Source organism: Phyllobates terribilis, unplaced genomic scaffold, assembly GCF_046119375.1.
Source record: "Phyllobates terribilis strain yellow unplaced genomic scaffold, ASM4611937v1 Scaffold_3__8_contigs__length_932513732, whole genome shotgun sequence".
Lineage (NCBI taxonomy): Eukaryota > Metazoa > Chordata > Amphibia > Anura > Dendrobatidae > Phyllobates > Phyllobates terribilis.
Window position 1 is genome coordinate 667,698,748 of NW_027362763.1, and position 72,089 is coordinate 667,770,836.

Here is a 72,089-nt window from a genome sequence, read left to right on the forward strand (position 1 = left end):
CGACACACCAATCTAAAACGGGTGTGATGCAGAAACATTGGGTGGCACCAGGATTCTCCACCTGTATTGAAAACCTGGTACAAGGGTGCATGATATGTGCTACACATAATCAGGGTAGAGTAGTTAAAACACCACCCAAACACACCCCCCGGCCCCTCTATCCATTCCAGAGACTGCAAATTGATTATATTCAGCTGCCAAAGTCAGGATCATGGGAATATGTGTTGGTCTGTATTGATTTGTTCTCAGGATGGCCAGAGGCTTTCCCGATTGCCAAAGCCACGGCTGCGGCAACCGCAAAGAAACTGCTTGCGGAGGTGGTCTGCAGGTATGGGGTACCAGAGGTAATTGAGAGTGACAGAGGTACACACTTCACAGGTGAAATAATGAATGAAGTCATGTCAGCTCTAGGAATTCAACAAGCATTCCATACCCCATATCACCCACAAAGTAGTGGTAAAGTGGAAAGACTGAATGGGACATTGAAATTTAAAAATTCAGAAAGCCATGGCTGAGACAGGAAAACCATGGCCGGACTGTTTACCACTTGCTCTGTTTTCAGTAAGATACACGCCTAATAGAAAGACTGGACTCTCTCCATATGAGATATTGTTTGGCAACGTACCCAGCCTAGGGTGTTTCTATCTGCAAGCATTAGAAATGAACAACCATGTGCTAAGTTCCTATGTGAGGGCTTTACACAAAAAGATTAAGCAAGTACATGATGTCTTCAGTTCTCTTCCAGATCCAGATCAAGACTCTAGCAGCCATACGCTGCAACCTGGAGACTGTGTGGTTATAAAAAGACATTGTGAGGAAAAGCCTAGATCCACGGTTTGACGGACCCTTTCAAGTTCTGCTGACCACAAGTACAGCCGTTAAGCTAGAGGGAAAAGAGACCTGGATCCACGCATCCCATTGCAAAAAGATACTAGGAGAACCAGCGGACAAAGAATGATGACATTGTTTATACTTACCTGCATACTTGCGACCACAGGTGCATGGACTAGGTTAGGCACCATGGATGGAGACGACAATAGATTCATTAGACACCATCTTGCTCTAATCGATGGACTAAAGGAGCAAAACCAGACCATTGCTAATTGTTGGATATGTACACATGCCCCTGTGACGTCCACTAGCATACCCTTTCTCGCTGTCCCGGTCTCATGGGAAGAGATAAACTTTTGAGTGAACTGTTCAGATACTTGGGCCAATAATTCCACACAGAGATTTTCCTTTCTAAATCCCGCAAATTGGTTTAAAGGTATTGGTGGGTGGTTGGCTGTTATAGTACAAGCTATTTTACAGGTTTTGCTAATGTGTCTTGCGGTTTATTTGGTTTTTAAGCTTTTTCTAATGTGTATTCAGCGTTGTACTAAAAGAAAACATAGAAATTCGTATTGATAAATGAAGGAACAAAAGGATGGAATGTTATAGCAGAAGATGGAGTCGCTCAAGTTTAAAGGCCCCATCTATGCTATATAAGTCTGACAGTTATTTTAGGTGAAAACAACAGCTATGAATGTTCCTTCTTGTATCAATAGCGTGTCCTTGCTAAAAAGATAACGTGATTCTCCCTGGCCAGATGTTTCTTCTTGTAGCAATAATGTGTTCTTGCAGAAAGATGAAATGACCTTGCTAACTAGATAAGTCTAATTAAATATTTTAAAGCATACAGAAACTAGCTTTTTTCGCTTGTTCAGCTAAACTGTATAATCGAACCATATATGGCAAATCCGTTTCCTGCCTTTAGGGTGTATATTAGCCCTGTGTTTTGTAATAAAGTTTTTAGAGTATGTTTAGACACAAACATCCTGTCCTGTGTCTTCATTCTCTCCAAGCTCGTAATCCAAAGGATAGAAGACCCAAAATTCAGTGACGACACTATCTGGAAGATGAGGTCTGTCACCTCCATCAAAGGACGGGACCGGGTTCCTCCCTGGTGATTCAAATATGCCACTACAACTCTGTTGTCTGAGAATACTCTTACATGATGACCCTGAAGAGAGTCCAAGAATTATATCGGGACAATTTTTACTGCTAACAGCTCCTTCATGTTTGATGATACTAACTTTAGGTCCTCTGTCCAGACCCCTTGAGCTATTCTGTCCTTCAAATGTGCCCCCCAACTCTTGGGGCTTGCGTCCGTAGTCAGTATCTGAGTGACTGTGCTCACCCACGGAATACCTTTGGTTAACTTGTCTATTCTCATCCATCATCCCAGAGAAAGGACAGGTTTTTGCGAGAACGTTAGCTGACCTTCTAAATGCCCTCCTAAAGAAATTTTGGCACCTAAAATTTCCCACTTTAGATCTCTGGTGTGAAACTGGGCCCATTGAAGCGCTGGGATACAGGCAGTCATGGAGCCTAGGAGGGACATAGACTTCCGCAGAGTCATATAGGGATGGTCCACCGTCCGAGATGCCTGAGCCATAATCCTCAGTATTTTTTCCTCGGGAAGGCAGCACTTTTGTTTTTTTTGAATCTAGTACAATACCTAGAAACTCCTGCACCTGATTTGGTTCGGTTTTTGATTTTTTTTTAGGTTTAAAAGCCAAACTACGTCTGTCAAGGAACTCATAACCTTCCCCAGCTGATTCTTGCAATGTTGAGAGGAATTGCCTATTATTAGGAAATATTCTAGGTATGGGACAATCAGGATATCTTGCTTCCTTAGGTGTGCCATTGCCTCTGCAATTATCTTGGTGAATACCCGTGGAGCGACGGCTAGACCGAACGGGAGAGTGGAGAATTGATAGTGTTTGATTACTCCTCCTATTGAGACCGCTACTCTGAGGAATTTCTGGTAGTCCTTGTGAATGGGCACATGATAATATGCGTCATTTAAGTCCAGTACAGTCATAAAACAGTCCGGAATCAACATTTTTACTGATGTTTTTATTCTTTCCATCTTGAAGGTCTGGATCTTCAGTGATTTGTTCAGTTTCTTTAGATTTATAATTGTCCTTTCATCTAGTTTCTTCCTCAGAAACAGTGGGTGTAGGACCATTCGCCTTTTTCCTTGGGAGGGACCTAGTGTAGGACTGCCTTTGCTACTAAGCCAAGAATCTCCTGTTCTAAGACTAACTGCTCTTCGTTTGAGGATCGCCGGGGAGTCACTATGAAATTTGAGTTGGGGATTGAATGAAACTGTAGTTTCACACCCAATTTTATTAGGTCTAGTATCCAAGCACTGGGAGATTTTTTTTCCCAGGCAAGGAGAAAGAGGGATAACCTTTCCCCCACCTGGGAAAAAACCCTCATTGGAAAGGCTTTCTGTTATCGTTGGAGGGCCCACTGAACATGAACCCTTTGTTCTTCTTTCTCCTGTCTTCCCACTTATCGTCATCCCTGTGGGGTTTCCTACGAATAAATCTTCTACTCCGAAAAGACTTCTTATAAGAGGTAGTGGGGAAGACAGGGAAATGTTTTTTGTTATCACTGGCTTTGTCAAATATCTCATCTAGCGTTGGGCCAAATAAGTTATGCTCCATTCCCTCACAGGGAATGGAGCATAACCTGGATTTTGTCTGGAGATCCCCTGGCCAACACTTGAGCCAGAGAGTTTGCCGGGCTACGTTGGAAAAAACTGCCGATCTGGCAACCAACCTGAGTCGGCAGATGTGCCAGCCAAAAAGGCAGCCGCCCCTTTCATTAAGGGAATGGTATCCAACATCTTTTCTCTACACATTTTTTCTTTATGCTGAGTATCCAATTGGTCTAACCAAACCATTAGTGACCTGGCGGTACAGGTGGCCGCTACTGCAGGCTTTGGTCCTTCTCCAGTGGCTTCCCAGGACTCTTTCAAGAAAGTATCAGCCTTCTTATCCATGGGGTCCTTCAACACCCCCATGTCCTCAAACGAAAGAGAAGATTTTTTGGAAGCCTTGGCGATAGCTACGTCTAGTTTTGGCACTTTCTCCCAAAAGGAACATACCGAGTCGTCAAAGGGATACTTTCTCTTTGGAGATAGTAGACCCTTTTTCTCTCTGGTCTTTTCCATTCCCTCTTAATCAGAGATTGATTTTTTTCAGAGAGGCAGTGCTCCACACCGCTCCAGCTAAGGCAGGGACCCCCTGCTGAATGGAATGGCTCTGTGGCGCTGCTGCACCTCTCCTCTCACCCTATGGGCCCACTGACCCCAGCGGTGGTGCTTCAGGGCACCGCATAAGCCGAGGCAGGAAACCCCTGCTGCCTGGATTGGACTGACTGGGCCTGGAATTCCTGTCGTATCTTCTTCCTTCAGGTACGACACGGCAGGTTCACCGTCAAGGACAGGAAACCAACTGATTCGGGAGAGAGTTACTGCTCTTTTTATTTGTAGGTTTCCTATTCTTGAAGGGCGGATCCCCTTTCTCCATGATGCGGTCATGGGGGAAGGAGAAAAATGCAAGCAACCTACTTATTTAATGGGTGCAGAAAATCTGCAACATCAAAAACTCATCAAAAGCTCATCGTCAGAACGTAGCCTAAGGCCACATTCACACGTTCAGTATTTAGTCAGTATTTTACATCAGTATTTGTAAGCCAAAACCAGGAGTGGAACAATCAGAGGAAAATATAATAGAAACATGTCACCACTTCTGTAAATTTTCACCCACTCCTGGTTTTGGCTTGCAAATACTGATGTAAAAAATACTGACCAAACACTGAATATGTAAATGTGGCCCAAGGTTTGATACCATGAGCACAGGGCAGGCAACAAAATCCTGGCAATACAGTTGGTAACTGAGGAGCTGAAGTAGTGCGGAATTATTAGCGCAGGGCGTCCACCAGAGGAGCCTATGGTGAGCCAGTCTGAGACTGACCAGCACAATCACAGAATTGTAATAGATCAGAACAATTCTTCTAAGTAGTTACCGTATGTCTTCACTGTAGTCCTCAATGGGCTAAATTATGCAGCAGAAGGCATTATTAGGCAACAGGTCTTACAATTAAAGGGGTATTCTCAAGTTTAGAACTTATTCCCTATACATATAGCTTAGCGCTCTGCTATCTCTGTTGGTCCCATTAAGAATGAATCGAGAGGCATCGAACATAATCGACCACCACTCACTCCATTCACATAGGACTCTTCAGAGCCCCAGTTCTCTGGGACAGTGGGGGTTCCAGTGGTCAGACCCCCAACAATTTGGGAAGTTAACTTCCTACCTTGAAAAAAAACCCTTTTAAGTTCCACACCTGATAAATTTCCTACGATCTAAACATCAATATGGCTTCTACCCTGTGTGACATTTTAGATGTTCCAGAAGATTCGTTGTTTTTCTCGTTACAACACTTTTCACATTATGGTTAACAAGAATTTATTCCTGACATAAGTATTTCCCAGATTCATGTTATGAAAATGGCTTTTACCTTGTGTGAGTTTCCAGATGATGTATAAAACCTGATTTATGGGTAAAGCATTTCCCACATTCTGAACATGAGTATGGCTTCTCCCCTGTGTGAATTCTCAAATGTTCCACAAGATATGATCTCTGGCTAAAACACTTTCCACACTCTGTGCATGAAAATGGCTTCTCCCCTGTATGAATTCTTTGATGCTTCACAAGATATGATTTCTGCCTAAAACATTTTCCACAATCAGGACAAGAAAATGGCTTTTCTTCGGTATGAATCTTTAGATGTTCCATAAGAACTGATTTCTGAGTAAAACATTTCCCACATTCTGAACATGAAAACGGTGTCTCCCCTGTGTGAGTTCTTCGATGCTTCACAAGATTTGATCGCTGTGTAAAAGATTTCCCACATTCTGAGCATGAAAATGGTGTCTCCCCTGTGTGACTTCTTTGATGCTTCACAAGATTTGATCTATGGGTAAAACATTTCCCACACTCTGAACAGAAAAATGGCTTTTCTCCTGTGTGACGTCTTAGATGATCCAGAAGGTTTGATTTCTTCCGAAAACATTTCCCACATTCTGAACATGAAAATGGTGTCTCCCCTGTGTGACTTCTGAAATGTTCCATAAGACTTGCTTTCTGGCTAAAACATTTCCCACAGTCAGGACATAAAAATGGCCTCTCCCCTGTGTGAGTTCTCTGGTGATTAACTAGATACCATTTCTTGCCAAAACATTTCCCACATTCCGAACATGAAAATGGCTTCTCCCCTGTGTGAGTCCTTAGATGTTTCACGAGACTTGATTTCTGAGTAAACCATTTCCCACAATGAGGACATGAAAACGGTGTCTCTCTTGTGTGAGTTTTCTGATGTCGAACAAGATACATTTCTTTGGTAAAAGATTTCCCACATTCCGAACATGAAAATGGCCTTTCAATTCTATGACTTTCTTCGATCCGTAAAAGATTAGATTCAGTATTTACTTTTTCCACATATTGCAATTGGTTCTCGAGTCTAAGCCCAGTTCCTTGTGTGCTGATCAGTGATTGATTAGACAATAGCGTTATATGACTTGTATCAGTGGACAGATCTCCGCTGTGAAGGACTATGGGTATATTTAGAGATAATGAATTATCTTCTGTGGTATTATCATCCACATTATGATAGGGAGCTGAAAGGAGATGTCTATAGGAGCTTCCCATCCAATCTTCACCTAGAACAAAAAAAATAAAAATCTCAATCAAAAAGATGGGGAATATTTTGTAATTTGCATATTTTTTTAAAAATAAATCACAATCAGACAAGTTTTGGACAGGAGTTATATGAGCTATAAAATTTATAATAAACTTATGTTTAAAGAGTACCTATCACCAATTTGTGGCTTCCTTGTCCCATATTGGTAATTTTTCTAAATACCACCTATCAACAAAAATGCTCATAACAAACCCTAATAAACAGAGTTCTATCAAAATTTGGCCAGAATGTCCAGGTTGTTGGATAATAGCCTGCAGTGAGGGGGATCCCACAACTCTCCATAGTCGCTCTCGCTCTTTCCACTGCCCAGTACTGCCGCATACATTACTAAGCTGTTGTTACTGAATAGTGACCACCAGGAATTTCAGGGCTCCATATTGACAACATTTTCGGGCCCAGTTGAGAATAAGCCCAGGTTCCACCCCAGTTCCACCTCCACCCCTCAAACCTTCCACAGTCCCACCGCCCACTCTTATGAAAACTCCTCTTATGCACCATGTCCTCACCAATCACACAAAAAGGCCACGGCCCCGCTATCAGTATTTGGTCAGTATTCAGTTAGTATTTTTTCTCAGGAGTGGTAGCCAAAAGCAAGTGAGGAACAATCAGAGAAAAGGTATAATAGAAACAAGTCACCAATTCTGCATTTATCACCCACTCCTGGTTTTGACTCACACCCTAAGAAAAAATACTGACCGAATACTGTACAAATCCTGATAGTGGGGCCATGGCCTAACAGTTCCCATTGAATACTAGATCACATACATAGCCATTAGCTTTTGTTTAGGCCAAAACATTTTCCAAGCCGCCACCACGACAAGGAGACTCTTTTGGCCGGACCCTACTCTACTGTAACCTATTAAACATTTGTTAAAATATCCAATACTATTTTAAGGTATATTTTTATTTAGTTTTCATTTTTTAAAATGACCAATAATACCACATACAAGGGACAAATACTTTCACACCATGGCCAGACCACATATTCCCACCACATTGTGACTGAATAATACAATAAACAAGGGACAAATACCATCACACCATGACCAGACCACATGTTACCACCACAGTGACCAATAATACCACATACAAGGAACAAATACTGTCACACCATGGCCGGACCACATATTTCCACCACATAGTGACCAGCAATACCACATACAAGGAATACCGTCACACTATGACCAAACCACATATTACCACCACATAGTGACCGAATAATACCATGTACAACTAACAAATACCGCTACACCATGACAGACCACATATTACCACCACATAGTGACATAATAATACCACATACAAAGAAAATATACCATCACACCATGGCCGGACCACATATTACCACCTCATAGTGACCGCATAATAACACATACAGGGGATAAATACCGCCACACCATGACCAGACCACATATTACCACGACATAGTGACTGAATACTAAAATACTAATCATTAATAAAAAAAACACAATACTAATATTACCATAAGTGCCATTATACACAGGAGCTCTGTACATAGTATATAGTGTATAGCATCAGTGTACAGGTATATAGTGATCACCAGTGACATTATACTCAGGAACTCTGTATATAGTGTCAGTGTACAGGTAATACAGGGATCACCGGTGACATTATACACTGGAGCTCTGTATAAAAAAAAGTAAAAGAAAAAAAGAGTTTCTCCTTACCTTGTCATGGTCCAGCGTCGTCGTCTCCCTCATCCATCTGAGGAGTGGAGTCCTGCACCTGGGGCCTGATGAGCAGAGGGGGGCCCGATTTGGGGCCCCCCTCTGGTCATCAAACCCCATACATCAGTAAGGGCAGGAAAAACTGATGTAAAACACAGTGGCTTAGTGGTTAGCACTGCAGCCTTGCAGCGCTGGGGTCCTGGGTTCAAATCCCACCAAGGACAACATCTGCAAGGAGTTTGTATGTTCTCCCCGTGTTTGTATGGGTTTCCTCCGAGTTCTCCGGTTTCCTCCCACACTTCAAAGACATACTAATAGGGAATTTAGATTGTGAGCCCCAATGGGGACAGTGCTGATAATGTCGGTAAAGTGCTGTGGAATTAATGGCGCCATATAAGTGAGGTAAATAAACAAATGTAAAATACTGACCAAATACTGAACGTGTGAGAATAGTCTAATAAAGTTACCAATAGGAAGCACTGGGTTAGTGGAAAGAGCAAGATCTCGCGCTTTCACTGCAAGAGCGGCCACAGAAGATTGTGGGATTTCCCACTGCATGCCAGAATCCCGCAACCCGTAAGTTCTGGCCAAACTTTTGCTAGAAAATCGACCCTATTGGAAGGGCAATAAGGTTACTTCTCAGCACTTTTGTTAATGGATTTATCCACTCTTAATGAATTAAAAGGGCATCCCCAGTACTTTGTCAACCAGTAGAGAAAATAATAGTAATATTTGACCAAAATAAATATGACAAGGACATGAAGAGTTTACCTAATTGCACTATATGTAGATTTTGTAGATGTATAACTATTTTTTTTTAGAATTTTTGCATGACTGTCGATGATCTAGATGCTGTACTAATGATTTATTACATACAATTGACCTCTTTTATTTCATGTTTTCTCTCAAATCCCACCTTCAGGAAGGAGTCTGAAGCAGGTGAATGTTACACATCTTCCAGGTTCCAGCGTCATGCCCCGGTGGGTGGCCGAGGCTCTTGCTAATGGTGGCCAGATACTGCCTACCCTTCTGAAAAGATTCCCGTCCTCCCCTGTGAGCTCAGTCTCAGATAGGAGGACATAATATTAGAGACCGTGGACAGACAGTCGCTAAATACATTTTTCCGAACTTCCCATCACTGGTCCCAATAATAAAGACATTTCAAGATTCACGAGCGGCTCTTACCGGTCACTGACGCTGATGTCTGATGTTGAAGTCCACTCGTCGTTCCACCAGAAGTTTCCTACATGAATCCAACAATAAACACATAAGAAAGAGAAGAAAGGAACCCTATTTAGTTAATATTAAATCTAGATATGAACCAATCAACCCTAAAATAAGAAATATCTCCTCGTATGGCGATCATGACGTTCAACCAAGTACACGTCTACAGAAATATTACCATTATTCTTTGCATGTAATGATCTTCGTCTATTGTAAGGTGGACACTGTGTTCAATAAAAAGAGTTTTTTTCCATTATTCAGCACCATCATTACTTTTACAGTAAAGAAGTCTTTCATCACGGCTTGACATTGAGCTGTTATCTGTCATTTACAGCTACACAGCAGAACTTTCCATCTATCCACACTGAATCTCAATTTCCAGACAGCAGGAAGCTTCACACAATCTTATATAAACCCAGAAATCATTTATACCGACCGACAATACCAGGATCTGATGGATCCTCCAGTGCACAGCACGGCGGCTGGAGGAGGTCAGAGGAAGCCTCATTACATCAATCTACAGAGGATTTACAGAAATCTCATCTCATTTACCTGATGATCCCGGGGGACATTTTCCTCCTTTTCAGGCCGATCCTGGGAATATAGAGGACTGGGACATCTCTCCGGGGGATTTCTCGGACTGGATCCATCTATAGGAAATAACCGCAGTGTCTGAATACATTGTCTATATGTGATGACCAGATGATGGGGAATCTAGACGACTCTCAGACCTGTTCTCTCCTCTACAACCCAGGAAGGTCTCCTCTTACCCGGAGATATGATGGACGGGTGATTTTCCACCATGACGTCCTTGTACAGATCCTTGTGTCCTTCTAGATACTCCCACTCCTCCATGGAGAAATAGACGGTGACGTCCTGACACCTTATAGGAACCTGACACACACAATGACCCGTCATTAGCAGACCCCTCCCCCGGCGTTATTGTATAATGTCCCAGCATTCCCGGCAGCGCTCACCTCTCCGCTCAGCAGCTCAGTGATCCTGGTGGTCAGTTCTAGGATCTTCTGCTCATGTATCAGTGAATGAGGTGGAGGCTCGGTGATGTCACTGGGGGTCCTGCTCCGCCCTCCTGACACACGGGGGGTCACACACTCCCCAGACGACGTCTTCACTACTGTGTGATCCTGTGTATGGGGAGACGCCGATCACTACACAGAGGCCGAGAATCCTTCACCTTTCCCGTCATTTCCGGCTTTATTACTAGAGATCAGAGTGATGTGATGTGAAGCTCTCACCTCTCCAGTGATCCAGTAGATTATCTCCAGGGTGAGGTCTAATATCCGAGCCGCCATGTGGTCTCTGTCCTGCTCCATCCTCGGGGGGTCACTGATGGAAAGGACCATCGTCTATTAAGGGAAAATAAACCTGAGAAAGCAAGGATGGAAAATCTAACTGAAGGGAAATCTAATAGGAAATTATACAGGACTGTACATAGTATATGATGGAGAGGTCTCATATATACCGGATTGCTATAAATCTTATAACTTCTTACCCTGAAATAATAATAATCCTCTCCAGACATTTGGAGGAGTTGCGTGCAGACAGTATACAGTATGGAGCTGTGTGTATATATTATACAGTGCTGAACTGTACGTATATAGTACATGGCATAGAGCTGAGTATATAGTATACGGTGCATACAGTAGCTGTGTATGCAGTGTAGAGCTATGTGTATATAGTATATGGCGTAGAACTGTGTATCGTATACAGTGTTGAACTGTGTGTATATAATATGTACTATGTAGTGCTCTGTATATACAGCATACTTTGTAGAGCTATTTGTATATAGTGTAGAATTTTGTATATTTAGTGTAGAGCTGAGTATATTATTATTATTTATTATTATACCGCCGTTAATTCCATGGCGCATTACATGTGAAAAAGGGGTATACATAACAAACAACAAGTACAATAGTTTGAACAAAAACAAGTCACCGACTGGTACAGGAGGAGAGAGGACCCTGCCCGCGAGGGCTCACAATCTAGAAGGGGGGGTGGGGATACAGTAGATGAGGGTACAGCAGTGCATCGAGGGTTACTGCAGGTTGTAGGCTTGTCGGAAGAGGTGGGTCTTCAGGTTCCTTTTGAAGGTTTCCACGGTCGACGAGAGTCTGACATGTTGGGGTAGAGATCCAGAGTAGAGGAGATGCACGGGAGAAATCTTGTATGCGATTGTGGGAGGAGGAGATGAGAGGGGAGTAGAGAAGGAGATCTTGTGAGGATCGGAGGCTGCGTGCAGGTATGTACCGGGAGACTAGATCACAGATGTATGGAGGAGACAGGTTGTGAATGGCTTTGTATGCCATGGTTAGGGTTTTGAACTGGAGTCTCTGGGCAATGGGGAGCCAGTGAAGGGATTGACAGAGGGGAGAGGCCGAGGAATAGCGGGGGGAAACGTGGATTAGTCGGGCAGCAGAGTTTAGGATAGATTGCAGGGGTGCGAGAGTGGTAGAAGGGAGGCCACAGAGCAGGAGATTGCAGTAGTCGAGGCGAGAAATGATGAGGGCGTGCACTAGTGTTTTTGCAGATTCATGGTTGAGGAATGCACGGATGCGGGAGATATTTTTGAGTTGGAGTCGGCATAAAGTGGAAAGGGCTTGGATATGAGGTTTGAAGGAGAGATCAGAGTCAAGGGTTACCCCGAGGCAGCGAGCTTCAGGGACTGGGGAGAGTGGACAGCCTTTGACATTGATAGATAGGTCAGGTGGGGGGGGGGGGTGAGTGAGATGGGGGAAAGATGATGAATTCTGTTTTATCCATATTAAGTTTTAGGAATCTAGCAGAGAAGAAAGATGAGATAACAGACAGACATTGTGGGATTTTGGTTAGTGAGGAGGTGATATCAGGTCCAGAAAGATAGATCTGTGTCATCAGCATAGAGGTGATACTGAAAACCATGAGACTCTATGAGCTGTCTCAGGCCGAAGGTGTAGATGGAGAAGAGCAGGGGTCCTAGAATTAAACCTTGGGGGACACCGACAGATAGTGTCACGCTGTCTCTGTATACTGGAGGTAGGGGGCCTAAGCTGACCCTAAGCTGGGGCCCTGACTAATCCCTCAACCTGGAGGTACTGTTAAAGGTACAGAGGTCCAGGCCGCCAGCGTAACCCCTACCTCCTGAAGATCCCTGCACCTCAGTAATCTAGTCCTGAGAAGGACCCCGATCACAACCAAAGGGAACAAGAAATAATATGCCCAAACACAGTATTTAGACGAACGAGACAGTACAAGGGAAAAACCAAAACCACCTTGCATACAAACAACTTCTCAACTACAACAGAGGGAAAACCAACGGGAAAGGAGATAAATGATAAAGCGAGGAAAGGGAAAAAACACTTCCAAATACACTTATCTCAGCAACTCCAAACACCACGATCCGCTCTGTCAGTCTGAATGAAATGCTTTCACCGACACCTCCCAAACAGACCAGCAGGTATATGAAGGAGTCTCACTACAGAAGTATTGATTGCAGCTGGGCGAGGCTGGACCTCATCTAGCCCAGAGAGAGAGAGAGAGAGAGAATTAACTCCCTCACTGCCGAGAAACACAAAGCACCAACAAGTCAGCTGCGAGAAGTCAGGCTGTGTACTCGTGACGATCTTCGTGGCAACACACCCGTGACAGTACCCCCCCTTCTACGAGGGGCCTCCGGACCCTCAGGGCCAGGTTTATCCGGGTGAGTCGTGTGGAAGGCCCGAACTAATCGGTCTGCGTTAATATCCGACGCAGGAACCCACATCCTCTCCTCAGGACCATACCCCTTCCAATGAACCAGGTACTGAAGGGACCGGCGATTAAAGCGTGAATCAATGACCCTCGATACCTGGAACTCCAAGTTACCATTGACAACCACTGGAGGGGGAGGTAAAAGTGACGGTACCACCGGCGCCACATACCTCTTAAGCAATGATCTGTGAAACACGTTGTGAATTTTAAACGTAGGGGGGAGGTCAAGACGGAATGCCACCGGATTAATTATAGAACTGATCCTGTACGGCCCGATGAACCTGGGACCCAGTTTCCAGGAGGGAACCTTAAGTTTTATATTCCTGGTAGACAACCATACCCGATCGTTCACACTTAGGTCCGGACCAGACACTCTCTTCCTATCAGCCATACGTTTGTATCAGTTCCCCATAGTATTCAGATTCTTCAGCACCCCTCTCCATACTGAAGCGAGTGATGAGGAAAATCGTTCCTCCTCAGGAACCCCCGAAGAGCCCCCCCCACTGAAAGTACAAAACTGGGGGTGAAAACCATATGCCCCAAAAAACGGGGACTTACCAGTGGACTCGCTCCGCCTATTATTAAGAGCAAACTCTGCCAGAGGTAAGAAAGAAGCCCAGTCCTCCTGGTTCTCTGACACAAAACACCGGAGATATGTCTCCAAGCTCTGGTTCATACGTTCCGTCTGACCATTGGTCTGAGGATGAAAAGCCGATGAGAATGACAACTGCATCCCCCGCCGTGCACAAAACGCCTTCCAGAACTTAGACACAAACTGAGACCCCCGATCAGACACCACCTCGGAGGGTACCCCGTGAAGCCTCACAATCTCCCCAATGAACACCTGCGCAAGAGTTTTAGCATTAGGGAGAGCCGGAAGAGCGATAAAATGTGCCATCTTGCTGAACCTGTCCACTACAACGAGAATGACCGTTTTACCCGAAGACGGAGGGAGGTCCGTAATAAAGTCCATAGACAGATGAGTCCAAGGACGCTCCGGGATCTTCAAAGGTAAGAGGGCCCCAGACGGACGGCTATGTGAGGTCTTAGAGCGCGCACAAACCCCACAGGACGCGACAAAAGTTACCACCTCCTTATGTAAATTAGGCCACCAAAACCGACGCGAGAGGAGATCCACAGTAGCTTTACTCCCCGGGTGTCCTGCAAAAACTGAGTTATGGTGTGCCTCGATCACCTTTTGTCGCAACTGATCTGGAACAAACAATCTCCCTGGAGGTCCAACAGGGGCGTCCCCCTGAGCCTCCAATACCTCCTCCTCCAGCTCAGAGCATACTGCCGAAACCACCACCCCCTCCTGAAGGATAGGAATCGGGTCGTCCGTATTCCCGGCCCCAGGGAAACTACGAGATAAGGCATCCGCCTTTACATTTTTTGACCCAGGACGATATGTAACGACAAAATTAAACCTGGTAAAAAACAATGACCACCTAGCTTGTCTGGGATTCAGACGTTTCGCGGACTCCAGATATAGCAGGTTCTTGTGATCGGTGATGACGGTGACCGGATGAACAGCCCCCTCCAGAAAATGGCGCCACTCCTCAAAAGCTAACTTAATGGCCAAGAGTTCCCTATTGCCGACATCGTAATTCCTCTCAGCGGACGACAATTTTTTAGAGAAAAAGGCGCACGGATGCCACTTACCAGGGGACGAACCCTGTGACAATACTGCTCCCACCCCTACCTCGGAAGCGTCTACCTCTACAATGAATGGCTGAGACGCATCAGGTTGAATGAGTATGGGCGCCGAGGCAAAACATTTTTTCAAAGAGGAGAATGCTTGACAAGCCTTGTCAGACCACCTAGAAAAATCCGTCCCCTTTTTAGTCATGTCAGTGAGAGGCTTAACCATGGACGAGAAATTACGAATGAACTTCCGGTAATAATTAGCAAACCCCAGGAAACGTTGTAGTGCCTTAAGATTCTCTGGCCGATCCCACTCAAGAACTGCCCGCACTTTCCCAGGGTCCATACGAAAACCGGACGCTGAAACCAGGAAGCCTAAAAACTGGAGTTCCTGTACGGCGAACACACACTTTTCCCACTTGGCATACAGTTTATTATCCCGCAAGATCTGTAACACCTGCCTAACGTGCTCCTGATGAGACACCAGATCCGGCGAGTAAATTAGGATATCATCCAGATATATGACAACAAACTGTCCCACCAAGCGGCGAAAAATGTCATTAACAAAGTGTTGGAACACCGCCGGGGCATTAGTCAGACCGAATGGCATGACAAGGTTCTCATAATGCCCCTCCGGAGTGTTAAACGCCGTCTTCCACTCATCCCCCTCCTTCATCCTAATCAGATTGTACGCCCCCCTGAGATCCAACTTAGAAAACCATTTGGCGCCCACGATCTGATTAAAGAGATCGGGAATAAGTGGGAGCGGATACGGATCTCGGACCGTAATCCGATTAAGTTCACGGAAATCCAGGCAAGGGCGTAGGCCTCCATCTTTCTTCTTAACAAAGAAGAACCCCGCAGCCACCGGTGAAGATGAAGGTCTAATATGCCCCTTAGCCAGACTTTCTGAGATATAATCCTTCATGGCCTGCCTCTCAGGACCAGAAAGGTTATACAACCTAGCTTTAGGTAACTTGGCCTCAGGGAGCAGTTTTACAGAACAGTCATACACGCGATGAGGAGGTAGTTCCTGACACCCTTTCTCCGAGAATACATCCTCAAAGTCCGCCAGAAATGGAGGTAAGACCCAAGGAGTAACCGCACCAATGACAGTGTTCATGCAGTTTTTATTACAGAATTTACTCCATTGGCTTATCTCCCTGGTTTGCCAATTAATAACCGGGTTATGCTTAGCTAACCAAGGAAGGCCCAACACAATAGGAGTGGGAAGACCCTCCAACACGTAGCAAGACAACAGTTCTTTATGTATTGCCCCCACTTGAAGTTTTACGTCATGCACAACTTGCAAAAAACTTCCCTGCCCGAGAGGCCTGGCATCGATCGAGAATATGGGGATGGGTTTAGCCAACTCACTCAACCGCATACCTTGAACCCGGGCAAACCGAGCATCAACCAGATTAGCCCCGGCCCCACTATCCAGAAGAACAGATATCCTCTCAGTTCTCGTACCCACCACCACCTCCGCCGGTACGAGAAACTGAGACGAACCTAGGGACGAAATACCTACTCCCAGATTGCCGTCCACCACACAACCTGGGATCAACAGTTTTCCGACGACTCTTCACTCTGCAAGGGACGGGATGGACACCCCCCAATAAAATGTCCCTTTCTCCCGCAGAAGAAACACCTTCCTGCCTTATGGCGCACCACCGGTCCCCTCCCCCGAAATGATGTCCCTCCTAATTGCATAGGCTCCTCTGGACTGACCAGGGGAACCACCATATGAGGGGACCTTGTAGGAGGTGGAGTCATCACAGGGGGTAGAGTTATCCCGCACCTCTCCCGAAGCCGTCTGTCCACGCGAATAGCGAGGGCCATAGCGGCTTCCAGAGACACGGGAGAGTCATACTGTGCCAACACATCCTGTAATTTGTCGGATAAACCATGACAAAACTGGCTCCTAAGAGCCGGGTCATTCCACTGGGTGTCCGTGGCCCACCTACGGAACTCCGAACAGAATTCCTCCGCCGGACGATCTCCCTGCTGGATCCTACGTAACTTAGACTCAGCAAGGGAGATCCGATCTGGGTCATCATATACGAGTCCCAGGGCAGCGAAAAACCTATCCACTGACTGGAGAGCCGGGGAACCCGGGGGAAGAGAGAACGCCCAAGATTGTGGGTCCCCTTGTAGGAGCGAGATGACAATTCCCACCCTTTGTTCTTCACTCCCCGATGACCGACGCCGCAGCCGAAAGTACAATTTACATGCCTCCCGGAAAACAAAAAACTTGTCCCGCCCCCCAGTGAACCTATCAGGGAGAGCTACTTTAGGTTCTGGTCCGGCTTGCTCCTGAGGATGCCAAACCTTGGACCTAACGTCCGCCAGCTCCATGGACAAACTCTGCAATTGCCGAGCTAGACCGGCTACTGGATCCATAGTAGCTGGAGAAAAACTAAGTGGGTCGGTGAAAATGTCACGCTGTCTCTGTATACTGGAGGTAGGGGGCCTAAGCTGACCCTAAGCTGGGGCCCTGACTAATCCCTCAACCTGGAGGTACTGTTAAAGGTACAGAGGTCCAGGCCGCCAGCGTAACCCCTACCTCCTGAAGATCCCTGCACCTCAGTAATCTAGTCCTGAGAAGGACCCCGATCACAACCAAAGGGAACAAGAAATAATATGCCCAAACACAGTATTTAGACGAACGAGACAGTAGAAGGGAAAAACCAAAACCACCTTGCATACAAACAACTTCTCAACTACAACAGAGGGAAAACCAACGGGAAAGGAGATAAATGATAAAGCGAGGAAAGGGAAAAAACACTTCCAAATACACTTATCTCAGCAACTCCAAACACCACGATCCGCTCTGTCAGTCTGAATGAAATGCTTTCACCGACACCTCCCAAACAGACCAGCAGGTATATGAAGGAGTCTCACTACAGAAGTATTGATTGCAGCTGGGCGAGGCTGGACCTCATCTAGCCCAGAGAGAGAGAGAGAGAGAGAGAGAATTAACTCCCTCACTGCCGAGAAACACAAAGCACCAACAAGTCAGCTGCGAGAAGTCAGGCTGTGTACTCGTGACGATCTTCGTGGCAACACACCCGTGACAGATAGGGGGCGAGATGAGGAGGTGGTGTGTGAGTGGGAGACACTGAAAATCTGGTCTGTTAAATATGAGGAGATCCAAGATAGGGCCAAGTCTGTGATGCCGAGAGATGAGAGAGTCTGTAGTAAGAGGGAATGGTCCACTGTGTCAAAGGCAGAGGACAGGTCCAGGAGGAGGAGGACAGAGTAGTGTCGCTTGGATTTGGAGGTCAGTAGGTCGTTGGTGACTTTAGTCAGGGCAGTTTCAGTGGAGTGATGCGGTCGGAAGCCAGATTGTAAGCGGTCAAAGAGGGAGCAGGAGGAGAGGTGGGAGGACAGTTCAAAGTGGACGTGTTGTTGCAGTAGTTTGGAGGCATAGGGGAGAAGTGAGATGGGGCGATAGTTAGACAGAGAGGAAGGGTCGAGGAAGGGCTTTTTGAGGATGAGTGTGATTGAGGCATGTTTGAAACATGAGGGGAAGTCGCCAGTTGTTACTGACAGGTTGAAGAGGTGGGTTAGGGTTGGGATGAAGACTGCGGTGAGGTTTGGGATGAGGTGGGACGGGATTGGGTCAAGTTCACAGGTGGTGAGATGTGACTTGGACAGTAAAGAGGAAAGTTGCGCTTCCGTGATGGCGGAGGAGAGTTGAGTAGTTATGAGAACGGGCTGGGGACTTATAGCCAAGGTTTTGCCTTATGTTGTCAATCTTCTTGAAGAATGAGGCAAAGTCTTCAGCTGAGATGAGTGGGGAGGGAGGGGGAGCTGAGGGACGGAGGAGAGAATTGAAAGTACTGAATAGCTGTTTAGGGTTGTGAGACAGGGAGGATGTGAGCGATGAGAAGTAAATTTGTTTTGCTGCAGTTAGTGTGGACTTGAAAGTAGTGAGGGACTGTTTAAATGCAATGAAGTACTCGTTGGAGTGGGACCTTTTCCTTCGCCATTCAGCAACTCTGGAAGCCTGCCTCAGTTCTTTAGTCAGGCTGGTGTGCCAGGGTTGCCTGTTGATTGTGCGAGCTTTGGTATGTGTGAAGGGGGCGACCAAATTGAGAGCTGCAGCTGTTGTGATGTTATATAAAGCAGCAGCATCTGCATCGTGTAAGGAATATATATGTATAAGGAGTATATAGGGTAGAGCTGTGTATATTTAGTGTAGAGCTTTGTGTACAGTATATATTTGTGTACAGTATATATATATATATATATATTTATATATATACACACACACGTGTGTAAGAGAATTGTGAAGTTAGGCCTCATACGAATCCTGTAAAAATTATGTACTAAGGGATCATACAAATTCAGGAAAAATTAAGAGTGAGGGTCAGGTCATGACCCTGTAGAAATGGTGGAGGTCACGAAAAATTAATGGGAATTCTCCTTGTAGAGTGGGTAGAGAAGGGTGAACAACCAGTAATCAGTGTTGGCCAAAATGTGTATAGCACGAGGAAAGGCAGAGGTACATAAAGTCAACCATGTGTGCCAGACTCCCACGAGGCAATCTCCACCTCTTCAGGCAATACACACCAAACAGACGAGAAGCTGGTAGTACCGTCTGTAGTGCAAGCAACCATCTCCTGTTCCTCCTCATTATCACCCAATCAATACTGAGAAGATGAGATGAGGCTGGGTAGTATCACCCTGTGTACTTTCTTCTTCCATCTCCACCTGGTCCGCATGCAAAGTTTCCTCTTTAATTGTGACTAGCACACATTTGAGTAGACACATAAGCGGGATGGTTAGGCCACGGCCCCACTATCAGTATTTGGTCAGTATTTTTTCTCAGGAGTGGCAGACAAAACCAGGAGTGGGTGATAAATGCAGAATTGGTGACTTGTTTTTATTATACATTTTCTCTGATTGCTCCTCACCTGGTTTTGGCTCCCACTCCTGAGAGAAAATACCGATCGAATACTGATAGTAGGGCCGTGCCCTTATGCTGATTATGGAGTCATCACTGCTCACATCTTGGTTGATTCCTCAAAGTTTTGGAGAACCGCACAGATGTCAGACATCCATGCCCACACGTCAGTTCTTATGTGCGGAGGCTGAGCGGAATACCGATGGGCATGTGGTAGCTGGTATTCAGCTACTGCTCTCTGCTGCTCACAAAGCCTTGCCAACATATGTAATATTGAGTTCCAGTGCGTGGTCAGATCGCAAACCAGTCGGTGAGGTGGCACTTGCAAGCGCTGCTTCAGCCAGGGATGTGGCGTCGGTAAGCCAAACTTCTGATTCTGACTCTCTGACTCCACAGCACAGCGAGCATGTATATAAAGTGCAGCACAGATTCATCTCAACTAAAAGCCTAGATCCTTATATCAAGAATAGAACAGACATTTATAGGACATTTCATAACTTTCCTAAATTCTTATGAAAACATTTACAGCACATACTGTATTGAACTACTGTTCAATTTGTTATATATTTTAGGAGTCCGAGTTGGTGCATTTTATATCACGCCACGACTCCACGGCCCTGGCTGCAACACTGCCAGCAGCTGTAGGTGATTTGCGGAAATGGGCTCACACGCGGCATACCTTCACAAGTAGCTCAGAAAAATCTGGATAGGTTTTCAGAAAGCACTGAACCACGAAGTTGAGCACATGGGCCAAGTATGGTACATGTGCCAGCTTGCCAAGCTTCAGAGCTGCCACCAGGTTATAGCCATTATCACAAATGACTATGCCTGGTTGCAAGTTCAGTGGAGAGAGCCACAGATCGTTCTGGTCTTTTAGCCCTTTTTAACAACTCTGCGGTGGTGTGCTATTTGTCACCTAAAGAAATTAGTATCAGTAGAGCATAGTGCTGCTTCACAGAGGCAGTGATGCAGTGCTTTCAGCTTGTGACTAATATGGACGACAATTCGGAGGTGGAGGATGATGAAGAGAAGGGGGTGCAGGAACTGGAGTAAGAAATGGGGGAAGCCCTGATGGAACTAGGACAAGCAATTCTAGGCTTCGGTAGCATGCGTGCCGAAACTGGGTCTGACTCGATCCCGGCCCCCACAAGGTTCACCCAGTGTGCCATCAGGGAAATGTAGCGTCCTTGGCCACAAGCACTTGTCCAAGTGTCGGTGGTTAAGTGGAACTTCATGGGAACTGCATTGGTCAGGGAACCGGTGATGTTATGGGACACATGCTTGTGTAAGGCAGGGACGGCACAACGGGAGAAATAGTGGCGGCTGGGGACCGAGTACTGAGAGATTGCTGCCACCATGAGGTTGTGGAAAGCCACAGTGTCCACAAGCCTAAATGGCAAAATTTCCAGGGCAAGCAGTCTGGAAATGTGTCCATTTAGTGTCTGGGCCTGTAGGCGGATGGCTGTGCATTTCCGCTTGAGTTCCAATACTTGGGGTAAGGACAGCTGAATGCTGCGTTGGGTCAAGGAAGGGGACGTGGTTGCTGATGGTGATTGAGAATATGCAACAACAGGTACAGGGCAGGAGGGATTAGCAAGCACGTAGAACAGGAGAAGAGGCAGTGGTGTCACCTGCAGACACTGATTGTGGACCCAGGAATTCAGCCCACCGAGTCGGGTGCTGGGAAAACATGTTCCTAAGAATGCTGGTGGTGGTCAGGCTGGTAGTGGTCAGGACCCTGTTGATCTTGGTACTGCACAAGTTGCAAATGACAGTTTTCTTGTTGTCCGCACTTTCTGTAAAAAAGCACCAGATTGGGGAACACCTAACCCTTGGATCTTGCCGCATGTGGGTGCCCTGGGGAACAGTTGCCCGCCTTCTCCCTCTGGCCACCCTACTGCCTCTTCCTGGCTGTTGCGGATACTTCCCCCTCTGCTCTGCTCGCTCCACCTCCCTGTCTTCCACTTCCCCACTCTGGTCCTCCTCTTGGCTTGTTGACTTAACAACATGAGCCAGTAATCGCGGTTCCCCACCGTTGTCTTCTTCTCATCATGGCTGCTCAAATATTTAGGCATCACCACACACAATCTCGTCATGTCCTCTTGAAACGTGCAGGGTGATAGGCCAGAAGAACCAATAAATGTAAAAAGCTCCTTGGAGCGTGCGAATGTGGGATCATTTGTCTCCTGAGAATCGCCATGGTGGGAATAAGGAGGAGCAGGATGAGGATTATGGGGTCAAGACTGTTGGCCAGTGAGACTGGACAGTGTGGAAGACAGGGTGGTGATGGAAAACAAACTGCAAGAATTATCTGCGATCCAACTGACCACCTGTTCGTACTGTTCTGGCTTCAAGAGTGGTGTCCTACGCCCTCCTGCAGAGATAGGAAGCTAGGTCTAAATGATGAGTGTGTTTCTTGTGCTCCCGCAGCAGGCACAGTTTACCCTGGCCCAAGGCCACGGTCTCTGTGTGCACCACCATCAGCAGAACGTCCACTTCCCCATTCCTTACTGCACGCCCAGCACATTTTAAGTTAGGTATGCAGCTAAGACTGGTATTAATAAAGACTACAACAGAACAATAACCCCTGCCTAAATGCATCTAATGCTAAACTAGCCAGCCTCAATCAACTCTCCCTACACTAAATGCAGCTATCAGCAGTATTAATGGGGAATAGAATAGATTAGATTTAGCCCTGAAAAGGTATTTTGCTTTTACGTTGCAGTAGCAAAGCCTGTAAGGCAATAAATCCCTGCCTAGATGCCTCTAATAAACTATCCCTTCTCCAGTAGCTCTCCCTACACTAAATGCAGCCAAGATCGGTATGAATAGAGAATAGAATTGATTTGACTTAGCCCTGAAAAGGAATCTTGGTTTTATATTGCAGCAGAAAAGACTGTAAGTCAATCATCCCTAATACAATATCCCTTGTGCAGTAGCTCTCCCTACACTATTTCCGGTTACAATGTGGCAAGCATGGCGTCAATGGGTCTTATATATATATTATATATATGGTCAATCACAGTTATGTCAACTGTAGCCAACATGGTTACAACATTACCTTGACTGGAAGTCACGTTTAGTTGCTGAAAAAACAACCACAAACCATGCGGCACAGGGACTCTAGCACCACGTGATACTCGGCCGAGTAACGAGTACGCCCGAGTACCCCAATGGTCGATCGATTATCAAATAGTGCCGAGCACGCTCACTCATCACTAGTGTGTGTATATAGTGTAGAGCTGTGTGTATAAAGGTGATTCTCACAAAATTAGAATATCCTCAAAAATGTAATTTATTTCAGTTCTTCAATACAAAAAGTGAAACTCATATAGAGTCATTACAGACAGAGTCATCTATTTCAAGTGTTTATTTCTGTTAATATTGATTATTATGGCTTACAGCCAATGAAAACACAAAAGTCATTATCTCAATAAATTAGAATACTTTATAGCAACAGCTTGAATTTTTTTTTTCCAAAATCCGAACTTTAAAATCCGAAATGTTGTTCTACTGAAATGTCTGTTCAGTAAATGCCCTCAATACTTGGTCGGGCTCCATTTGCATCAATTACTGCATCAATGCAGCAATGTGGCATGGAGGCGATCAGCCTGTGGCACTGCTGAGGTGTTATGGAAGCCCAGGTTGCTTTGATAGCAGCCTTCAGCTCGTCTGCATTGTTGGGTCTGGTGTCTTTGATCTTCCTCTTGACAATACCCCATAGATTCTCTATAATAGATTCTCTATGGGGTTAAGGTCAGGCGAGTTTGCTGCCAATCAAGCACAGTGATACTGTTGTGTGTAAACCAGGTATTGGTACTTTTGGCCGTGTGGACAGGGGCCAAGTCCTGCTGGAGAATGACATTTCCATCTCCAAAAAGCTTGTCGGCAGAGGGAAGCATGAAGGGCTCTAAAATGTCCTGGTAGACGGCGGCGCTGACTTTGGTCTTGATAAAACACAGTGGACCTCCACCAGCAGATGACATGGCTCCCCAAACCATCACTGATTGTGGAGACTTCACACTAGACCTCCAGCAGCTTGGATTGTGGCCTCTCCACTCTTCCTCCAGACTCTGGGACCTTGTGGAGTGTGTCAATGACTGCCTTCAGGACATCTTTCAAGTCAGCAGTCTTCCCCATGATTTTGGAGCCTACTGAAACAGACTAAGGGACCTTTTTAAAGGCTTAGGAAGCCTTTGCAGATGTTTTTTTTAATTATTGTAATTTACTGAGATAATGACTTTTGTGTTTTCATTGGCTGTAAGCCATAATCATCAACATTAACAGAAATAATCACTTGAAATAGATCCCTCTGTGTGTAATGACTCTATATAATATAGGAGTTTCACTTTTTTTTATTGAAGAACTGAAATAAATTAAATTTTTGAGGATATTCTAATTTTGTGAGATGCACCTGTTGTGTAGAGATGTGTATATATAGTGTAGAGCTGTGTATATAGTGTAGAGCTGTGAGTATATAGTGTAGAGCTGTGTGTATATAGTGTAGAGCTGTGTATATAGTGTAGAGCTGTGTGTATATAGTGTAGAGCTGTGTATATATAAAGTGTAGAGCTGTGTACAGTGGGTACGAAAAGTATTCAGACCCCTTTAAATTTTTTTGTCTTTTTTTCATTGCAGCCATTTAGTAAATTCTAAAAAGTTAATTTTTTTTCTCATTAAAGTACACTCTGCGCCCCATCTTGACTGAAAAGAACAGAAATGTAGAATTTTTTGCAAATTTATTAAAAAAGAAAAACTGAAATATTACATGGTCATAAGTATCCAGACCCTTTGCTCAGACACTCATATTTAAGTCACATGCTGTCCATTTCCTTGTGATCCTCCTTGAGATGGTTCTACTCCTTCATTGGAGTCCAGCTGTGTTTAATTAAATTGATAGGACTTGATTTGGAAAGGCGCACACCTGTCTATATAAGACCTCACAGCTCACAGTGCATGTCAGACCAAATGAGAATCATGAGCTCAAAGGAACTGCCCAAGGAGCTCAGAGACAGAATTGTGGCAAGGCACAGATCTGGCCAAGGTTACAAAACAATTTCTGCATTACTCAAGGTTCTTAAGAGCATAGTGGCCTCGATAATCCTTAAATGGAAGAAGTTTGGGACCACCAGAAGTCTTCCTAGACCTGGTCGTCCAGCCAAACTGAGCAATCATGGGAGAAGAGCCTTGGTGAGAGAGGTAAAGAAGAACCCGAAGATCACTGTGGCTGAGCTCCAGAGATGCAGTAGGGAGATGGGAGAAAGTTCAATCAAGTCAACTATCACTGCAGCCCTCCACCAGTCAGGCCTTTATGGCAGAGTGGCCGAACGGAAACCTCTTCTCAGTGCAAGACATATGAAAGCCCGCATAGAGTTTTCTCAAAAACACATGAAGGACTCCCATACTATGAGAAATAAGATTCTCTGGTTTGATGAGACGAAGATAGAACTTTTTGGCGATAATTCTAAGCAGTATGTGTGGAGAAAACCAGCCACTGCTCATCACCTGCCCAATACAATCCCAACAGTGAAACATGGTGGTGGCAGCATCATGTTATGGGGGTGTTTTTCAGCTGCAGGGACAGGACGACTGGTTGCAATTGAAGGAAACATGAATGCGGCCAAGTAGAGATACCCTGGATGAAAACCTCTTCCAGAGTGCTCTGGACCTCAGACTTGACCGAAGGTTCACCTTCCAACAAGACAATGACCCTAAGCACACAGCTAAAATAACAAAGGAGTGGCTTCAGAACAACTCTGTGACCATTCTTGACTGGCCCAGCCAGAGCCCTGACCTAAACCCAATTGAGCATCTCTGGAGAGACATGAAAATGGCTGTCCACCAACGTTCCCCATCCAACCTGACGGAACTGGAAAGGATCTGCAAGGAAGAATGGCAGAGGATCCCCAAATCCAGGTGTGTTGCATTATTCCCAATCAGACTCATGGCTATACTAGTTCAAAAGGGGTCTTCTACTCAATACGGAGCAAAGGGTCTGAATACTTATGACCATGTGATATTTCAGTTTTCCTTTTTTAATACATTTGCAAAAATTTCTACATTTCTGTTTTTTTTCAGTCAAGATGGGGTGCAGAGTGTACTTTAATGAGGAAAAAAAATGAACTTTTTAGAATTTGCCAAATGGCTGCAATGAAACAAAGTGAAAAATTTAAAGGGGTCTGAATACTTTCCGTACCCACTGTATATAGTGTAGAGCCATGTGTGTGTATATAGTGTAGAGCTGTGTGTATATAGTGTAGAGCTGTGTGTATATAGTGGAGAGCTGCGTGTATACAGTTAGGTCCATATATATTTGGACAGAGACAACATTTTTCTAATTTTGGTTCTAGACATTACCACAATGAATTTTAAACAAAACAATTCAGATGCAGTTGAAGTTCAGACTTTCAGCTTTCATTTGAGGGTATCCACATTAAAATTGGATGAAGGGTTTAGGAGTTTCAGCTCCTTAACATGTGCCACCCTGCTTTTAAAGGGACCAAAAGTAATTGGACAGATTAAATAATTGTAAATAAAATGTTCATTTCTAGTACTTGGTTGAAAACCCTTTGTTGTCAATGACTGTCTGAAGTCTTGAACTCATGGACATCACCAGACGCTGGGTTTCCTCCTTTTTGATGCTCTGCCAGGCCTTCACTGCGGTGGTTTTCAGTTGCTGTTTGTTTGTGGGCCTTTGTGTCTGAAGTTTAGTCTTTAACAAGTGAAAAACATGCTCAATTGGGTTGATATCAGGTGACTGACTTAGCCATTCAAGAATATTCCACTTCTTTGCTTTAATAAACTCCTGGGTTGCTTTGGCTTTATGTTTTGGGTCATTGGTCATCATTTCATACTACATATGGACAATCAGTTTGGTAGCATTTGGCTGGATCTGAGCAGACAGTATGGCTCTGAATACATCAGAATTCATTCGGCTGCTTCTGTCCTGTGTCACATCATCAATAAACACTAGTGACCCAGTGCCACTCGCAGCCATGCATGCCCAAGCCATCACAGTGCCTCCGCCATGTTTTACAGATGATGTGGTATGCTTTGGATCATGAGCTGTACCACGCCTTCGCCATACTTTTCTCTTTCCATCATTCTGGTAGAGGTTGATCTTGGTTTCATCTGTCCAAAGAATGTTCTTCCAGAACTGTGTTGGATTTTTTAGATGTTTTTTTTAGCAAAGTCCAGTCTAGGCTTTTTCTTCTTGATGCTTATGAGTGGCTTGCACCGTGAAGTGAACCCTCTGTATTTACTTTCATGCAGTCTTCTCTTTATGGTAGATTTGGATATTGATACGCCTACCTCCTGGAGAGTGGTGTTCACTTGGTTGGCTGTTGTGAAGGGGTTTCTCTTCACCATGGAGATTATTCTGCGATCATCCACCACTGTTGTCTTCCGTGGGCGCCCAGGTCTTTTTGCATTGATGAGTTCACCAGTGCTTTCTTTCTTTCTCAGGATGTACCAAACTGTAGATTTTGCCACTCCTAATATTGTAACCATTTCTCGGATGGGTTTTTTCTGTTTTTGCAGCTTAAGGATGGCTTGTTTCACCTGCATGGAGAGCTCCTTTGACTGCAAGTTTACATCACATAAAAACCTTCCAAATACAAGCACCACACCTCAAATCAACTCCAGGCCTTTTATCTGCTTAATTGAGAATGACATAACGAAGGGATTGCCCACACCTGTCCATGAAATAGCCTTGGCGTCAATTGTCCAATTACTGTTGGTCCCTTTAAAAACAGGGTGGCACATGTTAAAGAGCTGAAACTCCTAAACCCTTCATCCAATTTTAATGTGGATACCCTCAAATGAAAGCTGAAAGTCTGAACTTCAACTGCATCTGAAGTGTTTTGCTTAAAATTAATTGTGGTAATGTCTAGAACCAAAATTAGAAAAATGTTGTCTCTGTCCAAATATATATGGACATAACTGTATATAGTGTAGAGCTGTGTGTATATAGTGTAGAGCTGTGTGTGTATAGTGTGGAGCTGTGTGTGTATAGTGTAGAGCTGTGTGTGTATATAGTGTAGAGCTGTGTGTATATAGTGTAGAGCTGTGTATATAGTGTAGAGCTGTGTGTATATAGTGTAGAGCTGTGTGTATATAGTGTAGAGCTGTGTGTATATAGTGTAGAGCTGTGTGTGTATATAGTGTAGAGCTGTGTATAGTGTAGAGCTGTGTGTGTATATAGTGTAGAGCTGTGTATATAGTGTGGAGCTGTGTGTATATAGTGTGGAGCTGTGTGTGTATATAGTGTAGAGCTGTGTGTATATATAGTGTAGAGCTGTGTGTATATAGTGTAGAGCTGTGTGTATATAGTGTGGAGCTGTGTGTATATATAGTGTAGAGCTGTGTGTATATATAGTGTAGAGCTGTGTGTATATATAGTGTAGAGCTGTGTGTATATATAGTGTAGAGCTGTGTGTATATATAGTGTAGAGCTGTGTGTATATATAGTGTAGAGCTGTGTGTATATATAGTGTAGAGCTGTGTGTATATAGTGTAGAGCTGTGTGTATATATAGTGTAGAGCTGTGTGTATATATAGTGTAGAGCTGTGTGTATATAGTGTGGAGCTGTGTGTATATAGTGTGGAGCTGTGTGTATATATAGTGTGGAGCTGTGTGTATATATAGTGTAGAGCTGTGTATATATAGTGTAGAGCTGTGTGTATATAGTGTAGAGCTGTGTGTATATAGTGTAGAGCTGTGTGTATATAGTGTAGAGCTGTGTATATAGTGTAGAGCTGTGTGTATATAGTGTAGAGCTGTGTGTATATAGTGTAGAGCGGTGTGTATATAGTGTAGAGCGGTGTGTATAGTGTAGAGCTGTCTATATAGTGTAGAGCTGTGTGTATATAGTGTAGAGCTGTATATATAGTGTAGAGCTGTGTATATAGTGTAGAGCTGTGTGTATATAGTGTAGAGCTGTGTGTATATAGTGTAGAGCTGTGTGTATATAGTGTAGAGCTGTGTATATAGTGTAGAGCTGTGTATATAGTGTAGAGCTGTGTGTATATAGTGTAGAGCTGTGTATATATAGTGTAGAGCTGTGTGTATATAGCGTGGAGCTGTGTGTATATAGCGTAGAGCTGTGTGTATATAGCGTAGAGCTGTGTGTATATAGCGTAGAGCTGTGTGTATATAGCGTAGAGCTGTGTGTATATAGCGTAGAGCTGTGTGTATATAGCGTAGAGCTGTGTGTATATAGCGTAGAGCTGTGTGTATATAGCGTAGAGCTGTGTATATAGCGTAGAGCTGTGTGTATATAGCGTAGAGCTGTGTGTATATAGCGTAGAGCTGTGTGTATATAGTGTAGAGCTGTGTGTATAGTGTAGAGCTGTGTGTATAGTGTAGAGCTGTGTGTATATAGTGTAGAGCTGTGTATATAGTGTAGAGCTGTGTATATAGTGTAGAGCTGTGTGTATATAGTGTAGAGCTGTGTATATAGTGTAGAGCTGTGTGTATATAGTGTAGAGCTGTGTGTATATAGTGTAGAGCTGTGTGTATATAGTGTAGAGCTGTGTGTATATAGTGTAGAGCTGTGTGTATATAGTGTAGAGCTGTGTATATATAGTGTAGAGCTGTGTATATATAGTGTAGAGGTGTGTATATAGTGTAGAGCTGTGTGTATATAGTGTAGAGCTGTGTATATAGTGTAGAGCTGTGTGTATATAGCGTAGAGCTGTGTGTATATAGCGTAGAGCTGTGTGTATATAGCGTAGAGCTGTGTGTATATAGCGTAGAGCTGTGTGTATATAGCGTAGAGCTGTGTGTATATAGCGTAGAGCTGTGTGTATATAGCGTAGAGCTGTGTGTATATAGCGTAGAGCTGTGTGTATAGTGTAGAGCTGTGTGTATAGTGTAGAGCTGTGTATATAGTGTAGAGCTGTGTATATAGTGTAGAGCTGTGTATAGTGTAGAGCTGTGTGTATATAGCGTAGAGCTGTGTGTATATAGTGTAGAGCTGTGTGTATATAGCGTAGAGCTGTGTGTATATAGTGTAGAGCTGTGTATATAGCGTAGAGCTGTGTATATAGTGTAGAGCTGTGTGTATATAGCGTAGAGCTGTGTGTATATAGTGTAGAGCTGTGTGTATATAGTGTAGAGCTGTGTGTATAGTGTAGAGCTGTGTATATAGTGTAGAGCTGTGTATATAGTGTAGAGCTGTGTATATAGTGTAGAGCTGTGTGTATATAGTGTAGAGCTGTGTGTATACAGTGTAGAGCTGTGTATATAGTGTAGAGCTGTGTGTATATAGTGTAGAGCTGTGTATATAGTGTAGAGCTGTGTATATAGTGTAGAGCTGTGTGTATATAGTGTAGAGCTGTGTGTATATAGTGTAGAGCTGTGTGTATAGTGTAGAGCTGTGTATATAGTGTAGAGCTGTGTATATAGTGTAGAGCTGTGTATATAGTGTAGAGCTGTGTATATAGTGTAGAGCTGTGTGTATACAGTGTAGAGCTGTGTATATAGTGTAGAGCTGTGTGTATATAGTGTAGAGCTGTGTATATAGTGTAGAGCTGTGTGTATATAGTGTAGAGCTGTGTATATAGTGTAGAGCTGTGTATATAGTGTAGAGCTGTGTGTATATAGTGTAGAGCTGTGTATATAGTGTAGAGCTGTGTGTATATAGTGTAGAGCTGTGTATATAGTGTAGAGCTGTGTATATAGTGTAGAGCTGTGTATAGTGTAGAGCTGTGTGTATATAGCGTAGAGCTGTGTATATAGTGTAGAGCTGTGTGTATATATAGTGTAGAGCTGTGTATATAGTGTAGAGCTGTGTGTATATATAGTGTAGAGCTGTGTATATAGTGTAGAGCTGTGTGTATATAGTGTAGAGCTGTGTGTATATAGTGTAGAGCTGTGTATATAGTGTAGAGCTGTGTATATAGTGTAGAGCTGTGTATATAGTGTAGAGCTGTGTATATAGTGTAGAGCTGTGTGTATATAGTGTAGAGCTGTGTGTATATAGTGTAGAGCTGTGTATATAGCGTAGAGCTGTGTGTATATAGTGTAGAGCTGTGTATATAGTGTAGAGCTGTGTATACAGTGTAGAGCTGTGTGTATATAGTGTAGAGCTGTGTGTATATAGTGTAGAGCTGTGTGTATATAGTGTAGAGCTGTGTATATAGTGTAGAGCTGTGTATACAGTGTAGAGCTGTGTGTATATAGTGTAGAGCTGTGTGTATATAGTGTAGAGCTGTGTGTATATAGTGTAGAGCTGTGTATATAGTGTAGAGCTGTGTGTATATAGTGTAGAGCTGTGTATATAGTGTAGAGCTGTGTATATAGTGTAGAGCTGTGTGTATATAGCGTAGAGCTGTGTGTATATAGCGTAGAGCTGTGTGTATATAGTGTAGAGCTGTGTATATAGTGTAGAGCTGTGTGTATATAGTGTAGAGCTGTATATAGTGTGGAGCCCCCGCACTCCTGGGTATTCTCGGGGTCACACTCTCCTCTCTATTACCTGCTTATGAAGATGTTACCATAGAATCAGAAAAGCTGGAAATGAGACTCCGCCCCCTCATGTGACTGATCACATGGCCATGACATCACCAAAGGTCCTTCGCTTCCTCAAGCGAGTCTGACTCCGCCCCCTCATGTGACTGGTCACGTGGTGATGACATCATCCAGGTGTCTGTAGGGTTTCTCCTCTGTCCTATAATCCCAGGAGGCCTCGTCTCTTCCCCTGATCTCAGTCTACCCTGTATGTGTGCGGTGCTGTATACGCTGTATATGTGCGGTGCTGTATACCCTGTATATGTGCGGTGCTGTATACCCTGTATATGTGCGGTGCTGTGTACGCTGTATGTGTGCGGTGCTGTGTACGCTGTATATGTGCGGTGCTGTATACCCTGTATATGTGCGGTGCTGTATACCCTGTATATGTGCGGTGCTGTATACGCTGTATATGTGCGGTGCTGTATACGCTGTATATGTGCGGTGCTGTATACGCTGTATATGTGCGGTGCTGTATACCCTGTATGTGTGCGGTGCTGTATACGCTGTATACGTGCGGTGCTGTATACGCTGTATATGTGCGGTGCTGTGTACGCTGTATGTGTGCGGTGCTGTATACGCTGTATATGTGCGGTGCTGTATACCCTGTATATGTGCGGTGCTGTATACCCTGTATATGTGCGGTGCTGTGTACGCTGTATATGTGCGGTGCTGTATACGCTGTATATGTGCGGTGCTGTGTACGCTGTATATGTGCGGTGCTGTATATGTGTGGTGCTGTGTACGCTGTATATGTGTGCGGTGCTGTAGACGCTGTATATGTGCGGTGCTGTATACGCTGTATATGTGCGGTGCTGTGTACGCTGTATATGTGCGGTGCTGTATACGCTGTATATGTGTGGTGCTGTATACGCTGTATATGTGCGGTGCTGTGTACGCTGTATATGTGCGGTGCTGTATATGTGTGGTGCTGTATACGCTGTATGTGTGCGGTGCTGTGTACGCTGTATATGTGCGGTGCTGTGTACGCTGTATGTGTGCGGTGCTGTGTACACTGTATATGTGCGGTGCTGTGTACGCTGTATATGTGCGGTGCTGTGTACGCTGTATGTGTGCGGTGCTGTATACGCTGTATATGTGCGGTGCTGTGTACACTGTATATGTGCAGTGCTGTATGTGTGCGGTGCTGTATACCATGTATATGTGCGGTGCTGTGTACGCTGTATGTGTGCGGTGCTGTATACGCTGTATATGGGCGGTGCTGTATATGTGCGGTGCTGTATATGTGCGGTGCTGTATATGTGCGGTGCTGTATATGTGTGCGGTGCTGTATACCCTGTCCGTGTGCGGTGCTGTATATGTGTGCGGTGCTATTATATGTGTGCGGTGGTGTATACCCTGTCCGTGTGCGGTGCTGTATATGTGTGCGGTGCTATTATATGTGTGCGGTGCTGTATATGTGCGGTGCTGTATACGCTGTATATGTGTGCGGTGCTGTATACGCTGTATATGTGTGCGGCGCTGTATATGTGTGTGGTGCTGTATACGCTGTATATATGTGCGGTGCTGTGTACGCCGTATGTGTGCGGTGCTGTGTACGCCGTATGTGTGCGGTGCTGTATACGCTGTATATGTGTGCGGTGCTGTATATGTGTGCGGTGCTGTATACGCTGTATATGTGTGCGGTGCTGTATACGCTGTATATGTGTGCGGCGCTGTATATGTGTGTGGTGCTGTATACGCTGTATATATGTGCGGTGCTGTATGTGTGCGGTGCTGTGTACGCCGTATGTGTGCGGTGCTGTGTACGCCGTATGTGTTCGGTGCTGTGTGTGTGCGGTGCTGTGTGTGTGCGGTGCTGTATACGCTGTGTATATGTGTGCGGTGCTGTATACGCTGTATACGTGTGCGGTGCTGTATACGTGTGCGGTGCTGTATACGTGTGCGGTGCTGTATACGTGTGCGGTGCTGTATACGTGTGCGGTGCTGTATACGTGTGCGGTGCTGTATATGTGTGCGGTGCTGTATATGTGTGCGGTGCTGTATATGTGTGCGGTGCTGTGTACGCCGTATATGTGTGCGGTGCTGTATATGTGCGGTGCTGTGTACGCTGTATATGTGCGGTGCTGTGTACGCTGTATATGTGCGGTGCTGTGTACGCTGTATATGTGCGGTGCTGTATATATGTGCGGTGCTGTATATGTGTGCGGTGCTGTGTACGCCGTATATGTGTGCGGTGCTGTGTACGCCGTATATGTGTGCGGTGCTGTGTACGCCGTATGTGTGCGGTGCTGTGTACGCTGTATATGTGCGGTGCTGTGTACGCTGTATATGTGCGGTGCTGTATACGCTGTATATGTGCGGTGCTGTATACGCTGTATATATGTGCGGTGCTGTATATGTGCGGTGCTGTGTACGCCGTTTGTGTGCGGCGCTGTGTACGCCGTATATGGGCGGCGCTGTGTACGCCGTATATGGGCGGCGCTGTGTACGCCGTATATGGGCGGCGCTGTGTACGCCGTATATGGGCGGCGCTGTGTACGCCGTATATGGGCGGCGCTGTATACCCTGTATATGTGCGGCGCTGTATACGCTGTGTATATGTGCGTGCTGTATACGCTGTGTATATGTGTGCGGTGCTGTATACGCTGTGTATATGTGTGCGGTGCTGTATATGTGTGCGGTGCTGTATACGCTGTGTATATGTGCGGTGCTGTATACGCTGTGTATATGTGCGGTGCTGTGTACGCTGTATATGTGTGCGGTGCTGTGTACGCTGTATATGTGCGGTGCTGTGTACGCTGTATATGTGCGGTGCTGTGTACGCTGTATATGTGCGGTGCTGTGTACGCGCGGTGCTGTGTACACTGAATATGTGCGGCGCTGTATACGCTGTGTATATGTGCGCGGTGCTGTATACGCTGTATATGTGTGCGGTGCTGTATATGTGTGCGGCGCTGTATATGTGTGCGGTGCTGTATACTCTGTATATGTGTGCGGTGCTGTATATGTGTGCGGTGCTGTGTACGCCGTATATGTGTGCGGTGCTGTGTACGCCGTATGTGTGCGGCGCTGTGTACGCCGTATGTGTGCGGTGCTGTGTACGCCGTATGTGTGCGGCGCTGTGTACGCCGTATGTGTGCGGCGCTGTGTACGCCGTATGTGTGCGGCGCTGTGTACGCCGTATGTGTACGGCGCTGTGTACGCCGTATGTGTGCGGCGCTGTGTACGCCGTATGTGTGCGGCGCTGTGTACGCCGTATGTGTGCGGCGCTGTGTACGCCGTATGTGTGCGGCGCTGTGTACGCCGTATGTGTGCGGCGCTGTGTACGCCGTATGTGTGCGGCGCTGTGTACGCCGTATGTGTGCGGCGCTGTGTACGCCGTATATGTGCGGTGCTGTGTACGCTGTATATGTGCGGCGCTGTATACGATGTGTATGTGCGGTGCTGTATATGTGCGGTGCTGTATATGCTGTATATGTGTGCGGTGCTGTATACGCTGTGTATATGTGTGCGGTGCTGTATACGCTGTGTATATGTGCGGTGCTGTATACGCTGTGTATATGTGTGCGGTGCTGTATATGTGTGCGGTGCTGTGTACGCCGTAGATGTGTGCGGTGCTGTGTACGCCGTAGATGTGTGCGGTGCTGTGTACGCCGTAGATGTGTGCGGTGCTGTGTACGCCGTAGATGTGTGCGGTGCTGTGTACGCCGTAGATGTGTGCGGTGCTGTATATGTGCGGTGCTGTATATGCCGTATGTGTGCGGTGCTGTGTACGCCGTATGTGTGCGGTGCTGTGTACGCCGTATGTGTGCGGTGCTGTATATGGGCGGCGCTGTGTACGCTGTATATGGGCGGCGCTGTGTACGCTGTATATGGGCGGCGCTGTGTACGCTGTATATGGGCGGCGCTGTATATGTGCGGCGCTGTATACCCTGTATATGTGCGGTGCTGTGTATATGTGTGCGGTGCTGTGTACGCTGTGTATATGTGTGCGGTGCTGTATACGCTGTGTATATGTGTGCGGTGCTGTATATGTGCGGTGCTGTGTACGCGCGGTGCTGTGTACACTGAATATGTGCGGCTGTGTATATGTGCGCGGTGCTGTATACGCTGTGTATATGTGCGCGGTGCTGTATACGCTGTGTATATGTGCGCGGTGCTGTATACGCTGTGTATATGTGCGCGGTGCTGTATACGCTGTATATGTGTGCGGTGCTGTATATGTGTGCGGTGCTGTATATGTGTGCGGTGCTGTATACGCCGTTTGTGTGCGGTGCTGTGTACGCCGTATATGTGCGGTGCTGTGTACGCCGTATATGTGCGGTGCTGTGTACGCCGTATATGGGCGGTGCTGTATATGTGCGGTGCTGTATACGCTGTGTATATGTGCGGTGCTGTGTATATGTGTGCGGTGCTGTATACGCTGTATATGTGTGCGGTGCTGTATACGCTGTATATGTGTGCGGTGCTGTATACGCTGTATATGTGTGCGGTGCTGTATACACTGTATATGTGCGGTGCTGTGTACGCTGTATATGTGCGGTGCTGTGTACGCTGTATATGTGCGGTGCTGTGTACGCTGTATATGTGCGGTGCTGTGTACGCTGTATATGTGCGGTGCTGTGTACGCGCGGTGCTGTGTACACTGAATATGTGCGGCGCTGTATATGCTGTGTATATGTGCGGTGCTGTATACGCTGTGTATATGTGCGCGGTGCTGTGTACGCTGTATATGTGTGCGGTGCTGTATATGTGTGCGGTGCTGTATATGTGTGCGGTGCTGTATATGTGTGCGGTGCTGTATACGCTGTATATGTGTGCGGTGCTGTATATGTGTGCGGCGCTGTATATGTGTGCGGTGCTGTGGACGCCGTATGTGTGCGGTGCTGTGGACGCCGTATGTGTGCGGTGCTGTGGACGCCGTATGTGTGCGGTGCTGTGGACGCCGTATGTGTGCGGTGCTGTGGACGCCGTATGTGTGCGGTGCTGTGGACGCCGTATGTGTGCGGTGCTGTGGACGCCGTATGTGTGCGGTGCTGTGGACGCCGTATGTGTGCGGTGCTGTGGACGCCGTATGTGTGCGGTGCTGTGGACGCCGTATGTGTGCGGTGCTGTGGACGCCGTATGTGTGCGGTGCTGTGGACGCCGTATGTGTGCGGTGCTGTGGACGCCGTATGTGTGCGGTGCTGTGGACGCCGTATGTGTGCGGTGCTGTGGACGCCGTATGTGTGCGGTGCTGTGGACGCCGTATGTGTGCGGTGCTGTGGACGCCGTATGCGTGCGGTGCTGTGGACGCCGTATGCGTGCGGTGCTGTGGACGCCGTATGCGTGCGGTGCTGTGGACGCCGTATGCGTGCGGTGCTGTGGACGCCGTATGCGTGCGGTGCTGTGGACGCCGTATGCGTGCGGTGCTGTGGACGCCGTATGCGTGCGGTGCTGTGGACGCCGTATGCGTGCGGTGCTGTGGACGCCGTATACGTGCGGTGATGTCTACGCCGTATACGTGCGGTGATGTCTACGCCGTATACGTGCGGTGCTGTATATGTGCGGTGCTGAGTACGCTGTATATGTGCGGTGCTGAGTACGCTGTATATGTGCGGTGCTGTGTACGCTGTATATGTGCGGTGCTGTGTACGCTGTATATGTGCGGCGCTGTGTACGCTGTATATGTGCGGTGCTGTATATGTGCGGTGCTGTATATGTGCGGTGCTGTATATATGCGGTGCTGTATATGTGTGCGGTGCTGTATACGCTGTGTATATGTGTGCGGTGCTGTATATGTGTGCGGTGCTGTGTACGCCGTATATGTGTGCGGTGCTGTGTACGCCGTATATGTGTGCGGTGCTGTGTACGCCGTATATGTGTGCGGTGCTGTGTACGCCGTATATGTGTGCGGTGCTGTATACGCCGTATATGTGTGCGGTGCTGTATACGCCGTATATGTGTGGTGCTGTATATGTGCGGTGCTGTATATGCTGTATGTGTGCGGTGCTGTGTACGCCGTATGTGTGCGGTGCTGTGTACGCCGTATGTGTGCGGTGCTGTGTACGCCGTATGTGTGCGGTGCTGTGTACGCCGTATGTGTGCGGTGCTGTGTACGCCGTATGTGTGCGGTGCTGTGTACGCCGTATGTGTGCGGTGCTGTGTACGCCGTATGTGTGCGGTGCTGTGTACGCCGTATGTGTGCGGTGCTGTGTACGTGTGCGGTGCTGTGTACGTGTGCGGTGCTGTGTACGTGTGCGGTGCTGTGTACGCCGTACGTGTGCGGTGCTGTGTACGCCGTACGTGTGCGGTGCTGTGTACGCCGTACGTGGGCGGTGCTGTGTACGCCGTACGTGGGCGGTGCTGTGTACGCCGTACGTGGGCGGTGCTGTGTACGCCGTACGTGGGCGGTGCTGTGTACGCCGTACGTGGGCGGTGCTGTGTACGCCGTACGTGGGCGGTGCTGTGTACGCCGTACGTGGGCGGTGCTGTGTACGCCGTACGTGGGCGGTGCTGTGTACGCCGTACATGGGCGGCGCTGTGTACGCCGTATATGGGCGGCGCTGTGTACGCCGTATATGGGCGGTGCTGTATATGGGCGGCGCTGTGTACGCTGTATATGGGCGGCGCTGTATACGCTGTATGTGGGCGGCGCTGTATACCCTGTATATGTGCTGTGCTGTGTATATGTGTGTGGTGCTGTGTATATGTGTGCGGTGCTGTATACGCTGTGTATATGTGTGCGGTGCTGTATATGTGTGCGGTGCTGTATACACTGTATGTGTGCGGTGCTGTATATGTGTGCGGTGCTGTATACACTGTATGTGTGCGGTGCTGTATATGTGCGGTGCTGTATATGTGCGGTGCTGTGTACGCTGTATATGTGCGGTGCTGTGTACGCGCGGTGCTGTATACGCTGTGTATATGTGCGCGGTGCTGTATACGCTGTGTATATGTGCGCGGTGCTGTATACGCTGTGTATATGTGCGCGGTGCTGTATACGCTGTGTATATGTGCGCGGTGCTGTATACGCTGTGTATATGTGCGCGGTGCTGTATACGCTGTATATGTGTGCGGTGCTGTATATGTGTGCGGTGCTGTGTACGCCGTATATGTGTGCGGTGCTGTGTACGCCGTATATGTGTGCGGTGCTGTGTACGCCGTATATGTGTGCGGTGCTGTGTACGCCGTATATGTGTGCGGTGCTGTGTACGCCGTATATGTGTGCGGTGCTGTGTACGCCGTATATGTGTGCGGTGCTGTGTACGCCGTATATGTGTGCGGTGCCGTATATGTGCGGTGCTGTGTACGCCGTATATGTGCGGTGCTGTGTACGCCGTATATGTGCGGTGCTGTGTACGCCGTATATGTGCGGTGCTGTGTACGCCGTATACGTGCGGTGCTGTGTACGCCGTATACGTGCGGTGCTGTGTACGCCGTATACGTGCGGTGCTGTGTACGCCGTATACGTGCGGTGCTGTGTACGCCGTATACGTGCGGTGCTGTGTACGCCGTATACGTGCGGTGCTGTGTACGCCGTATACTTGCGGTGCTGTGTACGCCGTATACGTGCGGTGCTGTGTACGCGCGGTTCTGTGTACACTGAATATGTGCGGTGCTGTATATGTGCGGTGCTGTATACGCTGTATACGCTGTATATGTGTGCGGTGCTGTATACGCTGTATATGTGTGCGGTGCTGTGTACGCTGTATATGTGCGGTGCTGTGTACGCTGTATATGTACGGTGCTGTATATGTGCGGCGCTGTGTAAGCTGTATATGTGCGGTGGTGTATATGTGCGACGCTGTATATGTGTGGTGCTGTATACACTGTATATGTGCAGTGCTGTGTACGCTGTATGTGTGCGGTGCTGTGTACACTGTATATGTGCGGTGCTTTATATGTGCTGTCCTGTATACCCTGCATATGTGCGGTGCTGTATACGCTGTATATGTGCGGTGCTGTATATGTGCGGTGCTGTATATGTGCGGTGCTGTATATGTGTGCGGTGCTGTATATGTGTGCGGTGCTGTATACGCTGTATATGTGTGCGGTGCTGTGTACGCTGTATATGTGCAGTGCTGTGTACGCTGTATATGTGCGTTGATGTATACGCTGTATATGTGCGGTGCTGTATATGTGCGACGCTGTATATGTGTGGTGCTGTATACACTGTATATGTGCGGTGCTGTATATGTGCGCGGCGCTGTGTACGCTGCATATGTGCGGCGCTGTGTACGCTGCATATGTGCGGCGCTGTATACAGTGTATATGTGCGGCGCTGTATACGGGGTATATGTGCGGCGCTGTATACGGGGTATATGTGCGGCGCTGTATACGGGGTATATGTGCGGCGCTGTATACAGGGTATATGTGCGGCGCTGTATACAGGGTATATGTGCGGCGCTGTATACAGGGTATATGTGCGGCGCTGTATACAGGGTATATGTGCGGCGCTGTATACAGGGTATATGTGCGGCGCTGTATACAGGGTATATGTGCGGCGCTGTATACAGGGTATATGTGCGGCGCTGTATACAGGGTATATGTGCGGCGCTGTATACAGGGTATATGTGCGGCGCTGTATACAGGGTATATGTGCGGCGCTGTATACAGGGTATATGTGCGGCGCTGTATACAGGGTATATGTGCGGCGCTGTATACAGGGTATATGTGCGGCGCTGTATACAGGGTATATGTGCGGCGCTGTATACAGGGTATATGTGCGGCGCTGTATACAGGGTATATGTGCGGCGCTGTATACAGGGTATATGTGCGGCGCTGTATATGTGCGGTGCTGTGTACGCTGTATATGTGCGGTGCTGTGTACGCTGTATATGTGCAGTGCTGTGTACGCTGTATATGTGCGGTGCTGTGTACGCTGTCTATGTGCGGTGCTGTCTATGTGCGGTGCTGTCTATGTGCGGTGCTGTGTACGCTGTCTATGTGCGGTGCTGTCTATGTGCGGTGCTGTGTACGCTGTCTATGTGCGGTGCTGTCTATGTGCGGTGCTGTGTACGCTGTATATGTGCGGTGCTGTCTATGTGCGGTGCTGTCTATGTGCGGTGCTGTATACGCTGTATATGTGCGGTGCTGTATACGCTGTATGTGTGCGGTGCTGTATACGCTGTATGTGTGCGGTGCTGTATACGCTGTATGTGTGCGGTGCTGTATACGCTGTATATGTGCGGTGCTGTATACGCTGTATATGTGCGGTGCTGTATACCCTGTATATGTGCGGTGCTGTATACGCTGTATATGTGCGGTGCTGTATACGCTGTATATGTGTGCGGTGCTGTATACGCTGTATATGTGTGCGGTGCTGTATACGCTGTATATGTGTGCGGTGCTGTATATGTGTGCGGTGCTGTATACGCTGTATATGTGTGCGGTGCTGTGTACGCTGTATATGTGCGGTGCTGTGTACGCTGTATATGTGCGGTGCTGTGTACACTGTATATGTGCGGTGCTGTATATGTGTGCGGCGCTGTGTACGCCGTATATGTGCTGTGCTGTATACCCTGTATATGTGCGGTGCTGTATATGTGTGCGGTGCTGTATACATGTGCGGTGCTGTATACATGTGCGGTGCTGTATATGTGTGCGGTGCTGTATACGCTGTATGTGTGCGGTGCTGTATATGTGCGCGGTGCTGTATACGCTGTATATGTGCGCGGTGCTGTATATGTGTGCGGTGCTGTATATGTGTGCGGTGCTGTATATGTGCAGTGCTGTATACTCTGTATATGTGCGGTGCTGTATATACTGTATGTGTGCGGTGCTGTGTACGCCGTATGTGTGCGGTGCTGTGTACGCCGTATGTGTGCGGTGCTGTGTACGCCGTATGTGTGCGGTGCTGTGTACGCCGTATGTGTGCGGTGCTGTGTACGCCGTATGTGTGCGGTGCTGTGTACGCCGTATGTGTGCGGTGCTGTGTACGCCGTATGTGTGCGGTGCTGTGTACGCCGTATGTGTGCGGTGCTGTGTACGCCGTATGTGTGCGGTGCTGTGTACGCCGTATGTGTGCGGTGCTGTGTACGCCGTATGTGTGCGGCGCTGTGTACGCCGTATGTGTGCGGCGCTGTGTACGCCGTATGTGTGCGGCGCTGTGTACGCCGTATGTGTGCGGCGCTGTGTACGCCGTATATGTGCGGCGCTGTGTACGCCGTATATGTGCGGTGCTGTGTACGCCGTATATGTGCGGTGGTGTGCGGTGCTGTATACACTGTATGTGTGCGGTGCTGTATACACTGTATGTGTGCGGTGCTGTATACACTGTATGTGTGCGGTGCTGTATACACTGTATGTGTGCGGTGCTGTATACACTGTATGTGTGCGGTGCTGTATACACTGTATGTGTGCGGTGCTGTATACACTGTATGTGTGCGGTGCTGTATATGTGCGGCGCTGTGTACGCTGTATATGTGCGGCGCTGTGTACGCTGTATATGTGCGGCGCTGTGTACGCTGTATATGTGCGGCGCTGTGTACGCTGTATATGTGCGGCGCTGTGTACGCTGTATATGTGCGGCGCTGTATACGCTGTGTGTGTGCGGTGCTGTGTGTGTGCGGTGCTGTGTGTGTGCGGTGCGGTGCTGTGTGTGTGCGGTGCTGTATACGCCGTATGTGTGCGGTGCTGTGTACGCCGTATATGTGCGGTGGTGTGCGGTGCTGTATACACTGTATGTGTGCGGTGCTGTATACACTGTATGTGTGCGGTGCTGTATACACTGTATGTGTGCGGTGCTGTATACACTGTATGTGTGCGGTGCTGTATACGCTGTATGTGTGCGGTGCTGTATATACTGTATGTGTGCGGTGCTGTGTACGCCGTATATGTGTGCGGTGCTGTGTACGCCGTATATGTGTGCGGTGCTGTGTACGCCGTATATGTGTGCGGTGCTGTGTACGCCGTATATGTGTGCGGTGCTGTGTACGCCGTATATGTGTGCGGTGCTGTGTACGCCGTATATGTGCGGTGCTGTGTACGCCGTATATGTGCGGTGCCGTGTACGCGCGGTGCTGTGTAAGCTGTATATGTGCGGCGCTGTGTAAGCTGTATATGTGCGGTGCTGTATATGTGCGACGCTGTATATGTGTGGTGCTGTATACACTGTATATGTGCAGTGCTGTGTACGCTGCATGTGTGCGGTGCTGTGTACGCTGTATGTGTGCGGTGCGGTGTACACTGTATATGTGCGGTGCTTTATATGTGCTGTCCTGTATACCCTGCATATGTGCGGTGCTGTATACGCTGTATATGTGCGGTGCTGTATACGCTGTATATGTGTGCGGTGCTGTATATGTGTGCGGTGCTGTATACGCTGTATATGTGCAGTGCTGTGTACGCTGTATATGTGCGGTGCTGTGTACGCTGTATATGTGCGACGCTGTATATGTGTGGTGCTGTATACACTGTATATGTGCGGTGCTGTATACGCTGTATATGTGTGGTGCTGTATACACTGTATATGTGCGGTGCTGTATACGCTGTATATATTTGCGGTGCTGTATACGCTGTATATGTGTGCGGTGCTGTGTACGCCGTATGTGTGCGGTGCTGTATACGCTGTATATGTGCGGTGCTGTATACGCTGTATATGTGTGCGGTGCTGTATATGTGTGCGGTGCTGTATATGTGTGCGGTGCTGTATACGCTGTATATGTGCAGTGCTGTGTACGCTGTATATGTGCGGTGCTGTGTACGCTGTATATGTGCGACGCTGTATATGTGTGCGGTGCTGTATACACTGTATATGTGCGGTGCTGTATACGCTGTATATGTGTGGTGCTGTGTACGCTGTATATGTGCGACGCTGTATATATGTGCGGTGCTGTATACACTGTATATGTGCAGTGCTGTGTACGCTGTATATGTGCGGTGCTGTGTACGCCGTATATGTGCGGTGCCGTGTACGCGCGGTGCTGTGTAAGCTGTATATGTGCGGCGCTGTGTAAGCTGTATATGTGCGGTGCTGTATATGTGCGACGCTGTATATGTGTGGTGCTGTATACACTGTATATGTGCAGTGCTGTGTACGCTGTATGTGTGCGGTGCTGTGTACGCTGTATGTGTGCGGTGCGGTGTACACTGTATATGTGCGGTGCTTTATATGTGCGGTGCTGTATACGCTGTATATGTGCGGTGCTGTATACGCTGTATATGTGTGCGGTGCTGTATATGTGTGCGGTGCTGTATATGTGTGCGGTGCTGTATACGCTGTATATGTGCAGTGCTGTGTACGCTGTATATGTGCGGTGCTGTGTACGCTGTATATGTGCGACGCTGTATATGTGTGCGGTGCTGTATACACTGTATATGTGCGGTGCTGTATACGCTGTATATGTGTGGTGCTGTGTACGCTGTATATGTGCGACGCTGTATATATGTGCGGTGCTGTATACACTGTATATGTGCAGTGCTGTGTACGCTGTATATGTGCGGTGCTGTGTACGCTGTATATGTGCGACGCTGTATATGTGTGCGGTGCTGTATACACTGTATATGTGCGGTGCTGTATACGCTGTATATGTGTGGTGCTGTGTACGCTGTATATGTGCGACGCTGTATATGTGTGCGGTGCTGTATACGCTGTATATGTGCAGTGCTGTGTACGCTGTATATGTGCGGTGCTGTGTACGCTGTATATGTGCGACGCTGTATATATGTGCGGTGCTGTATACACTGTATATGTGCGGTGCTGTATACGCTGTATATGTGTGGTGCTGTATACACTGTATATTTGCGGTGCTGTATACGCTGTATATGTGTGCGGTGCTGTGTACGCTGTATATGTGTGCGGTGCTGTGTACGCTGTATATGTGCGGCGCTGTGTACGCTGTATATGTGCGGCGCTGTGTACGCTGCATATGTGCGGCGCTGTGTACGCTGCATATGTGCGGCGCTGTGTACGCTGCATATGTGCGGCGCTGTGTACGCTGCATATGTGCGGCGCTGTGTACGCTGCATATGTGCGGCGCTGTGTACGCTGCATATGTGCGGCGCTGTGTACGCTGCATATGTGCGGCGCTGTGTACGCTGCATATGTGCGGCGCTGTGTACGCTGCATATGTGCGGCGCTGTGTACGCTGCATATGTGCGGCGCTGTGTACGCTGCATATGTGCGGCGCTGTGTACAGTGTATATGTGCGGCGCTGTATACAGTGTATATGTGCGGCGCTGTATACAGTGTATATGTGCGGCGCTGTATACAGGGTATATGTGCGGCGCTGTATACAGGGTATATGTGCGGCGCTGTATACAGGGTATATGTGCGGCGCTGTATACAGGGTATATGTGCGGCGCTGTATATGTGCGGTGCTGTGTACGCTGTATATGTGCGGTTCTGTGTACGCTGTATATGTGCGGTGCTGTATATGTGCGGTGCTGTGTACGCTGTCTATGTGCGGTGCTGTGTACGCTGTATATGTGTGCGGTGCTGTGTACGCTGTCTATGTGCGGTGCTGTATACGCTGTATATGTGTGCGGTGCTGTGTACGCTGTATATGTGTGCGGTGCTGTATACGCTGTATATGTGTGCGGTGCTGTATATGTGCGGTGCTGTGTACGCTGTATATGTGCGGTGCTGTGTACGCTGTATATGTACGGTGCTGTATATGTGCGGTGCTGTGTACACTGTATATGTGCGGCGCTGTATATGTGCGGTGCTGTGTACGCTGTATATGTGCGGCGCTGTGTACGCTGTATATGTGCGGCGCTGTGTACGCCGTATATGTGCTGTGCTGTATACCCTGTATATGTGCGGTGCTGTATATGTGTGCGGTGCTGTATACGCTGTGTATATGTGCGGTGCTGTATATGTGTGCGGTGCTGTATACGCTGTATGTGTGCGGTGCTGTATATGTGCGGTGCTGTATACGCTGTATATGTGCGCGGTGCTGTATACGCTGTATATGTGCGCGGTGCTGTATACGCTGTATATGTGTGCGGTGCTGTATATACGCTGTATATGTGTGCGGTGCTGTATATGTGCAGTGCTGTATACTCTGTATATGTGCAGTGCTGTATATACTGTATGTGTGCGGTGCTGTGTACGCCGTATGTGTGCGGTGCTGTGTACGCCGTATGTGTGCGGTACTGTGTACGCCGTATGTGTGCGGTGCTGTGTACGCTGTATGTGTGCGGTGCTGTGTACGCCGTATGTGTGCGGTGCTGTGTACGCCGTATGTGTGCGGTGCTGTGTACGCCGTATGTGTGCGGTGCTGTGTACGCCGTATGTGTGCGGTGCTGTGTACGCCGTATATGTGCGGTGCTGTGTACGCCGTATATGTGCGGTGCTGTGTACGCCGTATATGTGCGGTGGTGTGCGGTGCTGTATGTGTGCGGTGCTGTATACACTGTATGTGTGCGGTGCTGTATACACTGTATGTGTGCGGTGCTGTGTACGCTGTATATGTGCGGCGCTGTGTACGCTGTATATGTGCGGTGCTGTGTGTGTGCGGTGCGGTGCTGTGTGTGTGCGGTGCTGTATACGCCGTATGTGTGCGGTGCTGTGTACGCCGTATATGTGTGCGGTGCTGTGTACGCTGTATGTGTGCGGTGCTGTGTACGCCGTATATGTGTGCGGTGCTGTGTACGCCGTATATGTGTGCGGTGCTGTGTACGCCGTATATGTGTGCGGTGCTGTGTACGCCGTATATGTGTGCGGTGCTGTGTACGCCGTATATGTGTGCGGTGCTGTGTACGCCGTATATGTGTGCGGTGCTGTGTACGCCGTATATGTGTGCGGTGCTGTGTACGCGCGGTGCTGTGTAAGCTGTATATGTGCGGCGCTGTGTAAGCTGTATATGTGCGGTGCTGTATATGTGCGACGCTGTATATGTGTGGTGCTGTATACACTGTATATGTGCAGTGCTGTGTACGCTGTATGTGTGCGGTGCTGTATATACTGTATGTGTGCGATGCTGTGTACACTGTATATGTGCGGTGCTTTATATGTGCTGTCCTGTATACCCTGCATATGTGCGGTGCTGTATACGCTGTATATGTGCGGTGCTGTATACGCTGTATATGTGTGCGGTGCTGTATACGCTGTATATGTGTGCGGTGCTGTATGTGTGTGCGGTGCTGTATATGTGTGCGGTGCTGTGTACGCTGTATATGTGCGGTGATGTATACGCTGTATATGTGCGGTGCTGTGTACGCTGTATATGTGCGACGCTGTATATGTGTGGTGCTGTATACACTGTATATGTGCGGTGCTGTGTACGCTGTATATGTGCGGTGCTTTATATGTGCTGTCCTGTATACCCTGCATATGTGTGGTGCTGTATACACTGTATGTGTGCGGTGCTGTGTACGCTGTATATGTGCGACGCTGTATATGTGCGACGCTGTATACACTGTATATGTGCGGTGCTGTATACGCTGTATATGTGTGGTGCTGTATACGCTGTATATGTGCGGTGCTGTATACGCTGTATATGTGTGCGGTGCTGTATACGCTGTATATGTGCGGTGCTGTATACGCTGTATATGTGTGCGGTGCTGTATACGCTGTATATGTGTGCGGTGCTGTATACGCTGTATATGTGTGCGGTGCTGTATATGTGTGCGGTGCTGTATACGCTGTATATGTGCGGTGCTGTATACAGTGTATATGTGCGGTGCTGTATACGCTGTCTATGTGCGGTGCTGTCTATGTGCGGTGCTGTATACGCTGTATATGTGCGGTGCTGTATACGCTGTATGTGTGCGGTGCTGTATACGCTGTATGTGTGCGGTGCTGTATACGTGCGGTGCTGTATACCCTGTATATGTGCGGTGCTGTATACGCTGTATATGTGCGGTGCTGTATATGTGTGCGGTGCTGTATACGCTGTATATGTGTGCGGTGCTGTATACGCTGTATATGTGTGCGGTGCTGTATATGTGTGCGGTGCTGTATACGCTGTATATGTGTGCGGTGCTGTATACGCTGTATATGTGTGCGGTGCTGTGTACGCTGTATATGTGCGGTGCTGTGTACGCTGTATATGTGCGGTGCTGTGTACACTGTATATGTGCGGTGCTGTATACGCTGTATATGTGTGCGGCGCTGTGTACGCCGTATATGTGCTGTGCTGTATACCCTGTATATGTGCGGTGCTGTATATGTGTGCGGTGCTGTATACATGTGCGGTGCTGTATACATGTGCGGTGCTGTATATGTGTGCGGTGCTGTATACGCTGTATGTGTGCGGTGCTGTATATGTGCGCGGTGCTGTATACGCTGTATATGTGCGCGGTGCTGTATATGTGTGCGGTGCTGTATATGTGTGCGGTGCTGTATATGTGCAGTGCTGTATACTCTGTATATGTGCAGTGCTGTATACTCTGTATATGTGCAGTGCTGTATATACTGTATGTGTGCGGTGCTGTATATACCGTATGTGTGCGGTGCTGTGTACGCCGTATGTGTGCGGTGCTGTGTACGCCGTATGTGTGCGGTGCTGTGTACGCCGTATGTGTGCGGTGCTGTGTACGCCGTATGTGTGCGGTGCTGTGTACGCCGTATGTGTGCGGTGCTGTGTACGCCGTATGTGTGCGGTGCTGTGTACGCCGTATGTGTGCGGTGCTGTGTACGCCGTATGTGTGCGGTGCTGTGTACGCCGTATGTGTGCGGTGCTGTGTACGCCGTATGTGTGCGGCGCTGTGTACGCCGTATGTGTGCGGCGCTGTGTACGCCGTATGTGTGCGGCGCTGTGTACGCCGTATGTGTGCGGCGCTGTGTACGCCGTATGTGTGCGGCGCTGTGTACGCCGTATGTGTGCGGCGCTGTGTACGCCGTATATGTGCGGTGCTGTGTACGCCGTATATGTGCGGTGCTGTGTACGCCGTATATGTGCGGTGGTGTGCGGTGCTGTATACACTGTATGTGTGCGGTGCTGTATACACTGTATGTGTGCGGTGCTGTATACACTGTATGTGTGCGGTGCTGTATACACTGTATGTGTGCGGTGCTGTATACACTGTATGTGTGCGGTGCTGTATATGTGCGGCGCTGTGTACGCTGTATATGTGCGGCGCTGTGTACGCTGTATATGTGCGGCGCTGTGTACGCTGTATATGTGCGGCGCTGTGTACGCTGTATATGTGCGGCGCTGTATACGCTGTGTGTGTGCGGCGCTGTGTGTGTGCGGTGCTGTGTGTGTGCGGTGCTGTGTGTGTGCGGTGCTGTGTGTGTGCGGTGCGGTGCTGTGTGTGTGCGGTGCTGTATACGCCGTATGTGTGCGGTGCTGTGTACGCCGTATATGTGTGCGGTGCTGTATACGCTGTATGTGTGCGGTGCTGTATATACTGTATGTGTGCGGTGCTGTGTACGCCGTATATGTGTGCGGTGCTGTGTACGCCGTATATGTGTGCGGTGCTGTGTACGCCGTATATGTGTGCGGTGCTGTGTACGCCGTATATGTGTGCGGTGCTGTGTACGCCGTATATGTGCGGTGCTGTGTACGCCGTATATGTGCGGTGCCGTGTACGCGCGGTGCTGTGTAAGCTGTATATGTGCGGCGCTGTGTAAGCTGTATATGTGCGGTGCTGTATATGTGCGACGCTGTATATGTGTGGTGCTGTATACACTGTATATGTGCAGTGCTGTGTACGCTGCATGTGTGCGGTGCTGTGTACGCTGTATGTGTGCGGTGCGGTGTACACTGTATATGTGCGGTGCTTTATATGTGCTGTCCTGTATACCCTGCATATGTGCGGTGCTGTATACGCTGTATATGTGCGGTGCTGTATACGCTGTATATGTGTGCGGTGCTGTATATGTGTGCGGTGCTGTATACGCTGTATATGTGCAGTGCTGTGTACGCTGTATATGTGTGGTGCTGTATACACTGTATATGTGCGGTGCTGTATACGCTGTATATGTGTGGTGCTGTATACACTGTATATGTGCGGTGCTGTATACGCTGTATATATTTGCGGTGCTGTATACGCTGTATATATTTGCGGTGCTGTATACGCTGTATATGTGTGCGGTGCTGTGTACGCTGTATATGTGTGCGGTGCTGTGTACGCCGTATATGTGCGGTGCCGTGTACGCGCGGTGCTGTGTAAGCTGTATATGTGCGGCGCTGTGTAAGCTGTATATGTGCGGTGCTGTATATGTGCGACGCTGTATATGTGTGGTGCTGTATACACTGTATATGTGCAGTGCTGTGTACGCTGTATGTGTGCGGTGCTGTGTACGCTGTATGTGTGCGGTGCGGTGTACACTGTATATGTGCGGTGCTTTATATGTGCGGTGCTGTATACGCTGTATATGTGCGGTGCTGTATACGCTGTATATGTGTGCGGTGCTGTATATGTGTGCGGTGCTGTATACGCTGTATATGTGCAGTGCTGTGTACGCTGTATATGTGCGGTGCTGTGTACGCTGTATATGTGCGACGCTGTATATGTGTGGTGCTGTATACACTGTATATGTGCGGTGCTGTATACGCTGTATATGTGTGCGGTGCTGTGTACGCTGTATATGTGTGCGGTGCTGTGTACGCTGTATATGTGTGCGGTGCTGTGTACGCTGTATATGTGCGGCGCTGTGTACGCTGTATATGTGCGGCGCTGTGTACGCTGCATATGTGCGGCGCTGTGTACGCTGCATATGTGCGGCGCTGTGTACGCTGCATATGTGCGGCGCTGTGTACGCTGCATATGTGCGGCGCTGTGTACGCTGCATATGTGCGGCGCTGTGTACGCTGCATATGTGCGGCGCTGTGTACGCTGCATATGTGCGGCGCTGTGTACGCTGCATATGTGCGGCGCTGTGTACGCTGCATATGTGCGGCGCTGTGTACGCTGCATATGTGCGGCGCTGTGTACGCTGCATATGTGCGGCGCTGTGTACGCTGCATATGTGCGGCGCTGTGTACGCTGCATATGTGCGGCGCTGTGTACAGTGTATATGTGCGGCGCTGTATACAGTGTATATGTGCGGCGCTGTATACAGGGTATATGTGCGGCGCTGTATACAGGGTATATGTGCGGCGCTGTATACAGGGTATATGTGCGGCGCTGTATACAGGGTATATGTGCGGCGCTGTATATGTGCGGTGCTGTGTACGCTGTATATGTGCGGTTCTGTGTACGCTGTATATGTGCGGTGCTGTATATGTGCGGTGCTGTGTACGCTGTCTATGTGCGGTGCTGTGTACGCTGTCTATGTGCGGTGCTGTGTACGCTGTATATGTGTGCGGTGCTGTGTACGCTGTCTATGTGCGGTGCTGTATACGCTGTATATGTGTGCGGTGCTGTATACGCTGTATATGTGTGCGGTGCTGTATATGTGCGGTGCTGTGTACGCTGTATATGTGCGGTGCTGTGTACGCTGTATATGTACGGTGCTGTATATGTGCGGTGCTGTGTACACTGTATATGTGCGGCGCTGTATATGTGCGGTGCTGTGTACGCTGTATATGTGCGGCGCTGTGTACGCCGTATATGTGCTGTGCTGTATACCCTGTATATGTGCGGTGCTGTATATGTGTGCGGTGCTGTATACGCTGTGTATATGTGCGGTGCTGTATATGTGTGCGGTGCTGTATACGCTGTATGTGTGCGGTGCTGTATATGTGCGGTGCTGTATACGCTGTATATGTGCGCGGTGCTGTATACGCTGTATATGTGCGCGGTGCTGTATACGCTGTATATGTGCGCGGTGCTGTATACGCTGTATATGTGTGCGGTGCTGTATATACGCTGTATATGTGTGCGGTGCTGTATATGTGCAGTGCTGTATACTCTGTATATGTGCAGTGCTGTATATACTGTATGTGTGCGGTGCTGTGTACGCCGTATGTGTGCGGTGCTGTGTACGCCGTATGTGTGCGGTGCTGTGTACGCCGTATGTGTGCGGTGCTGTGTACGCCGTATGTGTGCGGTGCTGTGTACGCCGTATATGTGCGGTGCTGTGTACGCCGTATATGTGCGGTGCTGTGTACGCCGTATATGTGCGGTGGTGTGCGGTGCTGTATGTGTGCGGTGCTGTATACACTGTATGTGTGCGGTGCTGTATACACTGTATGTGTGCGGTGCTGTATACACTGTATGTGTGCGGTGCTGTGTACGCTGTATATGTGCGGCGCTGTGTACGCTGTATATGTGCGGTGCTGTGTGTGTGCGGTGCGGTGCTGTGTGTGTGCGGTGCTGTATACGCCGTATGTGTGCGGTGCTGTGTACGCCGTATATGTGTGCGGTGCTGTGTACGCTGTATGTGTGCGGTGCTGTGTACGCCGTATATGTGTGCGGTGCTGTGTACGCCGTATATGTGTGCGGTGCTGTGTACGCCGTATATGTGTGCGGTGCTGTGTACGCCGTATATGTGTGCGGTGCTGTGTACGCCGTATATGTGTGCGGTGCTGTGTACGCGCGGTGCTGTGTAAGCTGTATATGTGCGGCGCTGTGTAAGCTGTATATGTGCGGTGCTGTATATGTGCGACGCTGTATATGTGTGGTGCTGTATACACTGTATATGTGCAGTGCTGTGTACGCTGTATGTGTGCGGTGCTGTATATACTGTATGTGTGCGATGCTGTGTACACTGTATATGTGCGGTGCTTTATATGTGCTGTCCTGTATACCCTGCATATGTGCGGTGCTGTATACGCTGTATATGTGCGGTGCTGTATACGCTGTATATGTGTGCGGTGCTGTATACGCTGTATATGTGTGCGGTGCTGTATATGTGTGCGGTGCTGTATGTGTGTGCGGTGCTGTATATGTGTGCGGTGCTGTGTACGCTGTATATGTGCGGTGATGTATACGCTGTATATGTGCGGTGCTGTGTACGCTGTATATGTGCGACGCTGTATATGTGTGGTGCTGTATACACTGTATATGTGCGGTGCTGTGTACGCTGTATATGTGCGGTGCTTTATATGTGCTGTCCTGTATACCCTGCATATGTGTGGTGCTGTATACACTGTATGTGTGCGGTGCTGTGTACGCTGTATATGTGCGACGCTGTATATGTGCGACGCTGTATACACTGTATATGTGCGGTGCTGTATACGCTGTATATGTGTGGTGCTGTATACGCTGTATATGTGCGGTGCTGTATACGCTGTATATGTGTGCGGTGCTGTATACGCTGTATATGTGCGGTGCTGTATACGCTGTATATGTGTGCGGTGCTGTATACGCTGTATATGTGTGCGGTGCTGTATATGTGTGCGGTGCTGTATACGCTGTATATGTGCGGTGCTGTATACAGTGTATATGTGCGGTGCTGTATACGCTGTATATGTGTGGTGCTGTATACGCTGTATATGTGCGGTGCTGTATACGCTGTATATGTGTGCGGTGCTGTGTACGCTGTATATGTGCGGTGCTGTGTACGCTGCATATGTGCGGTGCTGTGTACGCTGCATATGTGCGGTGCTGTGTACGCTGCATATGTGCGGTGCTGTGTACGCTGCATATGTGCGGCGCTGTATACAGTGTATATGTGCGGCGCTGTATACAGTGTATATGTGCGGCGCTGTATACAGGGTATATGTGCGGCGCTGTATACAGGGTATATGTGCGGCGCTGTATACAGGGTATATGTGCGGCGCTGTATACAGGGTATATGTGCGGCGCTGTATACAGTGTATATGTGCGGCGCTGTGTACAGTGTATATGTGCGGCGCTGTGTACAGTGTATATGTGCGGCGCTGTATATGTGCGGTGCTGTATACGCTGTATATGTGTGCGGTGCTGTATATGTGCGGTGCTGTATACGCTGTATATGTGCGGTGCTGTATATGTGCGGTGCTGTATACCCTGTATATGTGCGGTGCTGTATACCCTGTATATGTGCGGTGCTGTATATGTGCGGTGCTGTGTACGCTGTATATGTGCGGTGCTGTATACGCTGTATGTGTGCGGTGCTGTATACGCTGTATATGTGCGGTGCTGTATATGTGCGGTGCTGTATACTCTGTATATGTGCGGTGCTGTATACTCTGTATATGTGCGGTGCTGTATACTCTGTATATGTGCGGTGCTGTATACGCTGTATATGTGCGGTGCTGTATACGCTGTATATGTGTGCGGTGCTGTATATGTGTGCGGTGCTGTATACGCTGTATATGTGTGCGATGCTGTATACGCTGTATATGTGTGCGGTGCTGTATACGCTGTATATGTGTGCGGTGCTGTATATGTGTGCGGTGCTGTATACGCTGTGTATGTGTGCGGTGCTGTATACGCTGTATATGTGCGGTGCTGTGTACGCTGTATATGTGCGGTGCTGTATACGCTGTATATGTGCGGTGCTGTATACAGTGTATATGTGCGGTGCTGTATATGTGCGGCGCTGTGTACGCTGTATATGTGCGGCGCTGTGTACGCTGTATATGTGCGGCGCTGTGTACGCCGTATATGTGCTGTGCTGTATACCCTGTATATGTGCGGTGCTGTATACGCTGTGTATATGTGCGGTGCTTTATATGTGTGCGGTGCTGTATACGCTGTATGTGTGCGGTGCTGTATACGCTGTATGTGTGCGGTGCTGTATACGCTGTATGTGTGCGGTGCTGTATACGCTGTATATGTGCTGTGCTGTATACCCTGTATATGTGCGGTGCTGTATACGCTGTATATGTGCTGTGCTGTATACCCTGTATATGTGCTGTGCTGTATACGCTGTATGTGTGCGGTGCTGTAGACGCTGTATGTGTGCGGTGCTGTATACGCTGTATGTGTGCGGTGCTGTATACGCTGTATATGTGCGGTGCTGTATACCCTGTATATGTGCGGTGCTGTATACGCTGTATATGTGTGCGGTGCTGTATACGCTGTATATGTGTGCGGTGCTGTATACGCTGTATATGTGTGCGGTGCTGTATACGCTGTATATGTGTGCGGTGCTGTATACACTGTATATGTGTGCGGTGCTGTATGTGTGCGGTGCTGTATACGCTGTATATGTGCGGTGCTGTATACCCTGTATATGTGCGGCGCTGTGTACGCCGTATATGTGCTGTGCTGTATACCCTGTATATGTGCGGTGCTGTATGTGAGGAGTTGCCCATTTTCTAAAGACTATGATACTTTTCCAGCAACGGACCAACATTTTTGTTAATATTATTATTGTGTTTTATTAGTGATTTACTTGTCATGTTTTATATAGTTCTGCTTACTTGTCAGTGTGTACACTAGATTCACTTGTAAAATGTCCAGCATTCCACTAATCTGTATCTCAGGAGTCCATTGTTTCAACAGCCAATGGTCTCATTAGGTGAGTTTGGATTGAGACACAGTGGGACGTCATCACAGGGGGTCTTACATCCTTTCTCAAATGAAGGCTTCTAGAATATTCTTCATTGTTTTTGGCTTACAGTGAATGCTTGAGTGGGAGGGTGATCACTTCTGTGGTGGGAGGGGGCTGACCCCAGAGATACAGAGGAAAGACATGTTTTAGTGGAAAAGTTGATGGAAGGACACTGGAGAGATAGGACCTATGGTTGTGGACGCGGAGCTGATGGATGGCTTATGGAGTGTTGGAGCTCAGTTATCAACTGATCCCAGGTTGAGAACTTAAGGACTGAGAGAACTGTATTTTGGCCATTTACTTGGAATTGCTGCATTACCATGGATGTGATTAATAAAATATTGTTGCATCGATAACCTGCCTAGGTGATTACATACAACACTCAACCGCACATCTTTACACTGTATATGTGTGCGGTGCTGTATACGCTGTGTATATGTGCGGTGCTGTATATGTGTGCGGTGCTGTATACGCTGTATGTGTGCGGTGCTGTATACGCTGTATGTGTGCGGTGCTGTATACGCTGTATGTGTGCGGTGCTGTATACGCTGTATACGCTGTATGTGTGCGGTGCTGTATACGCTGTATATGTGCTGTGCTGTATACCCTGTATATGTGCGGAGCTGTATATGTGTGCGGTGCTGTATACGCTGTGTATATGTGCGGTGCTGTATGTGTGTGCGGTGCTGTATACGCTGTATATGTGCGGTGCTGTGTGTGTGTGTGTGTGTGTGTGTGTGTGCGGTGCTGTGTGTGTGTGTGCGGTGCTGTATATGTGCGGTGCTGTATACGCTGTATATGTGCGGTGCTGTGTGTGTGTGTGCGGTGCTGTGTGTGTGTGTGTGTGTGTGTGCGCGGTGCTGTGTGTGTGTGTGCGGTGCTGTGTACGCCGTATACGTGCGGTGCTGTGTACGCCGTATACGTGCGGTGCTGTGTACGCCGTATACGTGCGGTGCTGTGTACGCCGTATATGTCTGGTGCTGTGTACGCTGTATATGTGCGGTGCTGTGTACGCTGTATACGTGCGGTGCTGTATATGTGCGGTGCTGTGTACGCTGTATATGGGCGGTGCTGTGTACGCTGTATATGGGCGGTGCTGTGTACGCTGTATATGTGCGGTGCTGTATATGTGCGGTGCTGTGTACGCTGTATATGTGCGGTGCTGTATATGTGCTGTGCTGTATACGCTGTATATGTGCGGTGCTGTATACGCTGTATATGTGCGGTGCTGTATACGCTGTATATGTGCGGCGCTGTATGTGTGCGGCGCTGTATACCCTGTATGTGTGCGGTGCTGTATATGTGCGGTGCTGTATATGTGTGGTGCTGTATACCCTGTATATGTGCGGTGCTGTATACGCTGTATGTGTGCGGTGCTGTATACCCTGTATATGTGCGGTGCTGTATACGCTGTGTATGTGTGCGGTGCGGTATACGCTGTATATGTGTGCGGTGCTGTATACGCTGTATATGTGTGCAGTGCTGTATATGTGTGCGGTGCTGTATACGCTGTATATGTGTGCAGTGCTGTATATGTGTGCGGTGCTGTATACGCTGTATATGTGCGACACTGTATATGTGCGGTGCTGTGTACGCCGTATATGTGCAGTGCTATATACCCTGTATGTGTGCGGTGCTATATATATGCGGTGCTGTATACAGTGTATTTGTGCGGTGCTGTATACGCTGTGTATATGTGCGGTGCTGTATATGTGTGCTGTGCTGTATACGCTGTATATGTGTGCGGTGCTGTATACGCTGTATATGTGCGGTGCTGTATATGTGCGGTGCTGTGTACACTGTATATGTGCGGTGCTGTATACGCTGTATATGTGTGCGGTGCTGTATATGTGCGGTGCTGTGTACGCTGTATGTGTGCGGTGCTGTATATGTGCGGTGCTGTATATGTGCGGTGCTGTATATGTGCGGTGCTGTGTACGCCGTATATGTGCGGTGCTGTGTACGCCGTATATGTGCGGTGCTATATACCCTGTATGTGTGCGGTGCTGTATACGCTGTATATGTGCGGTGCTGTATACGCTGTATATGTGCGGTGCTGTGTACGCTGTATATGTGCGGTGCTGTATATGTGCGGTGCTGTATATGTGCGGTGCTGTATATGTGCGGTGCTGTATATGTGCGGTGCTGTATACGCTGTATATGTGCGGTGCTGTATATGCTGTATGTGTGCGGTGCTGTATACGCTGTATATGTGCGGTGCTGTGTACCCTGTATATGTGCGGTGCTGTGTACCCTGTATGTGTGCGGTGCTGTGTACCCTGTATGTGTGCGGTGCTGTGTACCCTGTATGTGTGCGGTGCTGTGTACCCTGTATGTGTGCGGTGCTGTGTACCCTGTATGTGTGCGGTGCTGTGTACTCTGTATGTGTGCGGTGCTGTGTACGCTGTATGTGTGCGGTGCTGTGTACGCTGTATGTGTGCGGTGCTGTGTACGCTGTATGTGTGCGGTACTGTGTACGCTGTATATGTGCGGTGCTGTGTACGCTGTATATGTGCGGTGCTGTATATATGTGCGGTGCTGTGTACGCTGTATATGTGCGGTGCCGTATATGTGCGGTGCTGTATATGTGCGGTGCTGTATACGCTGTATATGTGCGGTGCTGTTTACGCTGTATATGTGCGGTGCTGTTTACGCTGTATATGTGCGGTGCTGTTTACGCTGTATATGTGCGGTGCTGTTTACGCTGTATATGTGCGGTGCTGTTTACGCTGTATATGTGCGGTGCTGTGTACGCTGTATATGTGCGGTGCTGTATATGTGTGCGGTGCTGTATACGCTGTATATGCGCGGTGCTGTGTACGCTGTATATGCGCGGTGCTGTGTACGCTGTATATGCGCGGTGCTGTGTACGCTGTATATGCGCGGTGCTGTGTACGCTGTATATGCGCGGTGCTGTTTACGCTGTATATGCGCGGCGCTGTATATGCGCGGCGCTGTGTACGCTGTATATGCGCGGCACTGTGTACGCTGTATATGCGCGGCACTGTGTACGCTGTCTATATGTGCGGCGCTGTGTACGCTGTGTATATGTGCGGCGCTGTGTATGTGCGGCGCTATGTACGCTGTATATGTGCGACGCTGTGTACCCTGTATATGTGCGGCGCTGTGTACGCTGTATATGTGCGGCGCTGTGTACGCTGTATATGTGCGGCGCTGTGTACGCTGTATATGTGCGGCGCTGTGTACGCTGTATATGTGCGGCGCTGTGTACGCTGTATATGTGCGGCGCTGTGTACGCTGTATATGTGCGGTGCTGTATACCCTGTATATGTGCGGTGCTGTATACGCTGTATATGTGCGGTGCTGTGCACGCTGTATATGTGCGGCGCTGTATATACTGTATATGTGCGGTGCTGTATACGCTGTATGTGTGCGGTGCTGTATATGTGCGGTGCTGTATACCCTGTATATGTGCGGTGCTGTGTACGCTGTATATGTGCGGTGCTCTGTACGCTGTATATGTGCGGTGCTGTATATGTTCTGTGTACGCTGTATATGTGCGGTGCTGTATATGTGCGGTGCTGTATATGTGCGACACTGTATATGTGCGGTGCTGTGTACGCTGTATATGTGCGGCGCTGTATACGCTGTATATCTGCGGCGCTGTGTACGCTGTATATGTGCGGCGCTGTGTACGCTGTATATGTGCGGCGCTGTGTACGCTGTATATGTGCGGCGCTGTGTACGCTGTATATGTGCGGTGCCGTATATGTGCGGTCCTGTATACCCTGTATATGTGCGATGCTGTATACGCTGTATGTGTGCGGTGCTGTTTACGCTGTATATGTGCGGTGCTGTGTACGCTGTATATGTGCGGTGCTGTATGTGTGTGCGGTGCTGTATACGCTGTATATGCGCGGTGCTGTATACGCTGTATATGCGCGGTGCTGTGTACGCTGTATATGTGCGGTGCTGTGTACGCTGTATATGTGCGGTGCTGTATATGTGTGCGGTGCTGTGTACGCTGTATATGCGCGGTGCTGTGTACGCTGTATATGCGCGGCGCTGTGTACGCTGTATATGCGCGGCGCTGTGTACGCTGTATATGCGCGGCGCTGTGTACGCTGTATATGCGCGGCGCTGTGTACGCTGTATATGTGCGGCGCTGTGTACTCTGTATATGTGCGGCGCTGTGTACTCTGTATATGTGCGGCGCTGTGTACTCTGTATATATGCGGCGCTGTGTACTCTGTATATGTGCGGCGCTGTGTACTCTGTATATGTGCGGCGCTGTGTACTCTGTATATCTGCGGCGCTGTGTACGCTGTATATCTGCGGCGCTGTGTACGCTGTATATGTGCGGCGCTGTGTACGCTGTATATGTGCGCTGCTGTGTACGCTGTATATGTGCGCTGCTGTGTACGCTGTATATGTGCGGTGCTGTACATGTGCGGTGCTGTTTACGCTGTATATGTGCGGTGCTGTTTACGCTGTATATGTGCGGTGCTGTGTACGCTGTATATGTGCGGTGCTGTGTACGCTGTATATGTGCGGTGCTGTGTACGCTGTATATGCGCGGTGCTGTATACGCTGTATATGCGCGGTGCTGTATATGCGCGGTGCTGTATATGTGCGGTGCTGTATACGCTGTATGTGTACGGTGCTGTATATGTGCGTTGCTGTATACGCTGTATGTGTGCGGTGCTGTATATGTGCGGTGCTGTATGTGTGCGGTGCTGTATACGCTGTATGTGTGCGGTGCTGTATATGTGCGTTGCTGTATACGCTGTATATGTGCGGTACTGTATATGTGCGTTGCTGTATACGCTGTATGTGTGCGGTGCTGTATATGTGCGGTGCTGTGTACGCTGTAAATGTGCGGTGCTGTTTACCCTGTATATGCGCGGTGCTGTGTACGCTGTATATGCGCGGTGCTGTGTACGCTGTATATGTGCGACGCTGTATATGTGCGGCGCTGTGTACGCTGTATATGTGCGGCGCTGTGTACGCTGTATATGTGCGGCGCTGTATATGTGCGGCGCTGTATATAATGTATATGTGCGGCGCTGTGTACGCTGTATATGTGCGGCGCTGTGTACGCTGTATATGTGCGGCGCTGTGTACGCTGTATATGTGCGGCGCTGTGTACGCTGTATATGTGCGACGCTGTGTACGCTGTATATGTGCGACGCTGTGTACGCTGTATATGTGCGACGCTGTATATGCTGTATATGTGCGGCGCTGTGTACTCTGTATATGTGCGGCGCTGTGTACTCTGTACATGTGCGGCGCTGTGTACTCTGTACATGTGCGGCGCTGTGTACTCTGTACATGTGCGGCGCTGTGTACTCTGTATATGTGCGGCGCTGTGTACTCTGTATATGTGCGGCGCTGTGTACGCTGTATATGTGCGGCGCTGTTTACGCTGTATATGTGCGGTGCTGTGTACGCTGTATATGTGCGGTGCTGTATATGTGTGCGGTGCTGTATACGCTGTATATGCGCGGTGCTGTGTACGCTGTATATGCGCGGTGCTGTGTACGCTGTATATGCGCGGTGCTGTGTACGCTGTATATGCGCGGTGCTGTTTACGCTGTATATGCGCGGCGCTGTGTACGCTGTATATGCGCGGCGCTGTATATGCGCGGCGCTGTGTACGCTGTATATGCGCGGCACTGTGTACGCTGTATATGCGCGGCACTGTGTACGCTGTCTATATGTGCGGCGCTGTGTACGCTGTGTATATGTGCGGCGCTGTGTATGTGCGGCGCTATGTACGCTGTATATGTGCGACGCTGTGTACCCTGTATATGTGCGGCGCTGTGTACGCTGTATATGTGCGGCGCTGTGTACGCTGTATATGTGCGGCGCTGTGTACGCTGTATATGTGCGGCGCTGTGTACGCTGTATATGTGCGGCGCTGTGTACGCTGTATATGTGCGGCGCTGTGTACGCTGTATATGTGCGGCGCTGTATACAGTGTGTATCTGCGGCGCTGTATATCTGCGGCGCTGTATACGCTGTATATCTGCGGCGCTGTGCACGCTGTATATGTGCGGCGCTGTATATACTGTATATGTGCGGTGCTGTATACGCTGTATATGTGCGGTGCTGTATACCCTGTATATGTGCGGTGCTGTGTACGCTGTATATGTGCGGTGCTCTGTACGCTGTATATGTGCGGTGCTGTATATGTTCTGTGTACGCTGTATATGTGCGGTGCTGTATATGTGCGACACTGTATATGTGCGGTGCTGTGTACGCTGTATATGTGCGGCGCTGTATACGCTGTATATCTGCGGCGCTGTGTACGCTGTATATGTGCGGCGCTGTGTACGCTGTATATGTGCGGCGCTGTGTACGCTGTATATGTGCGGCGCTGTGTACGCTGTATATGTGCGGCGCCATATATGTGCGGTCCTGTATACCCTGTATATGTGCGATGCTGTATACGCTGTATGTGTGCGGTGCTGTATATGTGTGCGGTGCTGTTTACGCTGTATATGTGCGGTGCTGTTTACGCTGTATATGTGCGGTGCTGTATGTGTGTGCGGTGCTGTATACGCTGTATATGCGCGGTGCTGTATACGCTGTATATGCGCGGTGCTGTGTACGCTGTATATGTGCGGTGCTGTGTACCCTGTATATGTGCGGTGCTGTATATGTGTGCGGTGCTGTGTACGCTGTATATGCGCGGTGCTGTGTACGCTGTATATGCGCGGTGCTGTGTACGCTGTATATGCGCGGCGCTGTGTACGCTGTATATGCGCGGCGCTGTGTACGCTGTATATGCGCGGCGCTGTGTACGCTGTATATGCGCGGCGCTGTGTACGCTGTATATGCGCAGCGCTGTGTACGCTGTATATGTGCGGCGCTGTGTACTCTGTATATGTGCGGCGCTGTGTACTCTGTATATGTGCGGCGCTGTGTACTCTGTATATGTGCGGCGCTGTGTACTCTGTATATGTGCGGCGCTGTGTACTCTGTATATATGCGGCGCTGTGTACTCTGTATATGTGCGGCGCTGTGTACTCTGTATATGTGCGGCGCTGTGTACTCTGTATATTTGCGGCGCTGTGTACTCTGTATATCTGCGGCGCTGTGTACGCTGTATATCTGCGGCGCTGTGTACGCTGTATATCTGCGGCGCTGTACATGTGCGGTGCTGTGTACGCTGTATATGTGCGGTGCTGTACATGTGCGGTGCTGTGTACCCTGTATATGTGCGGTGCTGTTTACGCTGTATATGTGCGGTGCTGTGTACGCTGTATATGTGCGGTGCTGTGTACGCTGTATATGTGCGGTGCTGTGTACGCTGTATATGCGCGGTGCTGTATACGCTGTATATGCGCGGTGCTGTATATGCGCGGTGCTGTATATGTGCGGTGCTGTGTACGCTGTATATGTGCGGTGCTGTATACGTACGGTGCTGTATATGTGCGTTGCTGTATACGCTGTATGTGTGCGGTGCTGTATATGTGCGGTGCTGTATGTGTGCGGTGCTGTATACGCTGTATGTGTGCGGTGCTGTATATGTGCGTTGCTGTATACGCTGTATATGTGCGGTACTGTATATGTGCGTTGCTGTATACGCTGTATGTGTGCGGTGCTGTATATGTGCGGTGCTGTGTACGCTGTATATGTGCGGTGCTGTATACCCTGTAAATGTGCGGTGCTGTTTACCCTGTATATGCGCGGTGCTGTGTACGCTGTATATGCGCGGTGCTGTGTACGCTGTATATGCGCGGTGCTGTGTACGCTGTATATGCGCGGTGCTGTGTACGCTGTATATGCGCGGCGCTGTATATGCGCGGCGCTGTGTACGCTGTATATGCGCGGCACTGTGTACGCTGTGTATGCGCGGCGCTGTGTACGCTGTGTATGTGCGGCGCTGTGTATGTGCGGCGCTGTGTACGCTGTATATGTGCGACGCTGTATATGTGCGGCGCTGTGTACGCTGTATATGTGCGGCGCTGTGTACGCTGTATATGTGCGGCGCTGTATATGTGCGGCGCTGTATATAATGTATATGTGCGGCGCTGTGTACGCTGTATATGTGCGGCGCTGTGTACGCTGTATATGTGCGGCGCTGTGTACGCTGTATATGTGCGGCGCTGTGTACGCTGTATATGTGCGACGCTGTATATGTGCGGCGCTGTGTACGCTGTATATGTGCGGCGCTGTGTACTCTGTATATGTGCGGCGCTGTGTACTCTGTATATGTGCGGCGCTGTGTACTCTGTATATGTGCGGCGCTGTGTACTCTGTATATGTGCGGCGCTGTGTACTCTGTATATGTGCGGCGCTGTGTACGCTGTATATGTGCGGCGCTGTATACAGTGTGTATCTGCGGCGCTGTATACAGTGTGTATCTGCGGCGCTGTATACAGTGTGTATCTGCGGCGCTGTATACAGTGTGTATCTGCGGCGCTGTATACGCTGTATATCTGCGGCGCTGTACATGTGCGGCGCTGTATATAATGTATATGTGCGGTGCTGTATACGCTGTATGTGTGCGGTGCTGTATACGCTGTATATGTGCTGTGTGTGTGTGTGCGGTGCTGTGTGTGTGTGTGCGCGCGGTGCTGTGTGTGTGTGTGCGGTGCTGTGTACGCCGTATACGTGCGGTGCTGTGTACGCCGTATACGTGCGGTGCTGTGTACGCCGTATACGTGCGGTGCTGTGTACGCCGTATATGTGCGGTGCTGTGTACGCTGTATATGTGCGGTGCTGTGTACGCTGTATACGTGCGGTGCTGTATATGTGCGGTGCTGTGTACGCTGTATATGGGCGGTGCTGTGTACGCTGTATATGGGCGGTGCTGTGTACGCTGTATATGGGCGGTGCTGTATATGTGCGGTGCTGTATATGTGCGGTGCTGTATATGTGCGGTGCTGTGTACGCCGTATATGTGCGGTGCTATATACCCTGTATGTGTGCGGTGCTGTATATGTGCGGTGCTGTATACCCTGTATATGTGCGGTGCTGTATACACTGTATGTGTGCGGTGCTGTGTACGCTGTATATGTTCAGTGCTGTATACAGTGTATTTGTGCGGTGCTGTATACGCTGTGTATATGTGCGGTGCTGTATATGTGTGCGGTGCTGTATACGCTGTATATGTGTGTGGTACTGTATATGTGCGGTGCTGTATATGTGCGGTGCTGTGTACACTGTATATGTGCGACGCTGTATATGTGCGGTGCTGTATACGCTGTATATGTGTGCGGTGCTGTATACGCTGTATATGTGTGCGGTGCTGTGTACGCTGTATATGTGTGCGGTGCTGTGTACGCTGTATATGTGCGGTGCTGTGTACGCTGTATATGTGCGGTGCTGTATACGCTGTATATGTGTGCGGTGCTGTGTACGCTGTATGTGTGCGGTGCTGTAGACGCTGTATATGTGCGGTGCTGTGTACGCTGTATATGTGCGGTGCTGTATACACTGTATGTGTGCGGTGCTGTATACACTGTATGTGTGCGACACTGTATGTGTGCGGCGCTGTATACGCTGTATATGTGCGGTGCTGTAGACGCTGTATGTGTGCGGTGCTGTATACGCTGTATGTGTGCGGCGCTGTATACGCTGTATATGTGCGGCGCTGCGTACGCTGTATGTGTGCGGCGCTGTATACGCTGTATGTGTGCTGTGCTGTATACGCTGTATATGTGCGGTGCTGTAGACGCTGTATGTGTGCGGTGCTGTATACGCTGTATGTGTGCGGCGCTGTATACGCTGTATGTGTGCGGCGCTGTGTACGCTGTATGTGTGCGGCGCTGTGTACGCTGTATGTGTGCGGCGCTGTGTACGCTGTATGTGTGCGGCGCTGTGTACGCTGTAAATGTGCGGCGCTATGTACGCTGTAAATGTGCGGCGCTGTGTACGCTGTATGTGTGCAGTGCTGTGTACGCTGTATATGTGCGCGGTGCTGTATACGCTGTATATGTGCGCGGTGCTGTATATGCTGTATATGTGCGGTGCTGTATATACTGTATGTGTGCGGTGCTGTATACGCTGTATATGTGTGCGGTGCTGTAGACGCTGTATATGTGCGGTGCTGTATATGTGCGGTGCTGTGTACGCTGTATATGTGCGGTGCTGTATATGTGCGGTGCTGTATATGTGCGGTGCTGTATATGTGCGGTGCTGTATATGTGCGGTGCTGTATATGTGCGGTGCTGTATATGTGCGATGCTGTGTACGCTGTATATGTGCGGTGCTGTGTACGCTGTATATGCGCGGTGCTGTGTACGCTGTATATGCGCGGTGCTGTGTACGCTGTATATGCGCGGTGCTGTATACGCTGTATATGCACGGTGCTGTGTACGCTGTATATGCGCGGTGCTGTGTACGCTGTATATGCGCGGTGCTGTGTACGCTGTATATGCGCGGTGCTGTGTACGCTGTATATGCGCGGTGCTGTGTACGCTGTATATGCGCGGTGCTGTCTACGCTGTATATGCGCGGTGCTGTCTACGCTGTATATGCGCGGTGCTGTCTACGCTGTATATGCGCGGTGCTGTATACGCTGTATTTGTGCGGTGCTGTATATGTGCGGTGCTGTGTACGCTGTATGTGTGCGGTGCTGTGTACGCTGTATGTGTGCGGTGCTGTGTACGCTGTATATGTGCGGTGCTGTGTACGCTGTATATGTGCGGTGCTGTGTACGCTGTATATGCGCGGTGCTGTGTACGCTGTATATGCGCGGTGCTGTATATGTGCGGTGCTGTATATGTGCGGCGCTGTATACATGCGGTGCTGTATACACTGTATATGTGCGGTCCTGTATATGTGCGGTCCTGTATACCCTGTATATGTGCGGTGCTGTGTACGCTGTATATGTGCGGTGCTGTATATGTGCGGTGCTGTATACGCTGTATATGCGCGGTGCTGTGTACGCTGTATATGTGCGGTGCTGTGTACGCTGTATATGTGCGGTGCTGTGTACGCTGTATATGTGCGGTGCTGTATATGTCTGCGGTGCTGTATATGTGTGCGGTGCTGTATATGTGTGCGGTGCTGTATACGCTGTATATGTGTGCAGTGCTGTATATGTGTGCGGTGCTGTATACGCTGTATATGTGCGGTGCTGTATACCCTGTATATGTGCGGTGCTGTATATGTGCGGTGCTGTATACCCTGTATATGTGCGGTGCTGTGTACGCCGTATATGTGCTGTATGTGTGCGGTGCTGTATACACTGTATGTGTGCGGTTCTGTATACACTGTATATGTGCGGTGCTGTATACACTGTATGTGTGCGGTGCTGTATATGTGCGGTGCTGTATACGCTGTATATGTGCGGTGCTGTGTACGCTGTATATGTGCGGTGCTGTATACGCTGTATATGTGCGGTGCTGTATATGTGCGGTGCTGTGTACGCTGTATACGTGCGGTGCTGTATATGTGCGGTGCTGTATACGCTGTATATGTGCGGCGCTGTGTACGCTGTATATGTGCGGTGCTGTATACGCTGTATATGTGCGGTGCTGTATATGTGTGCGGTGCTGTATATGTGCAGTGCTGTGTATACTGTATGTGTGCGGTGCTGTATATGTGTGCGGTGCTGTGTACGCTGTATATGTGTACGGTGCTGTGTACGCTGTATATGTGTGCGGTGCTGTGTACGCTGTATATGTGCGGCGCTGTGTACGCTGTATATGTGCGGCGCTGTGTACGCTGTATATGTGCGGCGCTGTGTACGCTGTATGTGTGCGGCGCTGTATATGTGCGGCGCTGTATACGCTGTATATGTGCGGCGCTGTATACGATGTATATGTGCGGCGCTGTATATGTGAGGCGCTGTATATGTGCGGCGCTGTATATGTGCGGCGCTGTATACGTGCGGTGCTGTATATGTGCGGTGCTGTATACGCTGTATATGTGCGGTGCTGTGTACGCTGTATATGTGCGGTGCTGTATACACTGTATGTGTGCGGTTCTGTATACACTGTATATGTGCGGTGCTGTATACACTGTATGTGTGCTGTGCTGTGTACGCTGTATGTGTGCGGTGCTGTGTACACTGTATATGTGCGGTGCTGTATGTGTGCGGTGCTGTATACGCTGTATGTGTGCGGTGCTGTGTACGCTGTATGTGTGCGGTGCTGTGTACGCTGTATGTGTGCGGTGCTGTGTACGCTGTATATGTGCGGTGCTGTGTACGCTGTATATGTGCGGTGCTGTATATGTGCTGTATACGCTGTATGTGTGCGGTGCTGTGTACGCTGTATATGTGCGGTGCTGTGTACGCTGTATATGTGCGGTGCTGTGTACGCCGTATATGTGTGGTGCTGTATACGCTGTATATGTGCGGTGCTGTATGTGTGCGGTGCTGTGTACACTGTATATGTGCTGTGCTGTGTACGCTGTATGTGTGCGGTGCTGTGTACACTGTATATGTGCGGTGCTGTATGTGTGCGGTGCTGTGTACGCTGTATGTGTGCGGTGCTGTGTACGCTGTATGTGTGCGGTGCTGTGTACGCTGTATATGTGCGGTGCTGTGTACGCTGTATATGTGCGGTGCTGTGTACGCTGTATATGTGCGGTGCTGTGTACGCTGTATATGTGCGGTGCTGTATACGCTGTATATGTGCGGTGCTGTGTACGCTGTATATGTGCGGTGCTGTGTACGCTGTATATGTGCGGTGCTGTGTACGCCGTAGATGTGTGGTGCTGTATACGCTGTATATGTGCGGTGCTGTATGTGTGCGGTGCTGTGTACGCTGTATATGTGCTGTGCTGTGTACGCTGTATGTGTGCGGTGCTGTGTACACTGTATATGTGCGGTGCTGTATGTGTGCGGTGCTGTGTACGCTGTATGTGTGCGGTGCTGTGTACGCTGTATGTGTGCGGTGCTGTGTACGCTGTATATGTGCGGTGCTGTGTACGCTGTATATGTGCGGTGCTGTGTACGCTGTATATGTGCTGTATACGCTGTATGTGTGCCGTGCTGTGTACGCTGTATATGTGCGGTGCTGTGTACGCTGTATATGTGCGGTGCTGTGTACGCTGTATATGTGCGGTGCTGTGTACGCTGTATATCTGCGGTGCTGTGTACGCTGTCTATGTGCGGTGCTGTGTACGCTGTATATGTGCGGTGCTGTGTACGCTGTATATGCGCGGTGCTGTGTACGCTGTATATGTGCGGTGCTGTGTACGCTGTATATGCGCGGTGCTGTGTACGCTGTATATGTGCGGTGCTGTATGTGTGCGGTGCTGTATTCGCTGTATATGTGCGGTGCTGTATATGTGCGGTGCTGTATATGTGCGGTGCTGTATATGTGCGGTGCTGTGTACGCTGTATATGTGCGGTGCTGTGTACGCCGTATATGTGCGGTGCTGTGTACGCCGTATATGTGCGGTGCTGTGTACGCCGTATATGTGCGGTGCTGTGTACTCTGTATATGTGCGGTGCTGTATACGCTGTATATGTGCGGTGCTGTGTACGCTGTATATGTGCGGTGCTGTGTACGCTGTATATGTGCGGTGCTGTGTACGCTGTATATGTGCGGTGCTGTGTACGCTGTATATGTGCGGTGCTGTATATGTGCGGTGCTGTGTACGCTGTATATGTGCGGTGCTGTGTACGCCGTTTATGTGTGGTGCTTTATATGCTGTATGTGTGCGGTGCTGTATACGCTGTATGTGTGTTGTGCTGTGTACGCTGTATGTGTGCGGTGCTGTGTACGCTGTATATGTGCGGTGCTGTATATGTGCGGTGCTGTGTACGCTGTATATGTGCGGTGCTGTATATGTGCTGTATACGCTGTATGTGTGCGGTGCTGTGTACGCTGTATATGTGCGGTGCTGTGTACGCTGTATATGTGCGGTGCTGTGTACGCTGTATATGTGCGGTGCTGTATATGTGCGGTGCTGTGTACGCTGTATATGTGCGGTGCTGTATATGTGCTGTATACGCTGTATGTGTGCGGTGCTGTGTACGCTGTATATGTGCGGTGCTGTGTACGCTGTATATGTGCGGTGCTGTGTACGCTGTATATCTGCGGTGCTGTGTACGCTGTATATGTGCGGTGCTGTATACGCTGTATATGTGCGGTGCTGTATATGTGCGGTGCTGTGTACGCTGTATATGTGCGGTGCTGTATATGTGCTGTATACGCTGTATGTGTGCGGTGCTGTGTACGCTGTATATGTGCGGTGCTGTGTACGCTGTATATGTGCGGTGCTGTGTACGCTGTATATGTGCGGTGCTGTGTACGCTGTATATCTGCGGTGCTGTGTACGCTGTATATGTGCGGTGCTGTATACAGTGTATATGTGCGGTGCTGTATACAGTGTATATGTGCGGTGCTGTGTACACTGTATATGTGCGACGCTGTCTATGTGCGGTGCTGTGTACCCTGTATGTGTGCGGTGCTGTGTACGCTGTATATGCGCGGTGCTGTGTACGCTGTATATGTGCGGTGCACTGTATACCCTGTATATGTGCGGTGCTGTGTACCCTGTATATGCGCGGTGCTGTGTACGCTGAATATGTGCGGTGCTGTATGTGTGCGGTGCTGTATTCGCTGTATATGTGCGGTGCTGTATATGTGCGGTGCTGTGTACGCTGTATATGTGCGGTGCTGTGTACGCTGTATATGTGCGGTGCTGTGTACGCCGTATATGTGCGGTGCTGTGTACGCCGTATATGTGCGGTGCTGTGTACTCTGTATATGTGCGGTGCTGTGTACGCTGTATATGTGCGGTGCTGTGTACGCTGTATATGTGCGGTGCTGTGTACGCTGTATATGTGCGGTGCTGTGTACGCTGTATATGTGCGGTGCCGTGTACGCTGTATATGTGCGGTGCCGTGTACGCTGTATATGTGCGGTGCCGTGTACGCTGTATATGTGCGGTGCCGTGTACGCTGTATATGTGCGGTGCCGTGTACGCTGTATATGTGCGGTGCCGTGTACGCTGTATATGTGCGGTGCCGTGTACGCTGTATATGTGCGGTGCCGTGTACGCTGTATATGTGCGGTGCCGTGTACGCTGTATATGTGCGGTGCCGTGTACGCTGTATATGTGCGGTGCCGTGTACGCTGTATATGTGCGGTGCTGTGTACGCTGTATATGTGCGGTGCTGTGTACGCTGTATATGTGCGGTGCTGTGTACGCTGTATATGTGCGACGCTGTATACGCTGTATATATGCGGTGCTGTGTACGCTGTATATGTGCGTCGCTGTATATCTGCGGCGCTATATACGCTGTATATCTGCGGCGCTGTGCACGCTGTATATGCTGTATATGTGCGGTGCTGTATATGTGCGGTGCTGTATACCCTGTATATGTGCGGTGCTGTATACCCTGTATATGTGCGGTGCTGTATACCCTGTATGTGTGCGGTGCTGTATACGCTGTATATGTGCGGTGCTGTATACGCTGTATATGTGCGGTGCTGTGTACGCTGTATATGTGTGGTGCTGTGTACGCTGTATATGTGCGGTGCTGTGTACGCTGTATATGTGCGGTGCTGTGTACGCTGTATATGTGCGGTGCTGTGTACGCTGTATATGTGCGGTGCTGTGTACGCTGTATATGTGCGGTGCTGTGTACGCTGTATATGTGCGGTGCTGTATATGTGCTGTGTACGCTGTATATGTGCGGTGCTGTGTACGCTGTATATGTGCGGTGCTGTGTACGCTATATATGTGCGGTGCTGTATATGTGCGGTGCTGTATACGCTGTGTATGTGCGGTGCAGTATACGCTGTGAGTATGTGCGGTGCTGTATACACTGTATATGTGCAGTGCTGTGTATACTGTATGTGTGCGGTGCTGTATATGTGCGGTGCTGTATATGAGCGGTGCTTTATACGCTGTATATGTGCGGTGCTGTATATCTGCGGCGCTGTATATGTGCGGTGCTGTGTACGCTGTATATGTGCGGTGCTGTATACGCTGTATTTGTGCGGTGCTGTATATGTGCGACGCTGTATATCTGTGGTGCTGTATACACTGTATATGTGCAGTGCTGTGTACGCTGTATATGTGCGGTCCTGTATAACCTGTATATGTGCTGTGCTGTATACCCTGTATATGTGCGGTGCTGTGTACGCTGTGTATGTGCGGTGCTGTGTACGCTGTATATGTGCGGTGCTGTATATGTGCGGTGCTGTATGTGTGCGGTGCTGTATGTGTGCGGTGCTGTATGTGTGCGGTGCTGTGTACTCTGTATGTGTGCGGTGCTGTATGTGGGCGGTGCTGTGTACGCTGTATATGTGCGGTGCTGTATATGTGCAGTCCTGTGTACGCTGTATATGTGCGGTGCTGTGTACGCTGTATATGTGCGGTGCTGTGTACGCTGTATATGTGCGGTGCTGTATGTGTGCGGTGCTGTGTACGCTGTATATGTACGGTGCTGTATGTGTGCGGTGCTGTGTACGCTGTATATGTGCGGTGCTGTATATGTGCGGTCCTGTATACGCTGTATATGTGCGGTGCTGTATATGTGCGGTGCTGTATACAGTGTATATCTGCGGCGCTGTATGTGTGCGGCGCTGTATACGCTGTATGTGTGCAGCGCTGTATACGCTGTATATGTGCGGTGCTGTATACCCTGTATGTGTGCGTTGCTGTGTACCCTGTATATGTGCGGTGCTGTATATGTGCGGTGCTGTATACAGTGTATATGTGCGGTGCTGTATATGTGCGGTGCTGTATATGTGCGGTGCTGTATACGATGTGTATGTGCGGTGCTGTATACGCTGTATATGTGCGGTGCTGTGTACGCTGTATATGTGCGGTGCTGTATACAGTGTATATCTGCGGCGCTGTATATCTGCGGCGCTGTATACGCTGTATGTGTGCGGCGCTGTATATCCTGTATGTGTGCGGCGCTGTATACCCTGTTTATGTGCGGTGCTGTATACCCTGTATGTGTGCGTTGCTGTGTACCCTGTATATGTGCGGTGCTGTATACAGTGTATATGTGCGGTGCTGTATATGTGCGGTGCTGTATACGATGTGTATGTGCGGTGCTGTATATGTGCGGTGCTGTATATGTGCGGTGCTGTATATACTGTATGTGTGCGGTGCTGTGTACGCTGTATATGTGCGGTGCTGTGTACGCTGTATATGTGCGGTGCTGTGTGTGTGCGGTGCTGTATACCCTGTATATGTGCGGTGCTGTGTACGCTGTATATGTGCGGTGCTGTGTACGCCGTATATGTGCGGTGCTGTGTACGCCATATATGTGCGGTGCTGTATACGCCGTATATGTGCGGTGCTGTATATGTGCGGTGCTGTATACGCTGTATATGTGTGCGGTGCTGTATACGCTGTATATGTGTGCGGTGCTGTATACCCTGTATATGTGCGGTGCTGTATATGTGCGGTGCTGTATACCCTGTATATGTGCGGTGCTGTATATGTGCGGTGCTGTGTACGCTGTATGTGTGCGGTGCTGTATGTGTGCGGTGCTGTATACGCTGTATATGTGCGGTGCTGTATACGCTGTATATGTGCGGCGCTGTATATGTGCGGCGCTGTGTACGCTGTATATGTGCGGCGCTGTGTACGCTGTATATGTGCGGCGCTGTGTACGCTGTATATGTGCGGTGCTGTATACGCTGTATATGTGCGGTG

At 48.8% G+C, this 72,089-nt stretch overlaps 1 protein-coding gene across 1 annotated transcript; it reads right to left on the reverse strand.

Moving 5' to 3' along the window:
- Positions 1 to 4,600: 4,600 nt before the first annotated feature.
- Positions 4,601 to 31,408, reverse strand: LOC141257314 (uncharacterized). Its single transcript, XM_073671746.1, has 7 exons — positions 31,296 to 31,408; positions 10,769 to 10,898; positions 10,490 to 10,657; positions 10,283 to 10,406; positions 10,065 to 10,162; positions 9,474 to 9,531; positions 4,601 to 6,559 (listed from the first exon to the last, which is right to left on the reverse strand). The coding sequence occupies exons 2-7, from the start codon at positions 10,874 to 10,876 to the stop codon at positions 5,355 to 5,357; spliced, it is 1,761 nt and encodes a 586-aa protein (XP_073527847.1). The 5' UTR covers positions 10,877 to 10,898; positions 31,296 to 31,408; the 3' UTR covers positions 4,601 to 5,354.
- Between the last annotated feature and the right edge of the window lie 40,681 nt (positions 31,409 to 72,089).

Coding starts and splice junctions, on each gene's coding strand:
- LOC141257314 (XM_073671746.1), bottom strand. CDS start 10,876: ATGGTCCTTTCCATCAGTGACCCCCCGAGGATGGAGCAGGACAGAGAC. Junction 9,532..10,064: donor ATGTCCCCCGGGATCATCAG/GTAAATGAGATG, acceptor GGATTCATGTAG/GAAACTTCTGGTGGAACGAC. Junction 6,560..9,473: donor GACATCAGCGTCAGTGACCG/GTAAGAGCCGCT, acceptor TTTTTGTTCTAG/GTGAAGATTGGATGGGAAGC.